This window comes from Syngnathus floridae, chromosome 4 (genome assembly GCF_059516105.1).
Source record: "Syngnathus floridae isolate MCC-2025c chromosome 4, RoL_Sflo_1.0, whole genome shotgun sequence".
NCBI lineage: Eukaryota > Metazoa > Chordata > Actinopteri > Syngnathiformes > Syngnathidae > Syngnathus > Syngnathus floridae.
Window position 1 is genome coordinate 13,863,100 of NC_142416.1, and position 67,831 is coordinate 13,930,930.

General features: G+C 38.9%; 9 protein-coding genes and 3 non-coding genes across 17 annotated transcripts; 4 read left to right on the top strand and 8 right to left on the bottom strand.

Moving 5' to 3' along the window:
* Positions 1-2,165: 2,165 nt before the first annotated feature.
* On the bottom strand, positions 2,166-9,201 carry LOC148399303 (tetraspanin-5). 2 transcript variants are annotated; one of them, XM_088372411.1, is made up of 10 exons: positions 8,761-9,198; positions 6,850-6,900; positions 6,194-6,340; positions 5,947-6,117; positions 5,739-5,864; positions 5,107-5,154; positions 4,388-4,504; positions 4,250-4,311; positions 3,853-3,905; positions 2,166-3,570 (listed from the first exon to the last, which is right to left on the bottom strand). In XM_088372411.1, exons 1-9 carry the CDS (start codon positions 8,842-8,844, stop codon positions 3,893-3,895), a joined length of 819 nt encoding a protein of 272 aa, XP_088228537.1. In that variant the 5' UTR covers positions 8,845-9,198; the 3' UTR covers positions 2,166-3,570; positions 3,853-3,892. The 2 variants fall into 2 exon arrangements, with proteins under 2 accessions (XP_088228537.1, XP_088228538.1); XM_088372412.1 differs by lacking the exon at positions 4,250-4,311 and having other exon boundaries at positions 8,761-9,201.
* A 425-nt stretch (positions 9,202-9,626) lies between these two features.
* On the bottom strand, positions 9,627-19,785 carry acer2 (alkaline ceramidase 2). Of its 2 annotated transcripts, XM_088372410.1 has the most exons (7): positions 19,451-19,785; positions 19,264-19,356; positions 19,065-19,179; positions 17,214-17,355; positions 16,604-16,741; positions 12,224-12,361; positions 9,627-11,485 (listed from the first exon to the last, which is right to left on the bottom strand). In XM_088372410.1, the coding sequence occupies exons 3-7, from the start codon at positions 19,138-19,140 to the stop codon at positions 11,299-11,301; spliced, it is 681 nt and encodes a 226-aa protein (XP_088228536.1). In that variant the 5' UTR covers positions 19,141-19,179; positions 19,264-19,356; positions 19,451-19,785; the 3' UTR covers positions 9,627-11,298. The 2 variants fall into 2 exon arrangements, with proteins under 2 accessions (XP_088228536.1, XP_088228535.1); XM_088372409.1 differs by lacking the exon at positions 19,264-19,356 and having other exon boundaries at positions 19,451-19,784.
* A 514-nt stretch (positions 19,786-20,299) lies between these two features.
* rps6 (ribosomal protein S6) lies at positions 20,300-23,399 on the top strand. The gene is made up of 6 exons (XM_088372413.1): positions 20,300-20,451; positions 21,035-21,166; positions 21,486-21,696; positions 22,125-22,271; positions 22,724-22,881; positions 23,265-23,399. The coding sequence occupies exons 1-6, from the start codon at positions 20,446-20,448 to the stop codon at positions 23,358-23,360; spliced, it is 750 nt and encodes a 249-aa protein (XP_088228539.1). The 5' UTR covers positions 20,300-20,445; the 3' UTR covers positions 23,361-23,399.
* Positions 23,400-23,863: 464 nt separating this feature from the next.
* On the bottom strand, positions 23,864-25,951 carry LOC148399306 (perilipin-2-like). Of its 2 annotated transcripts, none has more exons than XM_088372408.1 (6): positions 25,925-25,951; positions 25,545-25,740; positions 25,143-25,225; positions 24,773-25,010; positions 24,551-24,687; positions 23,864-24,272 (listed from the first exon to the last, which is right to left on the bottom strand). In XM_088372408.1, exons 1-6 carry the CDS (start codon positions 25,940-25,942, stop codon positions 23,919-23,921), a joined length of 1,026 nt encoding a protein of 341 aa, XP_088228534.1. In that variant the 5' UTR covers positions 25,943-25,951; the 3' UTR covers positions 23,864-23,918. The 2 variants fall into 2 exon arrangements, 1 of the variants encoding a protein (XP_088228534.1); XR_015857828.1 differs by having other exon boundaries at positions 24,127-24,272; positions 24,551-24,684; positions 24,769-25,010.
* A 1,040-nt stretch (positions 25,952-26,991) lies between these two features.
* LOC148399307 (WD40 repeat-containing protein SMU1-like) lies at positions 26,992-33,609 on the top strand. The gene is made up of 12 exons (XM_088372414.1): positions 26,992-27,152; positions 27,706-27,916; positions 28,268-28,420; positions 28,509-28,625; positions 28,753-28,872; positions 29,207-29,326; positions 29,423-29,539; positions 29,779-29,906; positions 30,476-30,602; positions 30,904-31,065; positions 31,787-31,939; positions 32,116-33,609. The coding sequence occupies exons 1-12, from the start codon at positions 27,127-27,129 to the stop codon at positions 32,212-32,214; spliced, it is 1,533 nt and encodes a 510-aa protein (XP_088228540.1). The 5' UTR covers positions 26,992-27,126; the 3' UTR covers positions 32,215-33,609.
* Positions 33,610-34,455: 846 nt separating this feature from the next.
* Positions 34,456-39,485, bottom strand: dnaja1 (DnaJ heat shock protein family (Hsp40) member A1). The gene is made up of 9 exons (XM_088373451.1): positions 39,321-39,485; positions 38,432-38,583; positions 38,172-38,358; positions 37,416-37,520; positions 36,416-36,643; positions 36,227-36,341; positions 35,951-36,066; positions 35,737-35,837; positions 34,456-35,643 (listed from the first exon to the last, which is right to left on the bottom strand). The coding sequence occupies exons 2-9, from the start codon at positions 38,561-38,563 to the stop codon at positions 35,410-35,412; spliced, it is 1,218 nt and encodes a 405-aa protein (XP_088229577.1). The 5' UTR covers positions 38,564-38,583; positions 39,321-39,485; the 3' UTR covers positions 34,456-35,409.
* aptx (aprataxin) lies at positions 37,147-42,596 on the top strand. Of its 2 annotated transcripts, XM_088373454.1 has the most exons (8): positions 37,147-37,274; positions 39,496-39,643; positions 39,919-39,965; positions 40,066-40,332; positions 40,928-40,987; positions 41,063-41,289; positions 41,639-41,742; positions 42,129-42,596. In XM_088373454.1, exons 2-8 carry the CDS (start codon positions 39,514-39,516, stop codon positions 42,290-42,292), a joined length of 999 nt encoding a protein of 332 aa, XP_088229580.1. In that variant the 5' UTR covers positions 37,147-37,274; positions 39,496-39,513; the 3' UTR covers positions 42,293-42,596. The 2 variants fall into 2 exon arrangements, with proteins under 2 accessions (XP_088229580.1, XP_088229578.1); XM_088373452.1 differs by lacking the exon at positions 37,147-37,274 and having other exon boundaries at positions 37,796-39,643.
* On the top strand, positions 37,186-57,926 carry LOC148399310 (uncharacterized). 2 transcript variants are annotated; one of them, XM_088373450.1, is made up of 12 exons: positions 37,186-37,274; positions 51,836-51,951; positions 53,534-53,589; positions 53,674-53,727; positions 53,811-54,716; positions 55,513-55,606; positions 55,951-56,072; positions 56,202-56,322; positions 56,399-56,535; positions 56,684-56,832; positions 56,962-57,110; positions 57,294-57,926. In XM_088373450.1, the coding sequence occupies exons 3-12, from the start codon at positions 53,536-53,538 to the stop codon at positions 57,320-57,322; spliced, it is 1,815 nt and encodes a 604-aa protein (XP_088229576.1). In that variant the 5' UTR covers positions 37,186-37,274; positions 51,836-51,951; positions 53,534-53,535; the 3' UTR covers positions 57,323-57,926. The 2 variants fall into 2 exon arrangements, with proteins under 2 accessions (XP_088229576.1, XP_088229575.1); XM_088373449.1 differs by lacking the exon at positions 37,186-37,274 and adding an exon at positions 50,930-51,154.
* On the bottom strand, positions 43,052-43,125 carry trnai-aau (transfer RNA isoleucine (anticodon AAU)). The gene has a single exon. It is a non-coding gene; the product is annotated as a tRNA-Ile (tRNA).
* On the bottom strand, positions 43,220-43,293 carry trnai-aau (transfer RNA isoleucine (anticodon AAU)). Its single transcript has one exon. It is a non-coding gene; the product is annotated as a tRNA-Ile (tRNA).
* trnai-aau (transfer RNA isoleucine (anticodon AAU)) lies at positions 43,382-43,455 on the bottom strand. Its single transcript has one exon. It is a non-coding gene; the product is annotated as a tRNA-Ile (tRNA).
* Positions 43,757-47,954, bottom strand: LOC148399314 (uncharacterized). Its single transcript, XM_088374738.1, has 9 exons — positions 47,796-47,954; positions 47,492-47,546; positions 47,297-47,341; positions 47,035-47,094; positions 46,775-46,828; positions 46,663-46,689; positions 46,512-46,577; positions 46,307-46,369; positions 43,757-46,023 (listed from the first exon to the last, which is right to left on the bottom strand). The coding sequence occupies exons 2-9, from the start codon at positions 47,543-47,545 to the stop codon at positions 43,993-43,995; spliced, it is 2,400 nt and encodes a 799-aa protein (XP_088230864.1). The 5' UTR covers position 47,546; positions 47,796-47,954; the 3' UTR covers positions 43,757-43,992.
* Positions 57,927-67,831: the final 9,905 nt, after the last annotated feature.

The following is a 67,831-nucleotide window of genomic DNA, read 5'->3' on the forward strand; positions in this document are numbered from 1 at the left end:
TTGATTGGTGTAGCCAAGACCCCCTATTCAGGAACCAGTAGTTGATCGTCTGGCTAGGTGATCATTTGCTCAATCAATGAAATGGCATTATCTGATTGATTGTCTTCAACCTTACATTTGGATAATAAATAAAGCAATATTGTTCTCTTTACATAAAAAAATAATAATGAATGAATCCATTTACCTAGTAGATGTGGGGACACGTCCTCATGTTGGGCTCCTTATTTCCTTCTCAGGGGAACAATTGTGACTTTGTTGCTGCAAAATGGTAGGAGGTCTCTGCTGAGTGAAACCAGCCGCTGACTCAAATTACAGCTCTTTAGAAAGTTTAGCTGGCCACCAGTTTTATGGCAAAGTTTATTAAAAGTTGCTTGGGAATTTAGCAAAGGATTATGTTCGTGCTTAAGTGTTGAAACAAGATACATAAACACAAAATCACGGGGGAGGTCATCAACATGCATTGATGGATGCATGGGGAGTGAGGGCGCAATTAATCTTAATTACTTTGTATACACTGAACGATAGTACTTGCAAACATCTCACACATGATTCTCAATTCAATCCATCTATTTTCTATAACACTTAGCTAGTTCAGAGTCATGCTTAACTGAAGTTGTTGTGACTGGGCCTTTTAAATCAGCATTGAGTAATTTTAACTGCTATTTGGTCAAATGTCATAACAATGTATATATTTTTTTCAAGTCTACAGCTAATTCTGTTAAAATAAATGACCCAAATGAATGTGCCATATTTATACATACCACATAACATTTATGCAAACTGAAATCATAAACCACCATAACAGCGTACACTAGTTATTTTAAACACCGATATTTTTTTAGGATTCATGACATCATGCAAATACTGGTGAACAATAAATAATAGTAATGTACTGCATTACATTACTATTGTCATATTGTAGAAAGCTGACTGCGTCAGAAATACATAAAGACTTCTGTTTTGGCAGGACGAGAAGGTGTATTACGATGCGTGTTATCTAGTACACGGAATGTTCAGGAAATATATCATGACCTATGACACACTACTTTTGTACAATGGGATGATGAACGAATGAACATTCACAAAAGACTGGATAGTATAATGAAAGTAACACAAAGGACTTTTTTTTAAAGATAGATAATTTATGCCTCCTTCAGGGTGCAAGTCTGAATTATTACAAGGGTGAAATATGTTTGAAACACAAAAACAATGAAGCAGTTCAGTAGTTGTTTAACCAGTATTTTACTTAAATAGAAAATACCTCACATAAAAATGGACAAAATTATTGTAATATATGGTTAATAAAATTAAGTTAATTGCAAAAAACAAAATTCTAAAAGTTATGCTCTGTCATCTGACCAAAGGTCTCGAGTGGTTTACAAGACAAAGCTATTCTTATCAAACGTGTGTATCTAAATAACAAATTATCTCTTGTGCCGTGTTGTAGAAGTGTTATTCGTCGGTGCTTTGGTGACACTGAACGACATGGCAATGTGACTTTTCACCTCATAACGCTGTGGTTTTCAGATTATTTTATGATGACTCGGATTATGAGACTAAAATTAGTCACCTCAGTTTAAGTGACAGTACTTTATTGCAAAACATCAGTCGCTATTTTAACCCTCGAAAATGACGCGTGTAAAAATCAGTGCTCAAACTAATAGTGAGGCTTGTCACGCACTACAGTATTAGAGTAATGGTTCATTGTCCCGCCTCCTTCCTGTTTAATATAATTAATGCACGTTACATACATTTCAGTGATTAGTTTTTCCTTGAACATGAAAAAAAAAGAAGTTATTTTTAACTGCTAAATAGCAGAACTAACTTTTATATTTGCATAAAGACATTTATGAACACATTATCCATGATTTCTCATTAGTTATTGATTTATTTGATTATAATTCAAGAAAGGTTTGTGCGATTGCCTTTGTTCAAGTCTCTGACATTTGCAATCTTTTGTTTGACGTTACATTTCATATTAATTATTTGTAGGGTGTAATAATTTTAACCACTAGATGTCAGTATTAGGCTGACTCAAAGGCTCTTCACTACTGGTCACGTCATTTTTCGTTCAGTTTCAGCTCTGCAGTGTACACGCACAATTTCTACTGAAATTGCGCATTAATGAGCATTTGTGATATGAAAGGGAAGCGCGCATACAGAAGTAATAGAAAGACCCACATTTATTCTGATTTATGTATATCTTGCCACAACCCAGTTATTCACAAGAAAGAAGACAGAACAAAATCCAGGAAAGACTTATAACCAGGAATATGCAGAATTTACATATTTGGCACTGAGTGGTAAGAAAGTGTGTGATCAATCAACATTAACAATCATTTTAAGTTTTTGGTGATTTGAAAACAACAAAAATCATGATGTGAACGCAAAACCCTGAAAAACCTCTTGCAGTATTTGAATAATGCTGCTGGTGGTGTGTGTGTGTGTGGCTTACTTTTAAATGCTATTTGCGCGTAAGCGTTAAATTATTTTCTCAAGTGCAAATATAAGCAGATTACACAGCATAACACAACACAAGCCTTAAAGAAAATCCCAATTTTCCATAAAAACCCACGAGCTAATACAGTAAAACCAATGGACATTTTTTCCCTTATCAGACACATTCGATCACAAACAAAAACACATTTAAAAGAACAAATAAATAGCGAGGGCGAACAGAGAAATTATATATGAACGACGCCACTGGCTGACAATAGAGCGGCAGACGTTACTGCTGCAAAACAACAAAAAAGTGCCCCTATAGTGGTCCACTGGTTCCCCATTGAAATAAATCGAAGAATTAAAAGAATATAGTAGCTTGATTTGCCCAATAAGCATTGTTATTTCTCCAAGAGGATTAAAGTGCTTAAGATTGACTTTTGACGATGACAAATTGTTGTTTCTTCAAGATGGATGTTTCAAACAAGTTGAAAATAGTAAAACCTTGCCCTTCTATATATACCTGCTTAAACTATCCATCTCAGGACTACGAGGTGCTGAATGTCACAGTCTGATAAGGTGACGCCATAAATAAATCTCAAGTTACGCGAGCCTTGGCGACTTTGAATTCCCATTGATCATTTCACAAAGTGCTAACCCGTCAATTGCACAAATGAACTAGCCACTAATTTCGCAAATATTTTCTAATACTTAAAAAGCACTACGGATAGGCGAATCAATGCCCCACCAGTAGACAAAAGGCATGCAGTGCTTGCTCAGAATAGACTTAACTTTATACAAGAAGCATTAAAAAACGCACAGCTGTGTAAAGTTGGGTCCTCTACCAATACAAAGTACTTTTTGTGAGAATGCAACATGGCAGCCTTCTCTGCTGCTTCCCTTCGAGAAATGTTTTTTAAAAATTACTGTACTTCACCAACAGAATGGACGCCCACTGCATTGAACTGCTTGACGCAATGTACTCGGCAATACATTTCAGAGGTTGTGCGTCATCCAGAAATAGGTCCACAAACTGACTCTACATGTACTATTTACACAAAAATTAGTCTCTTCATTTTGTACATTAAAGTTGATTGAAGTGTCTCATTGCTGGTGTACAGTCTGAAGAGTCTGAGGGGAGAAATAAAGCATTTTGAGGCGCCACCTATTAACTGTATTGTGTGTTTTTAAATTGAATTGTGTGTGTATGGGGGGGGGGGTTAAGACATGGCATTTTTTATTGCTTTTTATACCTGAATGTTGCAAAGCCATTTATCTGCAGACCGAATTTTGAATCACAACAAAAATCACTGTCAGCTGCTCATAAAAATTAGATGCAGACCCTCGTACACAGCGCCACAGTTCGGCCACGTTTGTCTGTGTTGCTCAGTGTAAGGCGGGCCCAAGGCTTACCTAGTACATCCGTCTTGCCTCTGGAGATTACATGGCATCCTTAGGTGAACAAACTGCACAATACAAAGCAGATTTAGATGCATTACAAAATATATTGAGAAAAAAGCACTTGTGTACAGCCCCACCCAAAATACAACAACACACTAAAACAGTTACATTTTAGTGTTATTAGGAAGTAGGAAGCACAAGATCACACCTTCAGCTTCCATCCTTTCCTGGATTTAGAAAGTAAACAAGAAAATGCTAGCATACTCTATGCTCTTGTGTGTAATAAGTGTACTGAACGATGAGACACATTTTCATGCCACAGCAATAAAATATGCATTAAGACATACGTCAGTAAAACAAACAATCCCCAGAGAAGTCATGTTTTGCTAGAAAGAATAAAGAAACGTACCAACTTTCTCTTACTGCTTCAATGTCGCTCACTAGATTCTGTGCTAGACAGATGCCAAATATCTACAAAAAAAACACACAACATATCAAAATTTGTTACGATTTTCCACCCCCTAAAAGGTGACTCATTGATTCTCACCTGTAACAATGCAATCCCAATAAATATGCCTGCCACCACTGTCAGGTTGTCTTGAAGCCACTTCTCAAACTGTGGGACGCACCCTTTAATGTAGATGAATGTCCTCTGCTCTGAGTCCTGAAATGTCCAGTGAGCCACAGCAAACACACCACTTTACTGTCTGTTTACATTTACATTCAGGTCACGATGTGCTTTGCAGTTTCTCTGATGTACACTTGGCATTGCGGTGGAAGCTTTTGCTTTCTGAAGCTTTTCCAAATGAAAGCTTGTTGCAATATTGTCACTAAATTACTCACACAGTGTATTTAGCATATTGTTTTCCTCTAAGGACTGGTGAAAGGTGCTTGGTTTTTCTTCACATTTAAAGTTAGAAAAAATAAATAAAGGAAGAAAACCTCAGCCTTTCCTCACATTGTGATCCAAGTGAGGGAGTCAGGCCAAAGCTAATGATGGGGGAGGGGTTTCAAATCCCACCGCATTGCTGCAGCATGAGTAATACCACATCGGTACCGATGGTGACACAGCTGCTAGATTTTGAGGAGTGAACCGAAATTCACTGAAAGGACGGTATTGTTTCATGGGTGGAGAACCTAATGACCTCATACATCAGTAGCAAACCAAGGAAAACAGCGTTCACAAATTAAGTTGATACTGCTTTCATGTCAGTAAGCAGAACCATTTTTTCTGAGAAATTAAAGATCTTTCTCCGAGATACTCACACGTTTTTCTCGGATATCGTATCCACATTGAGTGTTGATGACGTCCTCCTAAGAAGAAAAAGAAGTTTCATTAACTACCAGTTTAAGAGTATTTGTTTCTGCTTGTTAAAAAAATAAACAGGCTGGGGCGAATATTGCATTATTACACATGTGAAATATAAAACAATCAGAAAAACAACAACACCAAGGCGAAGAAGAAAATGAATCCCATCAAAAACTAAAAACCATGATTTCTTTTTTAAAGCATTGGTTGCCAAATTTGTTTTGCTTAAATACTGCCACAGTATGTTCAGAAATTGAAGGCTCCCTCAGCAGCACATAAGAAAATGCCTTGAAAATTCCATTCAAACTGCCATGAGCCAGCAGAGAGCAAAACGACTAAACATAGAGAGGCCTGGATGTCCTGTTGGACGCCAGCCTGAATAGCTTCTGGAGGACGCAGATAACCAAACTATCTGTCACAGGGAGGAGCTTTGAATTTCCCCCTACAAGTACTTTACAAGCAGTCGAAATATTTCTGCATGCCAGACCTTGACCTATGCAAGACTGTACAGTGGCATGATTATTTTCCACTGAATGGCCAGGAACTGCGTGGGAAGGGGAAAGACACTGAGCGGGCAAGACATACATACCGCCGGGTCTTTGGTGCAGCAAGAAAATGGCACACCACATTTCTCTCGACTCGGGTTTGAATTAGTGCAGTTGAAGTAGATGTTCAAATTCCAGTCGTCAGCTCCAAAAGCACCGCAACACTCCCACTGCAACAAGACAAACGGGCAACATATTTTCAGGTCAGATAAGCAAAAACTAATTGGATTCAAAACAAACTGGAAAGCTCACAAATTCTTGGGTGAAGTCGATTAGGTTCTGAAGATCAATATCATCCCTGTAGGCCCGAATGTTGTTGTTGATGAAAAAGTTTAGCTGGTCCTTTATCCAGTCTTTGAAGACGAAGGCTAGAACTCCGGCCGTCAGCTCCAGGAAGAAGATGATACCCAGGAACACCGAGAACTGAACAATCACAATCAGAGCTAGTGTAAAGTGACAAGCAAACGTTGGCCACAATTAGCTTGATGAAGACACCTACAAATTTCAGCAGGAAAGAATTTTCTCGCAGTGCTCCAATGCAACCTGCAAATCCCAGAATGAACATAACTCCTCCAACCACCAAGAAGAGCCACACTGGATCGAAGCCCCCCAGGTCTGTGATGGATGAAATGTTGGATAGAACACCCTGGTGTGGAAAGAAAACCAAACGTGAGAAGGAGTTATTTGGCATAAAGATAACTAATGAATTAATCGACTGATTAAAAACTATACAATGAATAAAAGAACCTCTTTTTGACCCTTTAATGCTTGCAACAATAAAGATATGAATTAAAGGACGAACATTTGGCTATTTTACAATCCTTTGTCTTTGATTAACTTCACAGGAACAAAAACAGACAAAAATGTTTTTGGGACGATTTTTCTGGAACGTTTAAACATCATTATCTTTGTTTTGTGTTGTAAAGTGTACATTTTTTTAAAAAAAAATCTGTGGGGAAAAAAAACTAAGATTAAATCATCTAACGGATTAATCTAATCTAACTTCACGTATTGTTCTGAGTTTATAAAATTATAATGCATGAAAGAGTGACTGAAGACCAATAATAATAAAAGTTTTTAGGTGGCCTTAGGCCACAACTAAGCAATGAGACTCAATCTGTGTACAGTATGTGAGGTTAATCCATGGAAACCAACCTTCTCACTCCATGCCCACAATCCGATGCCAAGGAATGCAATACCGAGTAACTGGATTGGGAAGAGAAATAAGAAAAATCAAAACATTATTCTTCCGTGATAGGTACTGGGAGACCAACGGCTTTCCTGGCTGCCATCCATGCATTAAAAAAAAAAAAAAAAATCTAATTTCAGTCTGCAACATCAGCAAGAGACTCTCGCATTGGAAAACATCTTAAAAAGCCCAAATAAATCATGAGTGCGCGAATAACGGCAAGTTCCAGCTCCAACTACCGTTTAACGTCTTAAAACACATTCCCAGAGGCGCAACTGGTGGCCAACCGACATGAAAATTCTGGGAGTAGGTTCCAAAACTTTTAGCTAACATAAATTATGTAACTCCGTCTACTATAATGGAAGTACTTTCCTCTGTTGTTGTTTGAATGCCAGTTGTACGAAACATTTTCCAATTTAGTTTTACTGTGTTATTTGATTTGTTGTCATTTAGTTCATGTTGATATAGAAAGTAAGTCAAACCAGTTTGACATATTTACAAGACAAAATGATCAAAAGCATAATATCGTAATGCAATCATGCATGAAAAAAATTCAAAATTCTTTTCGGTGTAGATTTTGAAAGCTTTTTTTTTTTAAAGCAAATTGTGATACCCTGGCCCTGTCGTACAGTCCGCGGAAATAACAAATACTTTTCCCTGTTGTTGTCCCAGTTGTTGAGATGGTACAGTCCGAGCGAGTTCAAAGTCAGTCAGGTCAAACGTCTACAAGGAGGGAGCAAAAGTATGACCCCTGTAGGAGTGCAAAAATTGGCCAAAATTATACTTTCAAATACTCATAACCCACTTCCTGTACATGTTAGGGTATTGCTACAAAAGTATTTTTTGTACATCTGATGATGCCCCACGTGTCACCCAGTTTTGAAGCCATCGGTCAAACGCACCGGGACAGGGCTCCGATAAGTCCCTCTGGGGGAGCGCTACAGACCTCTGTCAAATTTTTCGCCAAGCCAGATGTTTGTGCAAAATTTGGTGAGTTTTCATTCACTTTTAGTTCCTCAAAAATGAAAGTCGTTACAGAGAATAATAATTATAACGCCCTTGTTTGTATTTAAATGATGGCAAAGTAGACGATACTCTTCAGTTGCTTTATTCCCACAAGTGGTAACAGAATACACAATCATTCAGGAGCTGCTATCGATCACAGCTCACACTCACCCAACACACAACCTGCCTGCCAAAAACAACCTTTACACTTGACTCATACCTTCATCTGCAATGTTCCATTGATCCTTGATTTATGCATGTTTAATCTTCAAAATTCCATTCCAAAAACATCACATACACACTTATGACAAAGCAAGCCCATTACCCAAAATGCAGAAGGGCAGGTCTGGATTTTTGTTCTTGCTTTCTAGAGGTGCACTTTTCTAAAAAGCTTGATTGAACTCTGTTATTGTCCCCTTTAAGACTAAACCTCGATAGGATGCTTTTGGGCAGTCCAGTGGAAAGAAAGAAATCAAAGAAAGAAATCAAAGAAAAAAGAAATCATAATTCTTACCATTTGAACCCTTTAATGAAACAAGAGCTCATAATTATCCTGGAGCATGATAAGCATCAATTAATGAGAATGAGAGGACCATCGCACAAACATGGAAGTACCCTCAAAACCTTCTGGTGGATGGATGTAAACAGAAGCGGTGGCCGTGTAGCTATCACAGCAGTGCACGAAAACAAGAAAGCCATCCGATGCCTGATGGAGGCAGCAAGTACACCCAAGCAGCACGCTTTGTTGCAACGATTATCAAGAGGCGGCTGGTAAACGACTCTCACATCAAATATTCCATTAATGGCAGACTGCTCATGTAACCCGAAGAATGTTGTTGCAGGCCTCGAAGACAATTTCTGCAAGTACTTACCCAGAATATGATGTTGAATCCAAAAATGAAATACTTGATGCAGCAGCTCACTTCATGAGCCTTAAAATGCTTTCCTGACATCATTTTGAATGCTTTGTCCCTGCCGCCCTCTCAGCCTTGATATCACATCGATGTTTCTCCGGCAAAAAAACAAAACAAAACAAAAAAACAGTCGCTTGACAAAACACCCGATTATTTTGGTTTAACGTTGCCTTCCACTGTTCCAGCGTCTAGTTCGAAACAGCATCCCGTTACACGATGACGAAACGCACGCAGAGGAGCGTTCACACGTCCGTTGTTTTACACTTATCACTTTGCTAAATACGCGATTCCCTAAAGGTTGACTGCAAGATAAATCCACAGAATTCAAGCAGATTACATTTGCTGGTTTCCTATTTGAGCTACAATCGTGTCATGGTTGTTTGATTGACGCACGTGAAAACAAATGAAGCCTCATAATGCTCGCAGGGGGCGGGACTTCCTAAACTGAGTCTCCGATTAATTTTCCATGGATAATTAATTGACTCAAGGAGTATAGAATTATAAAAATATTTACATTCAGACATATTGTGTAATTACCTTTATTAATCAAAATGTGTGCAATAAATAAAACAAAATGATGATCCGCAATATATTGAAAGGCTTTCACATTTACGTTTTCATGGTATTTTAGTGCGGCTTGAATTGAGTCACCTAAATTGTCTTTTTAAAAAGTCTTTTCAATTACAACAATACTGTACCTGTATCCAGACGAGAAAACGGCACTAAAAAACAATCCCTTGGCTGGGTTTATTAAGTGGAAAAACTCTGCCTCATAGTGGTCAAAAAGTATTATTCAACGACAAATGAATTAAGCTCCAAGCAAATTGTGATAGTCATCATTGGCTCCATTTATTGCATATAATAAAGTACCAATATCCTATTACAAATGTTTGTTTACAAAACAGCATAAATTATGAAAATAAATAATTCTGTGCTGCGGTCTGCGTTACAATGGGGAAAAAAAGATCAACATAAGTGAAAATACACTATTTACTGCTTTGTGAGTGCACAGTGCACTGCAGTTCATTGAAAACTACACAATCATGTAATCAATGAGACATTGTTCACATTGGCAATACTGTATTTCTGGAGGATACAATAAAAATAAAGTATTTGGCAATACAAATGTACATGCAATATCAAAACCATTCATAGTAAATATGCTGTTATTCAAATTATTTGGGGGTTTAAATATCACTGTAATGTCAAGACTACAGTTTCTGTGGAAAAACTTCATTTGACCACTCATGTGCGCATGTGAGTTTTCTCACATCGAATACAATCATTTGAGGTGAAGCATTTGTTTTTTTTTAGCATAAGCTTTTTAGCACCCACGGTTCCCTTTTCAAATTCAACACAGATGATTTTTGGCAAAATAAACAGCCTTAAATTGTACATAAAAAAGATGTAATTTTTTTATGAACTGTAATTTAATAAATAAATCAGTTTGTGACTTAGGGGAAATAAGACAACTTTGCTTCCCTTAAGTGAAAATAAATACCAACACAGCAAACAATTATATGCTGTACCATGTTTACAAGAGAGTTTTACATTTTGGTTTTCTTCGGCAACACACTATCCAATATGATTTAGGCTTTGTGCGCAATTCTCATACATTTTCTGAGCTTATAGTCAAACATTGTGTGTCTGGACCGAATAAACAAACTCCAGAAAACGAGACATGAGTTGAGATTTCTGCTGTTAAATAAAAAACAAACACACTTCAAATATAATATAAAACGGTAACAAAAGCATTTTGAAAGTTACCTACAGCTTAACAATGACAATGAAATACTGATGCTTGACCTGAAATGTTATGATAGTGATTTTCTGTTTGTCCATTCCTAAATCCAATCCATTTTGATGTCAACATTCACTTTTTTTTTACATTTCGGTTATATGGCTCTTCATTCATTAACATACAAAGACATCATTGGTTAATAAAGTACAAGAGTATGATTCCAGTCAACCACATTATCATGCTGGTAATAAGGACATCACTGGAGGAGTTGCAGTGAACTCTGAGCAGCTGGTTTTCTATGATGTAATAATCACAGTTGGTGTATCCAGTGCATTCTTGTCAGCAATGCTGGTTTCATAACGGCCAGAATGCACCGATTAGATGCAGGGAGTTTGTCAAGGCAATGCTAAATACTAAACATTTTTTGAGTTACCACACCATGTGCAACACATTTAATAAAGCGGAAAATGCATCATACGTAATAATATCATATCACATGCTCTTCCTGGCAAGCTCTATGGCATGTTTGAAACGCTCATCGTAGGAAGCCATCAGAAATGTCCCCAAGTTACGTTGTTTGTGGCACTTTTGTTTTTTTGACTGTGCTTCAGAATAAACTGCAGGTAATAAATACCACTTCTGTGATCCAATCCAAAATACTTAATGGAGGCAACTGGTCCCGGCGATGAATCTTGTAGGGACACGGCCTGGTGAGAAATGTTAAAGTGCAACCAGCTGGGCAGTCGTGGATCACCTTACGTCACCTTGATAGCCGATTTCTTGTGGACAAAGAGGAATGAAACGTAGGGAACGCCAATGAAGGCCCATTTCTCATTAGGCCAGAACATAATGACTGGACCTCGCTCCGGGGCTTCGCTAGCAACGTCAAAGTAGGCGAAGCAGACGCAACCCAAGTAGGAAGCCAGACAAATGAGGATGTGCCTGCAAGAGTGACAATTGTGAATAGAACAGAGACAAGTACAAGAAAATAGAAAAAATACTATAAAATAATCAAATATAAATAATGAATATCTTATTCCGTTTGGGGTTACAGGTGGGTAGCTTTGGGAATGAAGCAACCTCAAACTGATTGTCTCAGAGCTGAGGCACAGAGACAGACAACCACTGCAGGCTTTATAAGAATTTTGGATTTTTCATGATTTTTTTTTTTTTTGCTGTAGTTTTCACTTTTGTTTTTAATTCAGTCAATTTTAATTAGTTTTCATAGTAATTTTGTTAGTTTTCATTTCTCACAAATGTTTTAGTTTAGTTTATGTTTGATTAGGTTTAGTATTAGTTTTTTTCTAAATACATTTGTATTTGTCGAGTAATTATTGTGAAATGAAGTAAAGCAAACTACAATTCTCATGACATTTGACCTTTGTGATTGTGTGTGTGTGTGTGTATGTAAATGATGTACACAAAACTACACTGTGCTGCTGCTTGCAGACACAATCCAAAATGATTTCTACGCAATCAACCTAGTCCCTAGTTACAAACATACAATGTGGATATGCTCCACATAAAATTGCTGTTTTTGTGTGTAAACCAAATATTTTAGAATTAACAAATGATTACAGAATACATCATGCATTTCAAAGCTGCAAGAAATACTTATAACTACAACTCCCAAACTCATATAGTTGTTTTGGTTTCTTGTGTGCTGTTATGTGAACTTACCAAGCACAGTGTAGATAGGGAAAGTTGACAGATGACCACATTTCACAGAAAATCCTGTCGCTGAGCCAGCAGAGCAGAGCTAGAGCCCACCAGATCCCTGAGATCAGACCCAGCTTGAACACGCGTGGGTTTTCACACCTGCCACAAATAAAACAACATTGACTAAGTGTTTCTGCAGGATCTATATGGCTTGTTAGGTTATTGCCCAAAGTGAGTTGTTGATTTTTAAAAGCAATCTTTTGCAATTTGTAAAAAATCTCTCTTTGGAATCATTTGACCTCACACTTTTCCAAGCATACAGACATGGGTGGTGTGTTTCGGACAACGCTGAGCTTTGTGTTCCCGCTTGACAAATCTCCCAGATGGTTCTCAGATCTCCCAGCTGTGTTAACTGCTTCATTTTTACTGTCCATTCTTGAGTGTTAAACTACAAATGAACAGCTCTCTTCTAAAGAAAGTTTTTTTTTTTTAATATTTTCATATTTAGAAGAGCGCATACTAGATCCTCTGATCTAGTTCTCTGTATATACATATGTGTCCTTGCGCCAAGTCAGTGACCCTGAGACTAATCCACAATGCTGTTCATACAAAACTATTCTTAGTTGTGTCCTTAAGCATGCACATTGCATACACTCATAAGCCCGCTGCTGGCTGAATGGCAGTCACTGTGACGCACTTCATGCTCACTGACAAGCTTCCCTTCGAGGAGAAATTAACATTGAGGTGACACTCCCACCAAAAAATGTTGAGACAAAGTTTTTCACTACTACTTTAAAATGAAGTGAATTGGTTCAACCAATTTCCTGGTTTCATTAGGTTCTTGACGGGTCATTGTTTTGTGGTGTTATATCACAATATCTTGCTCTTAATGTCATTACTAATTTGCCAAAGTCATTCTCACACTTTTTCCAGTCTCCTGAAATTGGTTTGGTCATTGAGCTCACAAATTCGCTAAAGCTATTGGTGTTAGCCTCAAATAAGTACTAGTATGTACATATGTGCCACATACATAGATCTGCACATTAATTGATAAGTGTAATTCAATGATGAAGAAAATTCAAATCCATACTACCTTGGTGGGGTCACATTTGCTTTGCAATTCACACAATTTTTTTTACACAAGGGACTCAAATTGGTGGCCACCATGGGATCTTCTTAGTCGCCATGGCATCCAAATTTGTAATAGCCATTGGCCAAGCATGACATGAGAAGAGGTGTCTCACTTGCATTAGAGCAAGTTAATTGAAGCATACCTGTTTAAAGTTATGAAAACAATTATGTATAATTTGTTTTCCTTTGAGTAACAATGCATGTTCCTTTTTCTTCCATTCAAAACATTTAGATTATTTAGACTTCAAATTTGACAACCGCCTATGTATTGTGCATTATTCACTAACTGGCAATCTATAACTGGTCATGTATTATTTAACTTTGTACTGTGTATTTTGTGAATGTCTTCCTTTTTTTTTATGCAAGTAGGCTGAGATACACAAAGATTTACTGTATGCACAAAAATGCCAATGAATCTTAATTTTAAATGTAATTCCAAATTCTGAGAAGTATATCAGGTGCATCACACTAAAAAAGGATGCAACATTTTGAGAATGAGAGCATGAAGGGACACTTCAGTAATGTTCTTACGTTAATTATGAATTAGTCTACTATTTGAAGAGTTTTGGCAGATAGGAGAGGCTACTCTCGGGCAAAAGGAAATACTGTAGATTAGCTGGCTTGTGATACTTCCTCCCACAGGGAAATGTCTTTCGTTATGTCACATCGGATAGCGTCTGCCAAAAGCCAGTCAGCAGCATCTAGCGTGGCTTTTAGGACATGTCAACCGCTACAAGCACTTCCTTCCAACAAAGCAAATGTGCCAGATCCATTAGTTCTCAGTAGTAAGTCTCTAATACAGTGACTATCAGCTACGACAGAAGCATGCAAGATAAGAAGCAGCACCAGGACTTGTTTTGAGGAGGGGGCTGCTGGTGAAATTCATGAACGCGTGACAGTTGGAGGTAGAGATAAGTGGTGAAAAGGCTGGCATGTCTATCTTGGGTGGAGGCTTAATGAAAATCTGGAGGGAGGAAAAATGGGAAGTGACTAGGAGACTTCATGAAAGAATGATGTACTGACAACATACAGAACCAAAAACTTCATTATTATTATTATTCGTGAGGATTGCTTTCACACCCAAATTGCAGTAAGCTATTTGCATTACTTTCATCTCCATAAAGTCATGGGACTTCTTTATTTCTCAGTACTCAAAGCAACAACAACCGATTTAAATTCGATTATTTCAAGGGATAATGGATTTCATCAATCAAAGGGCAAGTGGAGAGTACAAGGCAAGATGGAGACCCCTTGAGATTTTTTCTGCTTAATTTATAATCCACAAATGCAGAATTAATTGGAATACAGTGCTCAGAAAAGTGTGGGCGTATAAAACATACATATGTATATGCACACATACTTGGTCAAATATATAACTTGTGTGATATTTTTTTCTTTACTCATCTCATTCAGAGACACAAAGATCTATATCTATGCCAAAGTCCTTTTTTTAATAGGTCATTTATATTTTTTGTTGGATTAGTTAACCTATGATTCAGGTTATTGCCCTTACGATAAGTCATTTCATAGTAGAATGGAATGTTATTTACATCAATTCCTGGTGGATGTGACGCAAATGAGAGGAAATTAGTCGCACTGTAAAAGGCAAACAAACAACAACATATCACGTACTTAACAAAGGCCAAAGTCAGAATAGGACAGGAGGAATTCTCAACCAACAAAAACAAGCCGCCTCTGTGAATGACTGGCACCAAAGATAATGTCAAGAATTATTATCACGTTGAACAATAGAAGACTTGATGTCGGAAGAGTAGTCATGGTGAGTGAGTCCGACAGTAAAAGGAAACAACTCCGAATTGCAGAGTCAGAGGGAAAGGCTGCAACCTGGCTTCTTATGTGTTTTCAGAAACATTCTTTCACATCATACCCCTCTGTAATGACTTTAGAACAGGTCACTCGACAATACAAGTACAGAAGGTCAAATGGGGGGGAGTGAATGTACTGCTATCTGCAAGATGACATTTGCCCCTTGTCAGTACACAAACATACAGTACACACACCCACCCACATACACAAAGAAAAAGAGCCATCGGCGGAAATGTGTTGTATCTGCTGCCGTTGAAGTGTTTACAAGTTAGAAACTGATGGTCTAATTTTAATGAGCCAAGAGTTTTTTTTTTAATCCTAGTTGACATGGAATTTACATAACAGGGAAATTTTGTGCACAGAGGATAAAAAATGTCAAAAACCCTTTTCACACACAAACAAGACTAACATTGTGATATACGAGCAAGACCGATGGTTGGGAAAGTCAATGTATGGTCTGAAGAGAGTTGAAGGTGTGTAAACGAACACCTCCACATTAAACTCTCCCTGGACAGATCAGTCAATCACAGGGTGACAGCAGTGAAGGGGTCAATGACCTACCAACTTGCTTCTCATGAAGAAAGGTTCCTTACTCAAGAGACTTTTCCACAGTGGCTGCGCTAGGAACAGCCCTGCATGATCTCTTGTCAGGCTTCCCGAGAGTGGCCCTGACAAACTGCCAGAAAATCCTCGATTCTAATCAATCTGGGACTCGTGATAAAAAAAAAAATACATTTCTAACAGCTTGTCCTGCACAGTCGGACTGTTTCAAAAGATGTATTTTTGCCATCACTTGCGTTCTGTATTTGTTTTTATCATCTTGTTTTGGCAGGCTCATAATTCACACCATCGTCAAAGCATTTGCAGAGTTATTACACCCACTCATTATTGCATTAACTAAGAGACTCTGTGGGACATTTCATTGGATTTGTAATAAGCAAATCTGATTATATAAAACACCAGCTCACAACCTCGCAATTCATTTTAGTTTGAAACACTTCCATGACCTTTGGTTAACCTTCCGTACTCACTGCTCTATAAACATGATGGCAAGCAGTGCTTGAGTTGTCCCAGTAATATTTATGACATCGTTCTTGGTTATTACTGCCCATGGGATCCCTAGGGCAGTAATCCTGCTTTTTTACCTCAAATATTTTCCTTAGCTTAGTTTTTGACACAGCTCTATTTGCTGGTTGCCTTTCAACATCGAAAAAATACAGGAGACAATTTGAGAGGAGTTTCGAGGCACTAAGAAAATGGACTCCTGCAATCGATTGTGGTGGAGAATACTTCAGTCTCGAGCGATAAAGCACAGCAACAAATGTATCCTAAAAAGTATCTGTTTCTGCCATTAGGAAAGTGTCAAGAGCAAGTAGAGCCTTTATCAATCATGACTTCAGATGCATTTAGCACAAGTGTTACAAATCCCAGGGGACAACTGACCTTTTAAGCTCGGTGATAAGCAGCACCGTGCATGGGATGCCCAGAGTCATGAGCGACAAGGAGTTCACAACTGGTTTAACAAAAGCCAAGCCGGTAGTGATTCCTGACAGGATGCCGATAACCACTTTGAACCTTGACCTAGAGCAAAGAGCAAATCAAACTTAGATAAAAAAAGGTTTAAGTCATGAGAAAAACACTGTTAAGGGCTGTTGGGTACCTCAACATCCTTCTACAGTTAAGTGACAGTCTATAAAATAGATCTGCATGGGCAATAACAGCAACCACAATGGCTGTGTGACAATGGAAAGAGAAGTAAGGACATGTGATGCAGCTTTTACTGGTGTCAGCTATCTTAGACCAACCTATTATTAAACTGAAGGTTTGACAGCAATGGATATGTCTTGTGACAGAATAGCAAGCATAAGCCATAATACGGTTGCTGCTTAATACTAATTTAAGACCTGAAATTCAATCTGTCTAAATAGAAAAATGGTCCGCAAGAAAAAACAGGTCTCTCGTTCCAGATACCGAGGAGTAACAACAGATTTTAATATCAGTTTAAATTTTCTAAAGTTAGTTTATGAATCATCAACTATTCTGATGGCCATACCGATCTCTCCTGAACATCCTGGGTAAGTATCTTTTGGGGAACCACATGGCTATGGCACACATGAGCACCCACAAAATGGCCAACTCGTCCAGCATTTGGCCCAGGAAGCTGAGGGTAGCGTGAAAGTAGGTCGATCCAATACCTACAGTGGGAAGTATAAAAAGAAACATACTCATTAGAATAACGAACGGTGCCAAAAAGATTGGATGTGATGTATATTAGAAGACGCCACTTTTCCAAACAGTCTCTATTGCCTCTTCCCAAGATAAGAGTTAAGATGCGAACCATCTGATGTGTCAAGATCAGAACAAAAATGATTGCATTTAAAATATGTATAATTGTTTTTGATAAAAGTATATATCAATTCAATTTATAAATTCCACAGTGGAAATAATGGAATATTCTTGGCACACAATCCATTTTAGATATAAACCTTAAAATCAACACTGAGGGAACGAGGCACTGTAATTCCTCTCGAACGTTGTTACATGCAGAGAGGCACCGTTTAAGACTGACGACTATTGAGTCAAATCTAATGAAATCAGACCAGTCTTCTTCCAACCAATGATTAATCCTTGTGATTATATTACATAGAGTTGAATGATTGAGGATAGCTTAAAACTGCAGCTAATAAGACTATATAATATCATGACCATAGAACTATTATGTAACTTTTTCCTAGTACAACGTGACCAATGTGCATATGTCTCAGTCCTGGCTACTCAGTACAAAAAGGGCTAAGTAAGCACCAACACTGGACCCTAGCTTGTTTTTTGTGCAAGTTAGTCAAGTGATTGGTATTCTGTCTGTTGACAGGCTGCTTAGTATATTCTTAAAGAAGTCACGCCAAAAATCTTCTTGACACTTGTATGCACCGCCACTGGACTGTACACAGCATACAGATTTATATTGCATCTATGGAGTCTGAATTAAGCAAAAAAATGCAGCCGTTTTTTTTTTCCATCCATCTCAGGGGGCCACTTGCTATCAAATGCTAATGACATCAAAGTGCCTTAAGATCTATCCCACTGGCGATCAACTGTGGCTGTTGGCAAAAATAGCAAAATGCACACTCGGAGTCAGTCTGTCAGGGTTCGTTCAAGGTCGCAAATGTTCTTAAACTGTTCGCCAAACGTTTCAGTATATTTTTTTTGTCCTGAACATGCTCAAATTTTCATTGCAATGAGTACATTTGAAAACATTTGCGACCTTGAATGCATTCACTGCCTTCAAAAACACTTGACTTTTTAAGTGAGATAGGGTCTTATGGGCTCAGGGAAAGACCAAACATGGCTCACCCTTTTATTTGATCGTGTAACGTTCGCAAGCTGAGCCATTTGCACTGTGATGTCATTTTCATTGACAGCAAGTGGCATAATAGCCAGCGATTCATATTCCACAAATGCAATACTAATCACAATACTGTGTTTAACTGTACAGAATATATTATTTTCAAGAATTGTAAAGAAATTATGGAGTTGACTATGGAGCAAGTAGACAGTAGCAAAGTGTTTGTTATGCATTTTTAACTTCTTTTTACACCTGTATTAAGAACTTTATAATTTTGGGTTTACTCATATACATTAAATTCCTTATATATCTACCTTTAGCTTTCAACACAATTTCCTTTCACTCAGGATAAACTGTTCTTATCTGCTGAAACTCCATTGCAACCTGACTTGTTTAAACTGCTTATCGTGTCATCTTTTGTCATGAATTTAAGCTTCAATGTAAACTGCATATTTAAATGCATATTATAAAAGGTGTTATTTTGCTGAGGTGACTAAATGCTGACACAGAAGATGGGTCATTTTCACACAGTAAAAGATCATGTCACTCAAGCCAACTTACCCACCACGACCAGGAGGGTCCAAATGAGGTAAATCCCACTGTTGAAATGTGTGGCATATTGGCGAAATAAGCACATTAATATGGGCGGCAAAACAAAAAACAAAATGTTGCTGATCTGAAATGACAAACAAAGGGAAACCCATGAAAAAAAGAAACACACAGGCAGATGTTTTCCAGCGTGCAGGGCCTCTATACTAACATGTGTAACTTGATGCTGCAGCCGAAACGGTAAACATCAAGTCTCAAAAGCGGTAGTTCAATACAAAGAAAAACTCAACTCGAAACGTGACAGCTGTTGATGGAAAGCCGATCTGCGTTAATATGCAAAACAAAACAAAACCACAACAAAAAACCCCGCACGACTTTTACAAAGATTGCACACTGACCGTGTTGTAAAATTCTGCGATGCCTGGATAAATAAGGTAATTGCCTTCACACCAATCCACATCTGAGCTGCCAGCCTGCAAGTGGTCCCAGAAAATCAGATCAACGTTACTCATGTCTGGACTAGTTGCGCTCAAGGGATAGACAACGGTGTTGTCGTCCCGCCGCGCATAAACAAAACACGCGAAATGAATCCGTTATGTCTCGTTTTTGGTCTCCAGTAAATTTATGTACGTGGCGAGCACATGCACATTGCATGCGAAATTTTTCTAGACTGCCTTATATCTATCGTCTGTGCCGTGACCTGACTAAGATTACTGTTCTACGTAACATTCGACGTCATCGCGTTGACACTTACTGTGTATGGGGACGAAGATTACTTACTCTCGGTTGGAGAGTACAGTCCTATGCAAACAAGTAGTTGTTTTTGGGAAGCAAAAAACGTCGTTATCTACTACCCTACAATCAGTAGTAATCAGTCTGTCAGGAGATCAACTTATCGTCATCTAACTAAATTACCATTGTATATTGTTCGTACGATATTGTAATCAAATTAATATAAATACAGATTTATACCAATATCATTCATGTTAACTGTGCAAATACACTGAAGATTGATAATATATGCCTCATTTTGCTTTACTGTTAAATGTCTAACACCAAGGCTTGAATTTATCAAAAGACGGACGATGGTGACCGTGAGAGGAACTATCTTGGCCTGGCATACGTATGAACAATTAACCTCTGGCGAGGCTGAATTGAGCCTGGTTGAAACGTCAAATATTAAACTGAATTTATTTTACTTGTTTTCGACCATATGCATGCACTGCATATTTATACATAAAACGTATTTTTAACGTTCTTCATTTTGTTGCGTTGTTCAGCATGACAGTGTTTTATGTAAGATATCGCGAGAATATCTCAGCGCTATGTGAGATCCTGGAGCGGATATCCGGTCTCTTTTTCGTGGCGGACCGTCGTTGGGCCGGTTTGCAAAATGAAGGTACAACGTTTATTCTACCGTATACTTTTGTGTAAAACAAATTTCCCCAAAATAATACCGTAAATGTAAAGAAGGATATATACGAAAACAAATGGCCCTAAAAACTGTAGTAATAATACGCTCGTCGCTGAGGATGCGTTTTGATTGTAGCGCCAGCTAGCACTGTGGGTTGTCGAGTAGTGTGGAACATGGCTAGTCACAAATAGAAATGTGCACCTACTCGAGATGACTTTGACGCAAGTTGCTAAATATGCGTATTCGCACTATCCATCCTAATTCTAGGCTGTTGCTAAGCCCTGTTAAACGCTAAAATAACTGCTGGTAATATATTTTCAGGTATGGCCAACTTCATCTTACTTACCTGCTGTGAAGTTAGTAATGGAAGGGCCTATTTCTAGCTGCAGGAGCTTTCCTCATTGAACATTTTAGGTCCACATCTTACCTGAGTGGCCCAAATGTAGTTATACAGGACTTACTATTGAAATCTTAGCTAGTAAAATCTTAGCTAGTAAAATCTGACGTGCGCACTCGTCAAGTTGTCTTGCTTGATGTCAAAAGTCACAAATGCGCTGTTGTCTTGCAGCTCAACATCTCGTTCCCCGCCACTGGCTGCCAAAAGCTTATCGAGGTGGATGATGAACGCAAGCTGCGTACCTTCTATGAGAAGCGTATGGCCACCGAGGTGGCTGCTGACCCCCTTGGAGATGAGTGGAAGGTAAGTTGTAATATTAGTTGCTTAAACGTGATTTGGAAACGTGTGCGGTTGCTGTAAATGTGGCTCACCACGATTACTTTCTGACTGATCAGTAGTCATTTAGGTGAAACAGTGTGTAGCCAAAGAAGCCGTAGAGGACTCACCAGATGCGACCAGACCCATACAGTGGCTGGTTGAAACTGCAGTTCTCTCCCATTGCATTGTCTATTAAAATTATCTTGAGTTCATTTTGAAACGTGGTGGAAGTTTACTGATAATTTTGTATGCATCAGAAGTTGCTTCATGACTTCATTACCACCCCATCTTTCCTTACTCTCAGGGTTATGTGGTGCGCATCAGCGGAGGCAATGACAAGCAGGGCTTCCCAATGAAGCAGGGCGTGCTGACTCAAGGCCGTGTGCGCCTGCTGCTCAGCAAGGGCCACTCTTGCTACCGTCCCCGCAGGACTGGCGAGCGCAAGCGCAAGTCTGTCCGCGGCTGCATCGTTGATGCTAACCTCAGTGTTCTCAACTTGGTCATTGTCAAGAAAGGTAAATGTATAAAGGAGTGTGCCTCATTCGAGTCGGATCGCACTGAACGGTTAACTTGGAAGTTTGAAATGATGTATTGTTGTTGAAATACCTGAACTGATTATTTTATGTAGAATTGTTTTCTGTACTGATTGTCAAATAGAGGAAAATGTGCTGCTAGTCAAGTAAATGTCAAATTACGGAAACTCTTTGGAGGGATGCTCGTGGCACATAAGTTGGTCCTTTTTGACTACTCCAGTCACTAAGGAGGGATAGTGTGTGCCAAAGGAACTGGAGAGGACTGTAGAGGATACGACCAGCTCAAACAATGGCTGGTTTAAACTGCAGTCCGCTCACATTAACAAATGTTTGTCAAAGCTTTGAATGGAGAACTGTTTATTCTTGAATACCGCGGCTCACCTTGAGACCTTTTTATGTCCTCCCCACAGGCGAGAAGGACATCCCCGGGCTGACCGACAGCACCGTTCCCCGCCGCCTTGGTCCCAAAAGGGCCAGCAAGATCCGCAAACTCTTCAACCTGGCCAAGGAGGATGATGTCAGACAATATGTTGTGAGGAGACCCCTGACTAAAGAAGGTCAGTCTCCTAGTGTTGCCAGTAAATTGTGCTGTGATCATTCAGTAAGACAATAAGAGGCACACATTTGAAGTCGTGGTAAAGTGTTGGATCTAATTTTGCACAATGCTATTGCTGCATGATAGTGTGAGATAAGTGACTGCTTATGTGTTTTTTTTTTTTCCCCCTCCTTCAGCTGTTGCAAAATCACTAATGGCATGCAGAATCCTCATGTGTCCCAAACCATTACTTTTCAGGAAATCCCAAAAGCAGCATGCTTATTGAGCCCTTATTTCATATTCTAAGCAAGCAAGCCATTTTCAACCATTAAAAAAAAAAAAAACGGACTGAGTAGATTTCGAAAAATCTGAAATTTACCCTTGTGGAGGTTTTGGCGTGAATGGCTAGAATGGACTGTTGTCTGCATTTTCCTGTGCATGCATTCTCAGTGGCAGTTGACCTTGTCTTTTCAGGCAAGAAGCCAAGATCGAAGGCTCCCAGGATCCAGAGACTGGTGACCCCTCGCGTGTTGCAGCACAAACGCCGCCGCATTGCCCTTAAGAGGAAGCGCACCCAGAAGAACAAGGAGGAGGCATCAGAGTATGCCAAGCTTCTGGCTAAGAGGATGAAGGTAATCGTCAGGGCATGCCTCATCTCTTTGAAGCTCAAATATTCATGCATTTAGTTGAGTGCAATACTTCCATTAGGCACTCAGGCCAAACTTGACATTTCTGGCCGGTTGGAGAGAATGGATCACTCACCTAACTCCTCCAGCTCTCTTTTCAACCTTATTTGCCTTTTAATTACAGCCAATAAGAATAGTGTGATTAAATACTTTTTTACAACCAATGTCATTCATATTCAGACATGTATTCTGTGCAGTATGCAAACATGTCATTTTAGCACAGTTATGTGTCCTGTGATGGAGCCGTTTTAGTGCTTCACATTTTGATGTTGTATAAAAGTTCCAACTATATTGTGAGACTTAATTGACTTGTGTTTTCTTCTCACCAGGAGGCCAAAGAGAAGCGCCAGGAACAGATTGCCAAGAGGCGCCGCCTTTCTTCTCTCAGGGCATCCACATCCAAATCAGAGTCTAGCCAAAAGTGAACTCAAAGTCAAATAAAGTAATGTTTGGTCTAAAGACAACTGTTTCAGAGCATAATTTCAATTGTTGAATATTGTATTTTCTACACCACAAGACACACTTTAAAGCCTTTAATTTGATCAAAAACCCAGAGGAACGCCATTTAATAAGATGCACCTTCTTTTAACCCAAAGTGCCTTATGATGTGGAAAATACGGTACATACTTTAAACTACATGACAAATGCTTTAAAAGTGGATGTGGACTTAATAGTTTAGCACAGGGGTGTCAAAATCTGGCCTGCAGGCCAAATTTGACAGTCATAATGGGCCTCAGAAGAAAAGTATAAAAATGATTTTCACACCCCTGGTTTAGCAGTTCCGAATCTGCTGATGTGAGTCTATTAAATTAGTGACTTGCGAGGCCGCTCTCGACTTACATCAATAAACCTAATGAGCACCTGTGTTAATTGATATGTTACCAAACTTATAAAAAAAGTTTGTCAAATCTTGAAAACAACAAGTTGCTCAATTTTAAATTGCCTTTATTTACATAAACTTGTACACCAACCACTCAGTGAAATCAGTCAACGATGCCCACTCCTTTTCCTGATGAGCTCAGTCGGCTCTCAATCACAGACATGCTGGCGGGTCTCCTCGCTCGCCAGTTAGAATTTGGCTGTGGACTATTCTTGCTGCCCCTAAGTGGCGTTACACTTGCCTCTGGTGTTGCGGCTGCGCTGTTGCGCACACTATCTTGGTTGGAGCCGCTCTGTGGGGTGACTCTTGAGTTGTACATTTCTGTGAAGTAGAAGAATGCTGACACAATCTGTTGCTGTAGATTTAGTGGGAGCTGCTCCAAACTCCATGTCAGGGCCAGCCAGCTTGACTGCAAGATACGACGTTGACCTGAAGATGTGGAAAGAGCCTCCATGATCTGCAAATTAAAGAAAATATGGTAGTTCTCTCCTTAGCAGAAGAAACATGCTTTTTTTGACATTTTGTGGACATCATGCTCATATCCTAATACGATTGAGTTGTTCATAAGTACAAATAGCAAATCAAGTAAAATGTGTAGAGTGCATAAAGTGCAGTGCTATTCTCCGCAACTACAATACTAAGCAAAAAACAGCATTGTGTTTATGGAGAACTTTGGATTCGCTTTTGCCTCCATGAAACCCCGTACATTTTTTGATGGTAAACCAAAGTAAAGACCTGAGCAGAATGCATCTTGGCTCCGGCCAGCTGAATAGTTCTCCTGCACAGCGTGATGGAAAGTGTCATCAGCCGCACCGAGTACTTCCTCTCGTACGCAGCTGCATTAGAACCTTCAACTAAGACGACCTCTTCTTCTATAAACCCAGCATAAATGACATTTCTGTTTAGTACCAAGCCAAAATAGAGTATATTTTGATTCCTACCCACTCAGCTACCTACTTTTTTCTTCCTCTGGAGGTGGTAGCATACGATTCACCAGGGCTTCAGATACATCCAGTGCAGAAGTCAGTCCCATGCTGGATGCCGTGACAGCTCTTCCCACCAGCGTCTCATCTGGTTGCTGCACCCTCACCATGATACCTGAGACTGCATGCTGCACGCAGTCCACAGTTCCATGTGCCACAATGGTCACCGCATCCTGCACCTCCAGCACCTTACTCCTAACATCCTCTACAAGCTGGGACACAAACGTCAAAGAAGGACAGTTATTTTAACACATTCTAACTGGGGGGAGAGGGGGGTAAATAAGACAGTATTAGTTAAAATGCTCATCAGAGATCTCACCAAAAAGAAATATTGAATGCCTAACCTGGTCAGTGGGTGTGTGCAGCACAGGGAAGGTTGCCTCTAACCAATCCAGACTTTTGCAAGCAACATCATTGGCAAAGGAAACTATGAAAATAGACAGTAGGAGGGCATCAACCACTTGCCTAGATCTCTCATTTCTCTTCTAAATGTAAACAGACTAAACCAGATCGATTTAATTTTGCAGCTAACAGAATTGCATTGACTTATGTTGTCTTGCCCATTAAATGAGCTGTGGAAATTTGCTTGCAATAATGCTGAATTATATTATATTCTAAGTATGGTCACTATGTACGTTTGCAAATGAGTCAGTTTGTGTTTTCTTTGTTTATAGCCGCATTTTTAAAAATGTTTTATTACTTTGTTCTTTTGTTAAAAAAGAAAAAAAATCTTTTGATTCACACACCTTGCGGTTTCAGCTTAGAGATGACAGGTGACACTCGGCGCATTGCCGTCGAACCCAACACGGTCACGCTGCTCTCCAGGCCCTCACAAACACGTTTCAGTCTGGCGCCGCTGCTTTTGGTATCCGTGTACAACACCGACAGCCTGGCGTAGGCAGAGCGCACCAGGGGCAGCTGGGCCACTCGAGCAGCAGCGGTCTGCGGCATACGAACAAGACATTACACTTCGACTGCAATATAAAACGGTCATTTAGGTCCCAATTGTAAAACGTCAACGTGTGCTGCAGTGAAGCTATCCGAGGCAAAGCGTGGTCCTCAACGTGACACCAGTGAAAAGGTTTCATGCAGCAAACGAAGGGTTAATAAAGTGAATTCAGCTCACCTGTTTGTCTCCCGACATGTTGGCTACCTAAAAGCACAGAAGGAACAACATAAGAACATGACAGGACGTTAGGGTTTTTAAGACTTAGCCAAACGGAAATAGCCACTTCCTCACCCTATTCTAAACACCAATTATGGGAAAACTTTGTCGTCACGTTTCGGCGACTGACCAATTAACGCCAACTTAGGTCTCGTTAAGTTGTAGATCTCGCGAGATGAACACGCAATTTGCGCTGTTAGAATACCCCGCGTATAAATGCGATTGACAGTCAAAGTGAGCAGACTTTAGCGTTCAAAGGCCATATTTTTTTATCAATAGGTACAATGTCATTTTACGTACGCTTTCATTGTAGATAAGTTAAAGAAAAATAATTTAAGTGTGTTTTAAATGGTGGACAAATATTTTACACAGAATTTAGATGACCATCTGAAGAAAAACAGCTAAATCAATGCAACAAATCGTAAATTTCGATAGAATAAAATTGTTGATTGGCAGGATTGGTGAGCGTAAACAGCTGTAATGCTTCCTAAACGAGATACATTCATAAATCTTAACGAACACCACGAAGACAACATAAAAACTGGCTAGGTTTTTGGACAGTATTGCAAATTTCTATCATTTCATTTTAAATCTATCATCAGATTCAAACACTGAACCCCAGAACTTCGAGGCAGATGTGCTAACCACTATTTCACTGTGCTGCCTTGTTTTCCCTAATTGATTAAAAAGGAAAATAAATCACATGCATACATAAGTATTGCCTATGATAAAGTGCATTTCGGGTACGCTGCATACATACATAAAAATCCATTCAGATTTAAGGAATTCATTTTGTTTAACATATCACGTTTTGCTCCAGAAGATGTAAGTTTTGGGCCCCGTGTACGCTTTAAAACACGTGGGATGTTCCCGCGTGGTGCTGATGCTGGATGTTGATGGGGCAGCATCATCGAAACGTGCTTGGCCGGAATGTGTCGGTATGCGTCAGGGAGGAGGGCGGGGTGCAGCCTCTCGGTCTTTTGTATAGCATTTTTTGGGGGGTGGGGGTGGGGGGTCGAGACTGTTGTTGCAAGCTGAACGACACGCACGAGTAACACGTGCAGTGGGCGGGCCTCAATGGACCTGCTGCACGTGGCTTTGACGAGCGCACAGTCACCACGCACTTCAGTCTGTTGCAGCATCTGCAGGAAGATAACGTCAGCATGGCTATGGAGATGGAGCCCTCGGAGTAAGAACACATTTTAATTACTTAATTGAATGCATTTAACTCATTCGTCGATTAGGGCACCTTGATAGTTGCACATTACATATTTTTTAAAATGCGGTGATATTTGCAATATTATTTTTACTATTCAGTTTGAATTGCAGCTACTTATTCTTTTTGATGAATGCCAAAGTCCTCATTTGGTGCTGTAATTATATGTGCAGAATGATTATGCTGCGAGGAGACAAGGTTTTATATGCATGTGCCTGTTGACGTAAAGCGCCAGCCTGTAAGCTTTTGATGGTCCATAATTACATTTCATTTGCTTCCTTTGGGGAAAAGCGCTCTAGCGGATTTTCTTATAATGTGTTAAAAAAGGTTTAATGAGCACAGTTGGCTTAAGAGAAGAACATCAGCACCACTCGCTGGCAACATGTGATCCACGTGTAGAATTATTATTATTCCTCTTCTCATAATTTTTGTGCAATTCATCATACAAATATTAAGACTACAAAAAGATGTGGCCGAAAACTTAACACAAACAATGGATTTCTCAATTTCTTCCTTCTCTCTGTAGTGTCATTCGCCTTATAATGCAATACCTAAAGGAGAACAACCTCTACAGGACCTTGACCACGTTACAGGAAGAGACAACAGTCTCGCTCAACACCGTGGAGAGTATCGACAGCTTCATCGCAGACATCCAAAAAGGCCACTGGGACTCAGTCTTGCTGGCAATTGAATCCCTCAAATTGCCTGACAACACACTAATTGACCTTTATGAACAGGTGACTTTTGTTTTTTCTCAGAAACAAGAAATTTAAAATCACTTCTTTACTCTTTAACTCAGTGAAATAATAATAATAATGTCTAAATATTGGGTTTACAGCACTAAATTTCATTGTGGCTTAGTTTTCATAGACATTATATCCTAGACCAATTAACTGAACGACGTTTATATGATTGCGGTTATTTGCTGTTTGTAGAGCTGTTCTGCATCAGTTATAGTCTCAACATGTTAGATATCTCCCAAAAGGATACTGAGCTGTTCTTACTCAATTTGGGTCATTTTTAAAGTAATTTTAAAAATCTACATTTTGAATGTGCTGCATAATTTCATGTAAAATTCACTCCAACAGGTGGTAATGGAGCTGATTGAGATGAGGGAGGTGGGCGCTGCTCGTTCACTCCTCAAACAAACCGACCCGATGATCATGTTGAAGCAGACCCAGCCCGAGAGGTACAGCCACCTGGAACACCTGCTCACACTCTCCTATTTTGACCCGCGTGAGGTGAGACCAATCCAGGTTGCTGCAGCGCAGTGAAACAGCTCACAGGTATTTTGGTAGAGGGACACCTTGGTCTTCCTTCCTTTTGCAGGGATACCCAAAAGGTAGCAGCAAGGAGAAGCGACGCAGAGCCATTGCAGAGGAGCTGGTGAGGGAGGTCAGTGTGGTGCCGCCATCCCGCCTCATGGGCCTCCTAGAAGAAGTCGGGGTAAGTATCCAAAATCATGATTGAACACACATTGCGATGAATACACACACATAAAGTTAGGCATCATCGACTTTTGGGAGAACTTTCAGGATGAAGCAATAATGTAAATTTGTTTTTGTTTTTTGAGTCGTTGAGACTGAACTCACCAGAGAGCCTCTCACCTGAAATGACCATTGAGAGCCCATGCAAAAAGGACATATATGCAGAGAAAGAAACTTTTCCAACCCAACTGTACCGTCACATTAAGGTAAACAACACTGTATGTATCAATAATAATAATAATAATATTAATAATAATAATAATAATAATTGCAAATCTGGAAAGCTGTGCTCACAGGCTATAATTGTGACTTGATGCATTTGTTGCAAATCAATTTTTGGCATTATTTCATGTGACCTTCAGGCACTCTGAGGGCAAAGGTCACTGGGCACAAAAAATGAATTAGCAGTGATAAATTCAGATAAAAATGGCTAAAAAAAACATGTGCTTCAGAAATGAGCACAATTAATTTTTAAAAAGTAATTCTTACAATTTTGTTATATAAAAATCAAAATTAAGAAAACTTTGATTCGATGTGCAGTTTGGACGTCGGTCACATGTGGAATGTGCCCGTTTCTCTCCCGATGGCAAATACTTAATCTCTGGCTCGGTGGATGGATTCATTGAAGTGTGGAACTTTCACACGGGCAACATAAGCAAGGTAAACGCCATAAGTGGCAATAGAGGTCAGCTGATCTATTTGTCTATGAAAGACATTCACACAATCTATCCTCTTTTCTACGTGTATTCGATTTAGGATTTAAAGTACCAGGCCCAAGATAGTTTTATGATGATGGACGATGCAGTGTTATGTGTGTGCTTCAGCCAGGATTCAGATCTACTTGCCACCGGCGCTCAGAATGGAAAAATAAAGGTACATCCATCGATCAAGTATTGTAATCGTAATAATAAAAGTAATCATTTTCCGTGTCACAAATGATAAGCTCTCATGGCTAAGCTGTTGGGAATCACTGATTTGTTGTGTATCATTGCTAAATATGTATCGCACTGTCAAAATAAATCAACGCCACGGCAGGTAGAAGGGTAGAAGGTTCCTTATTATTTTATGGACTTATTTTATGAAACCCTTCTGCATATGTCTTTGTGTGCAAGGTGTGGAAGATCCAGAGTGGCCTGTGCCTGCGCAGGTTTGAGCATGCGCACAACCAAGGTGTGACCTGTCTGAGTTTCTCCAAGGACAGCAACCAAATCCTCAGTGCATCTTTTGACCGCACCATCAGGTGCGTTTCTTAAGCTATTTCATTACAAAAAAAAATACAAATTCGATTGGGATCATTTACAAAGGGAATTCTCCACAAGTTCACAAATACCATCTTTGCTACTTTCATGCCCAATTGTTGGCAACCAAGTGATGAGCATTTTTCTACTGAAGTTTTAACAAAACATACACATACGCACGCACGCACACGCACACACAACAACAAACTTTATCACAATGAAGAAGTTGGATATTTCTATTTCTGTCTCCAGGGGTGTGTGGGCTGAGCCGTTCCCCTGTCGCCAGCACATAAATTTGCGTGGGGGCAGTCGAGACTCCATGTGCTCAGGAACAACACGTGCTCCACCATGTGCTATTCTATGAGTCACAAATTTCTTTAAACCTAGACTGAATGCAGTGAATTGACAGGCGCTTTTTTTTTCACAGCCTAGCTTGGCACTGAAAAATTGAAACAAAACTCCCAGCTCATCAACATATTTTGTCCATTCTTAAAAAAACCTAAATGTCTTCTTGAGTTGAAGATAATTGCTTGTTGGTTCCTTTCATATTTACTTATTATGTCTTGCTCAGGATCCATGAGCTGCGTTCGGGCCAAACACTGAAGGAGTTAAATGGACATCTGTCGTTTGTGAATGATGCATCGTTCACACAGGATGGATTTCATATCATCAGCGCATCATCGGACGGTACTGTTAAGGTACAGTGGGCGATCAGATGAGACACGATGCCACCTTACAGTTTTTGAATGCATAACGCAATTAGTGTCATCCAGTTTCACCATTTAAAAAAAAAAATATTCCGCAGCGTGATGGAAAGCTTTTATTAAAAAAAACTGCACAATTATTATTGGATAACTTAACAAATAAATGCAAAAAAAAAATAAAGAGTGCTAAAAAAGTGCTGGCGCTGATGTTTTTATTGATTTATTGAATTACAGTTCATCTGATGATTAACTGTTTTATTTAATGAATGATTACTATTGTTTGTGCATGTTTTAGATTTGGAACAGCAAAACTTGTGAATGCATCCACACGTTTAAGTCTCTGTCGCGGGCTTCGGATGTCCCCGTGAACAACGTGATCACTCTTCCCCAAAATCCACAGCTCTTTGTGGTTTGCAACCATTCCAGCACGGTTGTTGTCATGAACACGCAGGGTCAGGTAAGAGGGATCACATCAAATCATACAGTTCTTCATGTTGAACCAACTCACACTGTCTGTATGTGTAGAGTGACGCGGAATTAAGTGCAATTTGTTGACAACTGCAATAATGTGTGCCAAAGCAAATGCTAAATCCATCTTTACAAATATTCTTGGTTAACAAGTTTTGGGAATTTTTTCATATTCAGATGATTTTTTTTGCACGTACTCTGAGTCTGCCCATGTTGTTCTCTATTTTTACATTCAGTAATATTTATTATTTATGGGTTAGGTTCAGCAACAGGTAGATTTTTTTTCTTTACTGTCACAATATAACGGTAAATTCATAAAATAATAAACTTTTTGCATAAACTTTAATTGGTCAAACTTAAAAACTAAAAATGAATCTGAAAAACAGTGCTAGAAAAGCAGATAAACATTTTTGAATTAGTGTCAAAAAATACATTTAAATAGATCTTAAAATTTGCTGTTGACCAGTGTAAACAATTCTTGCAGTCAGAGAAAATAATATTATGTTTATTATTTTTAGTTTAATTTGCAGTGACTACATCATATTGAAAGCTTTCTTATTGTTGGCCCTCTCACGTAGTCAAATTCAACATTAGTATATTAGCTTTGAGTACAATAGAAATCAACGTGATAAACATTTTGGTCTCAGTCAAAACTTGTCATTATTTTCCATGGAGGGTATTATGAGTTTCTTTGCTTGGTTCCTTCTCAGACTGTCAAGACGTTTAGTGCAGATAAAAAGTCGGGAGCAAAGTTTGTGTGCAGCGCAGTGTCCCCGCGAGGTGAATGGATTTACTGCGTAGGAGAGGACTTGGTGCTCTACTGCTTCAACTACGCAACAGCAAGACTGGAGAAAACTCTGACGGTAGGCCTTGCGCAGAATACTCGTTCATTATCAAAAGCCCGCAGGGAACATGTATGAGCATTATAATTTACTTAAATTCAGGTTGCCAGCATTATGTAAGAATTTGGGACGACTTAACCAGAAAAATAAATACGGCTCGAGGAGAATGTGCTTATGTGCTTTTGTGCCCACTGCAGGTCCATGAGAAAGATGTAATTGGCATCACTCACCACCCACATGAGAATCTGATTGCTACTTACAGCGTGGACGGCCTCCTGAGGCTGTGGAAGCCTTAGACTGATGACTCAGGGTCTTGGATGATGCGGAGAATCTCACACGTGATGTTTGCATCCCAACATGCAACGAATACTGAATTGAGACATGACACAAACCAGACGAACAACTAATCACAATGAGGCTACTTAAGGTGCTTTTATGCATCAAACCATACAGCAAACCATTGTGACTGACAGATATACTACTAAAGTAGAATAACTGATGCTGGAGTGGGCTCACCTTGTGACTGACTGGTCCTTTTGCCTCAACATCACAGCGTACCTAGGATGGACAGGTGGATGCAAATAACGAAAAAAATGGAAGAAATATAATATTTTAGAATTATAGTGCTGGTTAACGTATGTAGCAATCTTGTGAACATGTAAATATGGCCACAGGAGCTGCAATTACATTAGAGCAATCCAGTTATGATCTTCAGGCGATCATATATTCTCAGCATTAAAACAATAATATCCTTGTCGAACGGGTTTTTCATGGGCTTGCAAGGATTGACAACAATTAAACCCTAGATAAGCAATATCGCATTAAATGAAACTTGATTGGCACCTGTATGAGTTAAGAAAAAAAAAAGCTTCACTGCAGGTGAGAGAAGAGAAACGGACATAGCTAAAAGCGAAATATTGTGGATGTGGGTTGCCAAGCTCATTTGACAACAAAACAATGAAAACGGATGCAGCATTTCTGTGAGAACTCTTTTTACTACAGTGATCAGATGACTTCTTTTCTAAACAGATGATTTATTCATGTATTTACATTTAATGGTTGTATCGTGTCAATGAACGCTTAATCAAAGTAGGTCCTTAATACTAGTAGTGCCTACTTCATCATGGTTTCAATTTTGCCAGCACAGTGTAAACTCACTCATTTTCATCTATTTTGTATTTAGATATGAAAATGCATGATGGTGAACTGCTGTGACAATACTTTTACAAAACAATGTCGGTTCTTTGTTTGGCCGTAAACAAACAGTATCAGGAGTATAATAATGCATTATATGTAACTTTTTGTTTCTAATGCACTTTTGTAAATGTTTTTCTATCTGTTTTTTCCCCAGTATTGTCTGTTTCTGCATGCTACCTCAGTGCTAATTATTACTCAAATCGAGCTATTTTAGCATTTGCATGACAACAACACTAAAGTCTCCGTGAAGCTCCAGTGACGCACGTTGTATGAATATCGTACAGTACGTACAATTAACGTGACGTCACGTATTACTCTTCTGTAGTACAAACAACTCTCAGTAATGTAAAGGTGCAAATCATACTGTATTTCTTTCCTATGGTATTGGCAGTCATCTGCCATTGTTCTTATGTAAATATAAACGTATGTATCTCTGCTTGCCACTGTCAGAAATGAGTAAAATTCCCAAAATCTTCCTTATAGTTGTTCGTGTTTATATGGATAATTGCTTTTTTTCTTGGGTCCCATTAACACATGCAGGCGTGCATTGTCTTTCACAGTAGCTTTGGCGCCATCTACCGGTTAGACACTGTTGTAAACAACTTACAGTGCTTTACTGTCTTTGAAATCTTTATTTATTTTCATGAAATGTTGAGAGTCACGAATATTCACAAAAGCAACTATACCAGTTGCCATTACGTTAAAACTTTGGAAATATGTGACTCATTCCTTAGTTGTACCTTGCTTTAAAGTTAATGATATATTTATGTTTATACATTTGCGGATTAATATTGCAATTATAAACGTTCTTGAACCTATTCTTTGCCCGAGTATTGAGTACTGCAAAGTACCTACCAGGTTTTAAGATGCGCTCATCAGGATGTTGTGGGGCTAAAGATTCGTTCAAGACTTCAAAATGTTTTCAAATGGAAGGATTGTTGTCAGTGTCAAGAAGCTGTACGCTTGCCTGCAAGCTGAGGTCTCGCGATATTTGACAATTCACAAAAAAACGAGAATACTGTGGAGAACTCCTTTGAGGATTCACTTTTATCAATCTGGCTATTGCCAAGTTAAAGCTGTTTTGTCCTGGCTGCAATTGGTTTTGCAAGCTGCTGTGCGAAATATATTTTCTCTAATTGCAGCTATAATGTGTTTTACAACTGTTTAGGATTTCAATTGGACTGTCAGCATGTTTGTATGCTTTTGTAAATTGGATAAGTCAGATACACAAATAACTCGTCCTTAAAAATGTGTCACACATTAAAAATACATCTTTGCTTCAAAATATGCATTTTGTTGAGAATGGATGCACCTCAGTGTATCATCAAATAATTTCAAAATTCCTTAAGACAATCATTTATTGAGGTAAGATTAACACAGCTGCAGAGCCACCTACCAACATGGCATTTACAGTCAACAACAACCAGTTTGACAACCACCATGACATGAGACAAAATGAATGACTTGCAGGCCTTAAACTCTTTCTGTTGATTAAAACGTGTCATTTATATTTCCAGATGTCATTCCCTAAAATTTGTAACATGCTAATGCTTCAAGTGGTGTATCCAAGTAAACATTGAATTAAAAACCCAAATAAACTGCAGTTCCTAAACGTTTCTGAATCTTCAACACTACTGGAACAGCAGACAGTTTGGCTCATTTAGGATGTTTTTTTTTTTTTTTTGCCGACTTGTCAAATTTTCTCCTTTCATGACAGGTGCAAAAGCAAAACAAAGACCACACTCAATATGGCAGTAGGGAATTAATTGTTGAACCCAAGTTAAATATTAGACTTTCAACTGCAAATTTTCAAGCATTGTTTAGCTGCTTAGCTTTGTCAGTCACATTTTTAAAATTAAGAAATGTTTAAAAAATAGCATACATGTAATAAAAGTGAGCATGCACACTCCATTTTAACACACACACATTGGATTGAACAGGTCATTGACGAAATGTTTACAACAGCAAGTGATTCAGTAATACTATAAAAGGTTATTCTATATTATATTGGCATTGTAGCAGAATGCCACGCCCCGCATAAAAAAAGTGTTATCGGGACAAAAAGAGGACTTGTTTCATTTTCTTACATTGTCATTACAGCAGCAACACCAATTAAGTCCTTCAGACTTTCAAAAATAATGACGACAAACACAGTTTTGTGGTTCAGTTTGACAACTGAGAAAAGTTAACCCCCCCTCCAAAAAAAGTGCATGAGATTTTTTTCTTCTTCTTTTTTTTTTTTTAAAAGGCGCTTAACTTTAGAAGATGAAGGTTTTGGAATGCAAAGTGGATGTTTAAGACGTCTGGCACTGAACACCTCCGGTGCTGGCATAGTCATCTTCATCCATGTAGTAGTGCTGATGCCTGTGCCGTTTGCGGCTCTCAAGGTCACAGTCCTCAAGGTCGGCGTAGATGTAGAGGTCATCGTCCATACTCTCCGGCTGCTCTGCGTCCACCTTCACCGGAAGGTAGCGCTCGAGATCCTTCAGTCTGTTCTTTGGGAGGAAGTTGGCTTTGGGGAACACCACCTAGAGGAAGGCAATTTGGGTTAAATGAAACGTCAAGCTTGTGAGACAATGTGTGACATGGGTTGCATGTATGTGTAAACGTGGCTCGCTTACAGAAAAGTGAATAATGAGTTTGCCCTTCTCAAATGGCCGGCGATACATTGGCATCCCCTCATTGCAGACGCACTTGGTGTCCCCGGGTTTGATCAGTTCCCCTGTGGGTCAAAAGACAGTCTTACATCTATTAACTGGTTTTAGTCGGGACCTTTTTGGAAGAAGTTGACACAGTGTGCTTGTGACCAAGAAGTTGACACAGTGTGCTTGTGACCTGGATGGGACGTGATGAGGAGGGTTCGGTTGTCAAGTGTCTGCACAGGCTTCTGGAACCCACACAAAGCTTCTACCAGTTGCAACTCCATCGACATGGTCAAATTCTCTCCTCTCCTGGAAGTGCATTGCAAAATTGGCATTACCGTACCGCCCGGGGAGAACATCACTGTGCAAATGTGGTGTACTTATCCAGCCCATACAGAATGTGATAAACTCCTAGCCTACAAACCTACGCACAGTGTAAATAATTAACATTTAGAGGTGAAAATGTTACCTTGTGAAACGGGGATGTTCTTGCAGGTCCAGTACAATGATGATGTCACCTGGCTCAAGACCTGGCTCCTGGTCTCCCTCCCCGTGAAACATGATCTTCTGCCCGTCTTTCATCCCTGTACAATGTAAGGTTTAGCTTTATCTTTCATTGACGATTCTACATTATGGTTAGATCTTACTTTGTTCTTACCCTTGTCAATGTGGACTTCCAGAATCTTCTTCTGTCGCAGCATCTTCCGACCACCGCACGCTTTGCAGCGGTCCTTCTGACTGATTCGCTGACCTTGGCCCTGACAGTTGTGACACACTGTGGATACCTGCTGGACCATACCCGGCACTAGTTGGTGTACTCGAACCTGCATGCCCGTACCATGGCACGACATGCACATCTGGGCTGCCCCTTTACGACTGCCACGACCTGTCGATGCAATAGTTCACAAGCTGTCAGAGTTCAATTTCTGGGCTATGGCAGTTGTTCACAATAACAAAGGCCTTGTTCACACAAAAAGTCCATTTTTAATCGTGTTTTCAAATGTTCTGGCCTTTTGTCCAAGATAAATGGAAGTCTGGCATTGAGACATTGGTGGAAAATGTCTTTGACGTAAAATATGTATAACATGCGTTAGATTGTTTTTGCTGTGCTTTTCTATAAAGCTCTTTCATTAGGCTTCTGATTAGTCCAAAATATCTTAATGTTGGTGGTATACCCAACTTTCAATATGGCTTTTAAAATACATATATATATACATATATATATTTTTTTAAATCAGGGCTCTTTTTCAGACATTCTCTGTAATTATTTTTAAATCAGGTCTCTTTTTCAGACATTCTCTGTAATTACATCAAAAAGTAAAGAATCAACTGGAATGTTTCCTTGGAAATTATCACCAAGATTAAAAACAAGTGATGTCACAAGGCTTTGTTAGTTCAGTTGAGTAGAGGGGATAAAGGACCTAATCTTGCCTATCCAAGAAATACAGTCAGAAAAGAACAATCGAAGTTTGTTAAAATTAATACAACTACAATGAAGAAGCTCGGAGACACCGCTGGTATGTGATGCTATGTCAATGTGTGTGTGGGTGGATGAGTTTTTGTGAGGCTCCATAAAGCCATTTGGACAAGAAATGATGTAAAGCGTAAAAAAAAAAAAAAGCACTCCATTTACCATAGTTTTGAATCTTTAGACATACCTTCACATCTCTCACATAGAGTATTTTTCTGGACAGAAAGTTTTCTTGTGGCTCCATTATAAAGATCTTCCAGTGTTACTGAAATCTGGTGCACTATGTTCTTTCCTGCCATGGGAGGAAAAAAATAGCAATTTATTTATGTAATACTATTCAGAGTGTTTCACAACTTTGTCACTTTATAACAGCTCATATCAAGATGTTCAACACAGATTTCAGATAACATTTTCAAAGCAGCCACCAGACAGATGTACCATACATGCAAGGAGTTTTGTTTCCCGAAGAACAAAGAACTGGAGGCCTACCACCTCCAACTAAAACTATTTCACAATTTTGAAACTCAAATTTGCTCTTTATTCATTAATGATAATTTCTCAGCTTTTCTGTTTTCATACTTTGCTACAGAAAATGAAGATCAATAGTATTCCGGAAATGGAAGTTGGGTTTTCATAGCTTTTAAAGGTCATTGAGCTATTACAAAGCTATACGTCAAAGTCAAGGCCCGCAGGTTTGGTCTGGATTTTTTTTTCGTTTGGTGCGGTTCCTATTCAGACTGTACATTTTTATTCGCACCTGAAGCGAACCGAGACCACTTGAAAAAGTTGGTCTTGGTCCGTTTCTTTAATTGGCACCAGGATTCATTTGCGTGTATTCACACATGCACAAAAGGTCCGGACCAGCGTTACAATCGAACCCTGGTCTGTTTAGAGCCATAAACTAAAACTACCAATACAGTTTATAGAAAATCAAGTGACGTACCTTTTCTCTCTCTGTGCATCCGCCTCACGCCTCCGAAAAACAAGTCAAATATGTCCATCGGGGATGCGAAGCTTCCTCCTCCACCGCCACCGCCTCCTTCTTTGATGGCCTCTTCTCCTCCCCGGTCATAAATTTCTCTTTTCTTGGCATCTGACAACACCTCATATGCCTGTGAGATTTGCTTGAACTACAAAGAATCCAAACACTCTTATTAGAACGTGACCGATACAAATTGTCACAATTTGGACACTTTTTATTACCCTCTCTCCTTCTGTGGGATTCTTGTCAGGATGATACTTCAAAGCAAGTTTGCGATAAGCCCTTTTCAGTTCATCAGGAGTTGCATGGGGTTTCACCCCCAACGTATCATAGAAACCCGTTTCCTTCACCATGTTTTCCTTGAGAAGATAACCTTTGAAAAGGGAGATCATGAAAACACAATATTTAGGGACAAAACGTATCATAGAAAGCCACTTCTTCACCATGTTTTCCTTGAGATGATAGCCTTTGAAAAGGGAAATCATGAAAACTCATTTACTATTTCAATACGCATCTATTGGTACATTCTACAAAATACAACACTGGACTTTTAAGTCTTTGTGTAATTTGCAAGTGAATCAATAGATTATCTTTTAGGGGCATGGAAACACGTGATGCCACCTAGTTCTTCAAGGGAGTGGCCGGATCAGAAATATTTGACATTTATACACAACAACTTAGCAATTCTAACGTAAAGTTTGATGATTTTGTCGGACCGCGTGGTGACTGTCACGGGTTGTTTTGTCTATGATTACATTACAAAACGCAAATGACACAACACGCTCAACGAAAAGGCATTTGCCCTCTTTCAAAATTGTCACGTGTAAAATCATGCTGACTTTAAGACATTGAAAGAGACATACACAGACTAAAATGTGAACAAATACTTGGAAATGGGTATGAAATAGAAGCAACTTGTGATTGCAAAGCATTGCCAATGTGTTACAAAGGTTTCGTTTCTCCGGCCCTGCTTTCGAGAGCCTTGTTGCTTGTTGCTAACGCTAGCTAATGCTAGTTTAAGATGCGATGGTAACATTTTTTATATTGAAACCATTTAACAGAATTCATACACTAATATTCATTCGCATATTAGCAACAACGCGTTCAAACCTTGTTGGAAGCAACACGTTGACGCCGCCGAAAAGTCAAGCGAAGACTTGAAATTCCAGAATTTTCTCTGTAACGGAGCAAGCGGCACCGCGGCGACGTCATCACAAGGCGCCGATAGCAGTCAACAAAGCAACCGTGGGCGGGTTGTTAATCTGACTCTTATTTATATTTTCAGTCTACATAAAATGCAAAAATGCCAATTTGCTGGCTTGTTAGTCAAGAGAAAACGCATAAACCTATTTGCTTGCCTCATCTTCAGCCACTTGTCCTGGGTCGTGGGCCAGAAACTACTATTAAAGACAAAAAATGCTCCAGAGAACAAGGTAAACTGTACTACGCCAGATAGATTAGACTTCATCTAATTTCAGTTTGTTACTAATGATTTAATCTCAAGGTCTTGATTTGTATTCTTAAATGTTACAACTCTGTTTTGCATACTTTCAATGTGGCTTCATCTGCATGACTCAGATTATACTCAGTATAATACTGTGGTAGCCTACTGATTTCATCTAGGTTATTTTCTCAGGTTCTTTTTAAATGCAATGGTTCCTAAATTGATCGATTTACAACTTTACCCAAACAATCCTTTTCAAACCAGTTGAGTTGAAAGCTGACTGCAACAAAGGTTTTGTCCACGTTAAACAGGTAAGAGAAAATGCTAAATTGAATACCTGCAATAAAGATTCTTTTAATTATTTAATTTTAAAGATGATTACTGATTTGCTTTCTCATTTTGATCCTATAGCTGGGTGCAAACCACACCTCCATCGACTCTGTGGTGGTTGGTCAAGGGAAGGAGGTCAAAATGAAGCCTGGCCAGTTACTCCACATTGTGAATGAGCTGTACCCATACACAATACAATTCAAGGAAGATCCTGGTAGTTGTAAGAGACCACTCAAAGTGTCTTCTATGGATCAAGAAGGCTGTCCAGAGGCTCCCAGTAGAAAAGCAGCCAAAAAATCTGAACAACTGCTTGGGTCTGGCCGAGCAGAAGACTCAAGCAAGATCAATGTAAGACATTTACAACTGAAAATGTTGTGCTGATATATTAACTTTTTTTCGGGACTTTTTAACAATAATTTTGATTCAGTTGCATAATGCTACCATTTTTGACATATCCCAATGACAATAAATTAAATATGGTAATTGATTAGTTACCATGTTTTCTCCTGAAGTGGCCACTTTTGGACATACATTGGGATAAGTGTTTGTTCTTTCAGGGAGGGTCTTTATTAGGGTTTTACAGAATTGCGTAACAAATTTGCATTGTACTTGTGCCTCCATTACTTTAGTGAGATGGATTCTTGTCTTGACATCAGATCTTAAATATTATTCCCTAATTCTTTCTTGTTCACTCTAGAAAATATTTTATATATTCTATGCTGCATACGGCAGAACTTTCTTTTTAAACTCCTTGTAAACTTCAGCTTTACAAATGCGATGTGCTGTGTTGTGGTAGATTAACCGATAGATAAAAACACCCATTGGAGGTCTGGCCTTTATTTATTCCAGTGGACAAATGCACCATGCAATTCATTGGGGAGCAACATCAAGGGAATGCAGTAAACTGCAGCCAAAATCATAAGTAAAAAGTAATCTGTTACAGGAAAGCGTGGGACATTGGAGCCAAGGGCTGACGGCTTCAATGAAAGACCCCAAAATGCAGGTTCTTATAAAGACAGGTTCATGAATAAATCACACCTATGGTTATATGGTTATCATACACATTTATTTCTTGTAGGTGTACAAGGATGATCAAGTAGTTGTAATCAAAGACAAATACCCCAAGGCACGTTACCATTGGCTGGTTCTTCCATGGCTATCCATTCCCAGCCTGAAGGCGCTGCGCAATGAGCACTCCAACCTGGTTAAGCACATGCAGAAGGTAGCCGAGCAAATGATTCAACAGTGCCCACACGCCAGTTCCTTGGACTTTCGCAGTGGCTACCATGCCATCCCAAGTATGAGGTAACGGGATCTTTTAGTGATGGTTGTTGAGTAAGGGCTCGCTGCACAATGATCAATGTGGCCCAACCCAACCCAACTGAACTGTTTGTTTTCATGATTTCTGATTTGTCTGCAACTAGTTTTACTGCCATTCAAAATTTGAATCACAGTTGCAGTGTGATGATGATGCAAATTACAAGCTTTCTTTCACACATGCTGAAAATAAGTTTTAGGATTTTTACCTGTGCAAGGCAAAGCCAGTTCTGTTGCTGAACCATGAAAATACCAATTTTGATTTTGGTATACCTTGTTATAATGTTTTTTTCACACGCATACATTTGTGTCAAATGTTGTCTTTTTCCTCCTGCAGTCATGTGCACCTCCACGTGATCAGCCAAGACTTTGATTCTCCTTGCTTAAAGAACAAAAAGCACTGGAACTCGTTCACAACAGCCTACTTTATTGAATCTCAAGGTGAAATCAATATATTGGTCATGGCAGGGTTGCAACTAACGATTATTTTTAAAAATCAATTAATCTGTCAATTGTTTTGTTTATTATTGGATAAAATGGATATAAAACCATGTTTCAATGTATCCTTCAAAAACAGGACATTATTTCCAACTGACAGTGCAGAAAATATTGTAACTAATTGATTAATTATGACTCAGTTTGGTTCAAAACATGTCAGAAAATAGGGGAATGTCTTATTTTGAAAAAATACAAATCAGTCTCCGTTCATGGAAGGCTACAGGAACCAAAGTTACTGTTTCGGACATCCCAAGCATTAGGACAATTATAAATGAAAAAAATGGTCTAAAATTTATCACTTTGTGCTCTTTGTTGTGATTTCCCTGCAGATGTCATCCATATGCTTGAAACAGATGGAAAGGTAACAGTTAAAGAAGGCACCAGCGAATTGTTAAAACTACCTCTACGTTGCCACATGTGTCGCAAAGAACTTGCCACTATACCAGCTCTGAAACAGCATCTCAGGTCTCATTTCCCTGCAGAGAGTCCGTGATGATACCTCACATGTTCATAGCTTCGTTGTGGGACATCTGTAATTGGCTCGCGACCAGTCCAGGGTGTAACCCCGCCTTTTACCCAAAGTCAACTGAGATGATAGATACCATCTCACTTGTGTCTTGTGAGGATGAGTGATATGGACAATAGGTAGATGCAATATGAGATGCTCTTCTCGTGGATTTAAGCATCATGACACAATGGTCTACATACCTTGCTTCTTTTCCCACTTATTAAATGGCTTTTCAATTGCTTAGTAAAACATTCAATGTAGATTAAAGGAAATACTTTTGTCATTGTTACTGTTTGTATTTGTCTTTTGGAGATAATGGTGATTGTTATAACATTATTTAATAAATACTGAATAATGTTGACGTCAACACTTAGTGGTTCCAAATTTGGATGTGCTCCGATAAGTAACCTACTGAGCAACATCTTAAAAATATTAGATAATGCTTTAAAGTAATGGTTTTTGTATTCATAGTTTTAGAACAAAAAAATGTGTGAAATTACAGTTGTGAATTTCTTTTAGTAACTGCAACACAATTGATTTTAGTAGTGACAGAAGCTGAGTAAAATGCATTAGATTAGAGTAGGGGACTGGAGTTGGTGACCCCTGGATTAGAGTATATTCAATGTGTCCAAATACAAGAATGCTGCCACTGAATGTTATCCTGTCCTGAGTTATGATGTAATAGCTGTAAAAAACATTTAATTATGTTGGAAAATTGACAAGTAAAGTAATCAAAAGTTTGAGTGGCCCGTACGGGGATCGAACCCGCGACCTTGGCGTTATTAGCACCACGCTCTAACCAACTGAGCTAACCGGCCGATGCGGCTCATAAGTGTAATCGTGGTTTCTATACGGTATGACCGTTGACCGCGTAAGAAAGTAAAACTAAACCAGTCTACGCAAAAGACTACGTGGCCCGTACGGGGATCGAACCCGCGACCTTGGCGTTATTAGCACCACGATCTAACCAACTGAGCTAACCGGCCAATACGGCTCTTTGGTGTAATCGTGGTTTGTATACGGTATTACCGTTGACCGCGTAAGAAAGTAAACCAGTCTACGCAAAAGAGTGCGTGGCCCGTACGGGGATCGAACCCGCGACCTTGGCGTTATTAGCACCACGCTCTAACCAACTGAGCTAACCGGCCGTGGTGTCGTAGATTCGTAATATCGGTTTGTATACGTTTTGACTGATGACAAAGTAATCCAAAAGAACGCGATTTTGTGTTAGCACCACGCTCGAACCGAATTAACTGGCCGGCCACCACGGTTCGGGCCGCAATTTTTGTTACGTCTATTTTTTACATGTTGTATGCCGGGGAACGGTTAGGGTTAGGGTTAGGGTTAGGGTTAGGGTGAGGGTGAGGGTTACCGCTATGCAGTATTTAGATTGGAGGCATAGTTTACTAGTGAATTGCTGCACGTTGTTGTAAGGATGACACAGGTAAATAAAAATTAAAGATTTATTTTTATAAGACATACACAAAATGCAGTAAACTGTAGAGACACTCTGCCACCAGGTGAAGAGAGGAGCAAAAAATAATTTCAGTAAACACACATGATAACATTATGATGCTAATATCAACATTCAGGAGTAGAAAAAATAGCTTATGTTCCACATGTCACCACCAAACAGCATCTTCAACAGTCTTGCAGTTGATTTGGGAGACTTGCTTTATGTGAGGTCATCTTCTTCGCAGCTGTAACTCCATGTCATCTTCATCTGGCACCAAGTGATTGTCCACTGAGTAGTGAGCATCATCGCCAATGTCCTGGAAGAAATACTCCTCACTCTCACAGCTCTCGTCCCCATCATTACAGTCTGTGGCTTTGCTTTGGTGGACCTCATTGCTTTCATGACTGTCGTCTTTGGCCTTACTCGTTTCACTGCTGTCACTGTCCTTGCTTGTTTCACTGCTTTCCTGACTACTGGTGGCACTGGATTCACTACTTTCATGACTTTTGCTCTCTGTGGATTCGCTGCTTTTATTCCCGGTGATGTCGCTGGCCTTTGAGGTTCCACTGGATTCACTGCTTTCATGACTGGTAGTATCACTGGACTCACTGCTTTCATGACTAGTGGATTCCTTGTCCTTAGTGGTACTTTCCAGACTGGTGGTCTCACTCGATTCACTGCTTTCATGCCCGGTGATGTCCCTGGCCTTACTGTTCTTAGGAATGATGATTTCACTGGTCCTGCTGCTTTCATGACTGCTAGTGTCACTGGATTCACTGCTGTCATTTTGTATATCACTGGTAATGCTGGTCTGAGTGGTTTCTTCACTGGTGCTCTCACTGCTGTCATTCACACTTACCAGCGAGGCCTTGACATCATAGTTGACCTTACTGATCTTCACTGCATCATGGGTTTCACTACTAGGGATATTACTGGCCTTGTTACCCTTATCTGCCTCCTTGCTTTCATTACTTGTACTGTCATCACTGCTTTCACTACTGGTCTCATCACTGCCCTTGCTGATCTGACCAGCTTCCCCACCATTGATTCCATTTTTGTAGATAACTTCATGAACCAAAGGGGCTTTGACGGCGTAACTTTTGTCATCGGTTAGACTTGACCCATTGCTGGTGCTCTCATTAGACTCGCTGCTGTCACTGGCCTTACCAGTTTCCCTGATGTCACTAGCCACACTTTGATTGCTCTCAGTACTGGTGCTATTACTGGTCATGCTGGTCTCTTCACTGCTGCTTTCACTGCTGTCAGGGCTACTAATGGACTCAGTGCTTTCATCACTAGCACTCTCGCTGCTGTCTGTCTCAGTGCTTTCTTGACTTGTTTCATTGCTTTCACTACTTGTGCCATTTCTGGTCTCACTGGTCTCGATGCTCTCACTACTGGTTCCATCATGCCCCTTGTCGGTCTGACCAAGTTCCTCAATGATACCCCCGCGTTTGTAGATAACTTCACTTATCAATGGGCTCTTGATGGTATAACTTTTGTCACTGGTCTGACTTGATCCATTGCTGGTGCTCTCATTGGACTCGCTGCTATCACTGATGTCGCTCGTCACATTTTTGTTGTTGTCATTACTTGTAATATCCCTGGTCTGAATGGTTTCTTGACTGGTGCTCTCACTACTGTCAATCACATCACTTCCCAATGAGGTCTTGATGGCATAGCTTACTTCACTGACCTTAACTGTCTGATGGCTTTCACTACTGGGGTTGGGGCTATCCATGGTGGATTCGTTGCTTTCATCGCTGGCACTCTCGCTGCTGTTGCTTTCACTGCTTTCACTACTAGTGCTGTTGCTGGTTTCACTGCTCTCGCTGCTTGTTCCGTTATTACCCAATAAGGTCTGATCAGGTTCCTCATCGAAGCTCTCACTGCTGTAAATAACTTTGAGTGGGCTCTTGATTCTATAACTTTTGTTGTCAGGTTGACTTGGTCCATCATTGTCACTTTTGGTGGTTTCATTAGACTGGTTGCTGTCACTACTGGTGGCCTCACTGCTCTCGGTGCTATCTTTTTTTGAGTCGTCGACGCTCTGATTGGACTCATTGCTGGTGCTGTCACTGCTGTCAGTCTCGTCACTGGCTTCATTGCTTTCGCTACTGCTGCTCTCATCACTGTCAACGGTGTCAGCCGCGTCACCAGCGATGCTGACTGTGTCCCCGTCCTCGCTGATGTCAGCTGCTTGCTGCGCTGACTGACTTACGACTTGTTTGTCAGAACTCACAGAAGCTGGATTCAAACTCTGAGAAAAAAAGAAGCAAAAAAAGATGCCTTTAGCTATGGGCTTGATTTCAGGATGCCACCATGTGGCTTGCATGCACACTCGCAGAGTCAGCTGCATCCATCCATTTTCCATGCCCCATGTTATTAAAGTTTTGCGTAGTCTGTAGGCTTAAAAAGTCCCCAATGCAAAATAAATGTGAGGGTAATTTTTCAAAACTCCGAATAAACCAAAAGAGCAAGTGAAAAGAATACATCTTGGAATTATGCCTTTACTACATTAAGTCATATGTCGAGTAAATTACCTGTTGGTACTGTTGCACAAAATACTGATAGGCTTGTGGATCATAAGAACCTTCACTCTGAGCCTGAGAGAAATGAACAGAGAGGCATTCAATAATACTCTTTACCATCTCCATTATTGGGCATGTTCTTTTGATAAAAAGGCTAGAGGGATATCTCAAAATTGTGCCTTCAATGCAAAAAAATCAGTTATATTCAGTACATTACCTGCTGGTAGTATTGGTATAAGTACTGCTGATAAGACTGTTGATCATATGAGCCTCCAGCTTGAGACTGAAAGAAATTAACAGGAACATTTAATGATATTCTTCGACAATTTAAAAGTTTTTCACTGTCAACTATGGGCAAAAACACTCACCTGTTGTTGCTGATTTTCTTCAGAGCTCTAAAACCCACAAAAAATAGAATATCTCAATATGATGCCTTTAGCAACAAAATATCATCATTTAGTCACTTGTCGAGTAAAATACCTGCTGGTGGTTCTGGTAGGGGGAAGGTTGATGGGATTGTGGATCATCCAGAGACTGGGAGAAATGAACACAGAAAACAGGAGACCTTTAATGATATTTTTGAACACCAACATAATAACTGCCGTGTTCTTCTTAGGGACCCATACAATGCACATTTTTTTGGTTTTGTTATTCAGATCTCCAAAACACCCCCAATAAGAGAAAGCAAATTGCAAAGATTTGCAAATGACATAAAATCATATTTAAGTGAGGTAAATTACCTGCTGGGGGTAGGTGGAATGTTGAATGGATTGTGGAACATGTGAACCACCAGTTTGAGACTAAAAGGAATAAACAGGGAGGGACATTTAATGATACTTTTCAACATCAACATTATTACGCTGGTGCATTCTTTGAATATTTGTTGCTGTAAGCTGCAATTCGAAGTGCAGACAATATAATAACGGCATCATTAGTTTAATGATGTGCTGGGTTTCTAGTGTTGAATGAATTAAAAGAAAAGACAAGAAAAAAAACACTCACTGATTCACTTGATTCACTTGACTCTGTGACGCCATTAAATGAAATCTGTCCAAAAGAAAATGACATTTGTTTTCACTGTATGTGATTTTTTAAAAGCTGTATAGCATCACATAGAAATAACATTTTAGTTCAATGATAGCCAAAAAGCCAAAAATTGTAAAACTGTAAGTAATCATTGTACTTGTATATACTCACAGGTTTGGCAAATATAGCCCCGATAAGGCAAATTACTAGTCCGACGACCTTCATTCTGTAAAACACATGTATTTCACGTTACGATCAAGCTAGATCATGCTCACACAGAGAGACAAAATAGTTCAGATGTGAGCATAATCATCATTTTTAGAATTATTGTTAGAGATAACTCAAGTTAAAAGCAGATGTTTGCATGCAAATTTCAAATACCTAAAAAGACATTACATATTCTGTGTAAAGAAAAAAGGCAAACACATTTATTTAACTTACTGAAAAGACACAGAGTAAATAGATTCAATATTACCTGAGTAGAAGTGATCAAAGCTTAATGGAGAATCTTTTCTCAGTCAGACGCCAGATGAAAAGCTGTCAGAGCTTCAGCTTATATGTGACAGCGAGCAGGAGAAGCGTGAGTGGCAAGCTCGTAGTTGGGACGTGCTGCAGGAAACCCCGAGCTACTCTATATATGCAAACCAAATTATGCTTTTGTTACATCACTTCCTTCCGGATTTCTCCTCTATGGACACGCCAAGATGTATTTGTGTCAGCAATCAAGCTCAAAACACATTTTGGCGGGACGGTGCTGATTACACACACAAACCACAAACAGACACCACAAACGCACACACACTCACATGCACGCACACATAAATTTTCCTTGAAACAAAAAAAAAGTTCTTACACTTCAAACCAAGTGTCATAAAGTATGAAGGGACTTTACAAGTCCAGATGTGTAAACCAAAAAATTGTTCCACAGACAGACATACAGACACTTTAGATACTGTAGAACAGGGGTGTCAAATTTATTTTTGTCGCGGGCTGCATTGTAGTCATAGTTTCCTTTGGAGGGCCACGATGACTGTCAACCCAAATAAATGCATGAACGCCTAATATTATATATAGTATAAACTACAAAACAAAATCTTTCTCAAATCAGACTATTAAAAATGGTTCAAATATATTAAAAAAGATTATTTCTAAAAGTGAAGACAATTTGCAATTTTAGTAATGACACATGAATTTGAGTTGTCTTTGCGGGCCACATAAAATGATGTGACGGGCCGTATCTGGCCCCCGGGCCTTGAGTTTTGGATGGATGGGTGGATGGATGGATGGATGGATGGATGGATGGATGGATGGACGGACGGACGGATGGACGGATAGATGCAAACTGAATTTTAACTTACACAGCCCCCTCCCTTGTCATAATTACTATAAGGTTTGTGTTTGTCCCTTTGTGGTTAAAAAAAAAACCTCTCCCACTCAGAGCGGAAGCGTTCCATAGACGATGTAATACTTGTTTCCTGTTGACTTACGTACATATTCACCACGTGAACCAAAACTGCTTTCTGCCCATGATAATTGAGTCCAGTAGACAGTCTAATTCCTTTATAATTATTTTTGTCTAATTTTCGTGCTGCAGTATTTGCTTGTCTCTGCGACTTCATTGTGTATTGTAGTTTAACTTTATCTGCCCCCAACATTCCAGCCTGCAGATCTCATCAGATTATTATAGTATGGTTAATTAACCATCATATGACTTAATTTAATACTGAATATTTCAGTATTTTGATATCCTTTTGAAAATTGTATTGAATAAGTATTGGATACAAAACATACGTATTATTGCTTTGTTAAAGAAAAAAAATGAGATAAGAAAAAAAAATCTATTCAGTTAATTATGAATGAACCATTAGTTTCCATTTTTGGTCATAATTTTCAATTGTTCATATAAGCAAACTATTTTCTCCTCAAAAAACATTAGTAAATGAGATTTGGGGCTATAGGATAAATCGACATCATGAACACACATCAAAAATATTCTGTATTGTATCTCAGTTTTTTTTTTTAAACCATTATTCTTTAAACATAAGCCCAAATCATAATTATGTAACCCATTGTAGATAAGAAATAGTTTGTCATGATGTAACCGTAGCCTGTTTTTGGAGCTATGGGATTGGTCTGTGGAAGTAAGATATGTCGGATACCGAAATAAAGAGGTGTACGTTTCCTGCTTGAGGCTTATAAAAGTTTCCTGGCTGTCCATATATGGTCTGGCTTTAAATAAAACTAAAGAATTCCTTGTTTAACCTCCTTGGAGTTTGGCTATGAACAAGAAACCTGTAATTAGGTTGGGGATGTTCACGAAAGTCTGGAGCGCTTTGCAAACCACAGCCGCCACTCGGTGTCCTGCTTTAGAAAAGGGCGGAGTGAGGCGAAGTTGATTGATGCTTGTTGTGGCACGCAGACATGCGGTTTACTATGTCTGTGTGTTCCCCTGTGGTTCTATGAAGTTGAGTGACGCGATGACCTTGGCAGTCAGTTTATATATTTGTGAATTTACGCAAGGGAAATAACTTGAGGCGAGTGAACTTTTGCCACGGACTTGACTTTTTCTATCACCTGTTGGTTTAATGCATTAGGCAGACAAATCATATGAATGCCAGCACTCTGAACAGCAAAAAAAACCAGACCCTAATATGCAATATGGATAAAAGACTGTTGCATTGATTGAGAAGTTAAATACAATTCTTGAATTTAGAAGAATATGTCTGGAACTGGATTTTTTTTTTTTTTAAAGTGAATTAAAAATCACTGTTAGGTGTTCAAACAGACATTGCACGAAGTACTCTTGGATTGAGCATTTGAAATATGGGAGTGATTTGTCTCTGCTGGTTACAGAAAATAAATACTGACCATCTGCAAGCACAGAGAGAACATACAAACTCCACACAGGAAGTCTGGAGCTGTGATTCGACCTTCGAACTGTCGGCAGACACGCTAACCGCTAAGTTACCGTGCTGCCCAACAAGCGGCCATATCAAGATAATTTTGCCAACATCTATTTTCAGTCATCTGTAAACAAGGTCTAAATTGGGTCCATTTATCATGGGTTTCACAACCTGCACTTGCTTGACATGAGACTGTTTGTGTTCTGGCCAGTGACAGACGTTATGCTTTTTTGATGATTAAGTGAGGTGAAGATAATGATGACATCCAAGCCCTTGAATTCCTGCATCAATGTCACATCAGGTGTGATCTTTCATGGGGGCCCTTGCTTGACCCCAAAATGGTCTTTTTATGCCATTTTGTCTGACCCAACCGCATCCTGTTTGGCGTTTTGAAGGGTGCCCTTTTCTTGAGCCATGATTATGCAGACAGATTGAATCTGGACCTCAAGGACCTCAAATTGACCTAGAAAGTAGGACGTAATGTTTTCAGTGACGTACAAATTTCAGGAACTTGAACTGTTTTTTTTTAAGCAATCTGTGTGTCGCGACTCGTCCCCGGTTGTTTTATTATGTGTGGGTTGTCATGGTTTCTGTCCGGGTCTGTGTACTCGCCCTCCCTTTCTGTGTCTACTCACAATCAATGTATTAATCACAGTCACCTTTCTCTCGTTACCTGTCTCATATTTAAATCCTGTCTGCGTGTCACTTCCTGTCGGATTGTTCTTGTTTCTTGTGTCCGTCCCACATCTTTGTCTGTCTGTTTCTGTCGGCCAGTCAGTCCAATAATTGTTTTGTCATGTCGTTAAGTTATGTTAGTTTGCTGGTTCTGTTGGTTTGTTCTCCTCATCCTCCTTTCCAACTACCTTTTCCCTCAATAAGCCCTGGTCCAAGCTGCATTTGGTCACCCTGCTCCACTGATTCCGTGACACTGGTGGGTAACAAAAGATCAAATTTAATTATAAATACATTAACATTTCTGAGCGGGTACGGCAAAATAAAAGGATGAACATGCTTTTCTTCCTTGGACAGGTTTCATGCATTTGTATCATTTTGTGCTTATGGTACTTAGAATGTTCAGTAAAATGTGTTCTCTGCTTTGAAGCCATTCATAGGGAGCAGTGGCCGGCTGAGTACTGTCTGGGGAACCAAATCCAGACCTTGTGTCAGCACCTTGGTCAAAGGAACTGGCCGGAAATGAACTTTCATGTTTTTGGAATGTGGTAGCAGAGAACATCTGCAGAGAACATCTATAGAGGCTAGCGCATGGAATTGTCACACTGAAAGACCAAAAATCAGTTTTTAAGAGCAATTGGGAAACTAGAATTGAAACAAACATTCAGCCAGTCTGCTGCCATGTCTTGAAAAAGTTTCAATGTACTCAGCGTGGTCACTGACTTGCTTACTGCTGGCCTTGTCTGCTTCTCCCAGTCGAGATGTGTCGGGATTTGAATTCCAGCTCCGTTCTAGAGTTGGTTTTAACGAGAGTTTGAATGTAAAAGCTGGGTTTATTTTCTGTGCCCTGTGATCGACTGGCTACAAGCTGAGGGCCACTGGACCCCAACCCATTTGTCAAAATGTTGGCATGACTGACCCATTGTGTGTGTGTGTGTAGTGTTTGTAGAGTTTGATCCTCGTCTGGAATACAAAAGGACTTTTCCCAGGTTGAGCAGAGGCACATACACTAATGCACTTGTGCAGGATTCTCGTTCTTCCAGCAACTTATCTCAGGTATTATTTCATCATGTACTGATGTTTTATACTCAGATTAATAATTTGTGAATTTATGTTCTTTAATACATATTTATTGTAGCTCTTGCTGGTGTGCTCTTGCTGGTGTGCTTGTGCCTCTCATAGCCAAAGTTGAGCGTTGATTATTTTACTCAGATACTTTGGGATTTCTGTGTCGAGGTAATGAACACTGCTATATATATAAACTTCAAGTCAGATGTCTAGACAATAATTGTGAAAACGTGCATGTTAAGGTATTCAGTGTCTGAGAATTAGTCAAGTGTGGACGAGTTACATAATGAAGCCACCGAACCAGTACATAGTTCACATTTATTTTACCCATATATCAGTGTGGCAGATGTTCTCGCAGACAGACACTTTACAGTAATTGCAGCTTGAAGAATTGACATTTATTACCAGAGTTAATTAGGTTGCAAAATTCCCTCAACTAAATAATGCCACAAATGAAAGCTTAAAATACACTGTCTAGACTCAGGGTTGGCAAGGAATAGGCCAGGGGTTGGCTATGGACCATTTTTTTAAATCCATTTTGCTGATTTTTTTTTTACATTATTGACAGGCTTTTAATATTTGTTTAGTCAATGAAACAATTTCTCAATGAAATTGGTCAAATAAGCACATTTGCAGTATTAACTTTACAATTTAAATGATCTTGTATATACTAATATAATTTACCTGGCTAATGTGTAAAAACTATACATTTGAGATTTATTTTAAATAATATATTCCTTGATGATAATGCAATATACTAAAGAATATTAGTAAAATAAATAATTTTACATTTTGCTGGGGTACCATAAAAACCTATGTCAAAGTTTGGTCAATTTAATATTTTTTTCACAAATTTATACTGCAGTATTGTTTAGTCCCCATATGTGTGCTATTTTTACAATTTTTTTTTTTCTTTTTTTTAATTGTTGACCACTCGCCCACGGCTAGCTATTGGTAAAATATACCTCCTCCCACCCTTCTTAAAAATTTAACATTAAATTAAATTAGAAAATTAATTAACACAATTCAGCAACAACTAACCCATGAACACAAATATATACCAACACCTCATTTCACAACTTGTATTACAAGCATTACAAAAGTATGAAGAAAAGTGAATTTTTCCATCTGTATATGAAAGTACCAAATAAAATAATTCTTATACAATATTTGCACACATTGTAGCCATGTATTGATTTGAGCTGCATGGGTTAACTGGACCAATCCAGAGTACCTTGGTTCCCAGGGAACAGACCCGCTAATGTCTGCTTTGCTTCTGCTCTGCAACAACAACAAAAAGCGACTGTGGACTTAGTCTACTTTTTCCAGTCTGGTAGTCGCTTTATGTTTACTTTAGCTTTAAAAGTGAGGCCTGCTACCATGATGATGGGGGACAGCTTTGCACACAAATTAAAGCAAATGTGTGGAATGAAAAATATTTGACGGTTTTGAAATCTATGTGGTTTGTTGCTAAGATTTGTCCTTTAAAACATTTCATTGCCATTTTGTCTGTAGTGATTGATGGAAATATAATTTGTATTTTTTTGTTTGTTTTGTTATATTGTTTCAGGCATGAGGGCCTGCATAGTACTTGTTTGCCTTGTGGCTGCAGTATTCCCTTTATCTGTGAGTAGAAAAGTAATTTTGCAGACTATTTAATGAAGTTTTGAAATACACAGACATAATTAACATTTGTACAATTTTATACAGGTAGAAAATAATCGTCATGGAAAACATAGGACTTCGCACAAAGCCAAGGAAAAGGTAAAGTACACTTTTAATGATTTTCCTTTAACAAATATCTAAAATTTTAATTCTAAAATTTATTTTGGATTTGCTCAAATAAGGACATTGCCATCGAGGAGGCCAACGAGGCACCAGTCTTACCCACTTTAGTGGCTGTTGAAGAGGGCAACCATGAACAGGAAGAAGGAGAAGCGAGCGCAGAAGATGACGCTGCCGCCGAGAAAAAGAGTAGCCACTCTGAGATGACAAAAAGTGAGGCGGTCCTCTTGAGTGAGGAAGAACTGGTGGACCTTCTCAATAAGGAAGCAGCCGAAGAGGATGAAGCAGAAAAACAAGAGCTGGATGAAGAAGTGACCACAGGTGCAGATGAAAAGGAATCCAGACAAACAGAAGTGCAAGAGGAGAAATTGGCAATGACGCATGATGAGCGGGTTAAAAATGAGAGTGGGGAAGGTGGTGAAATGTTAATGAAAGAAAGCCAAGACTCTGAAGTGGAGATGCAAAGCAAGAAAAATGATGAATCTTTAGGAGAAGAAAATGTTGCTTCTTTGGAAGAATCTGAAGGCAGCTCAGAGTCCAAGATAATATCAAATCTTGACTATGCAGGTGATAGCGCAAGTATGCCAACTCTAGCCAAAGTGGAAGACCACACAGAAGAAATAACGTCTGTTTCTAAATCAGATATCAAAGAGGATAAATATGCTGGAGTCATAGATGACGATGTAACAGAACCTCAAGGAGCGTCAAGTCAGGTTCAAATCCAAGACAACAAGGCAAAAGACTCAGAGATGCAGATGGCTGGAAAGGATGAGGAGAAAAGTACTGTTGAGAGTAGAGATGATGCCAGTGGAAAAACAAGGAGACCAAAGAAGAACCAAAGAACAAGGAAGCACTCACCACAAAGGGAGGAAAATCAAGATGAACACGAACAGAGCCAAGAGACGCCTCATGAGACTCACAATCACAACACAGTTCAGAAGGCAAAGAGGAGAAGAGCAGGACAATGGGTATGGCACACATGGAGGAACCTCCAAAGCTGAACACAATCATTTCGATGAATCTTTCATGTTAAAATTTCAAAAACACTGAATTTTTTTAAAAAGTGAATTAATGTATTCTGTAACATTCATAACCATTATTTTATACCAAGAATTCTCAATGGTGTAGTACAAGTACCACTAGTTTTTAAAAACGTACAATTGTGTTAATAATGGTCGTGGTGGAACGGACAAAAATTTTTCGCAGAAAACTCATGATGGAGAAATTCTCCATTTCAAGGGGTGTCAAATATACGTGAATTTTCTCAATTTGTGGGCCATCTGGTCCTCGTAAATAGGGGATTCCACTCTCATATTTCAGTGCAGCCTTAATGTTCAACCTATACATTGTTATTTTGGCTTACAATATCATTACATACACTCTAAATGCATCTAATTTTAAATGAACACGTAGGCCTACTACTTCACTGTAGTTTGGTCATCATGGTGGTATGGAAAGCGTTTTTAGGAGCTATTTAAAGTAAAAAGCTTGAACCACAATTTAAAAAAAAATCACCTTTTGAAGACACTAACAGGAAGATGTTTATAGGGTGATACTGGCATCTAGTGGTTTTTTATGATTATTTCTGGAAGGGCAATATTGCTGCCCTCATGTGGCGCAAAAAGTAATTACATGTGTCCATTAAGGTGCTCCTAAAGTAAAAATGTGACTAAATGTGGTTTAGCTGCAGTAGAAGCAGAGTAAACATTCAAAAACCCCTCTGTTTGCAAAAATTTGAATATTTCCCCATATTTCATCCTACAGGGCTCTTTAGTAGGTGTGAACCCAGTGCAGATAAGGGCCAAGGTGGATCTCTACCCGAGTGCCAGATCCTCTCCTGCCCCAGAAGCCCCTCCTGGTTGGTGTCTGCCAAAACAGCATTCTCTGCATTGACTCAATCACTAAACCAACAGTCTCGCAATCTGCTGACTGGGGCATTTAACTAAAACTTCAGCATTAGCAGCCATTCTTGCTTCATGATTGCAAGCAAAACACAGCTCTACCAGCTTAAGGGCTGAATGCGGACACATCAGGTTGAATTTAGTCACTGTACAAGCTTGAGAGGCGATGGTATGTCACAGGATGGTGCTTTTGAGTAATAGCTCACTGGATTTTTAGCAATCTACACTGAATTAAAGCAAATCAGTCATGGAATGACATCATTGAGTCAATTGCAATTAATGTTTTTTTTGTTTGTTTCAGATCTATGCGATAATTTCCGCTGCAAGCGTGGAAAAATGTGCATACTTGATGAAGATAAAAAGCCAAATTGTGTCTGTCAGGAACCCTCTCAGTGTCCCTCTAGTTTGAATGAGTTTGATCATGTAAGTATGAAACACAATTTGTGCTTATTTGTCCAACCACATGATTTGATATAAGTAGACTGGACTGTGAAGCAGACATGCTAACAAGACAAACTGCCTATATCGCTCATTGTGATTTAATTTCTGAAGGTTTGCGGTACGGACAATAAGACATACAACACTTCGTGTGAACTCTTCGCCACTAAATGCAAGCTGGAAGGCACCAAGAGGGGACACAGGCTTCATCTGGACTACACAGGACCATGCAAATGTGAGAGCGTGTCAACATTTTACATCAAACTCATGGATGGAAAATAAATGACCTTTTTTTTTTTTGTCTTGCTTAGTGATACCTCCATGTGAGGACACCGAGCTGGTCCAGTTCCCGTTGCGAATGAGGGACTGGCTGAAAAATGTGCTGCTGCAGCTTTATGAACATGACTACGTGTCCCCCGGCTACCTCACTTCCAAGCAACGATTCAAAGCGCGTTTAACTTTTATTTATTTCAAAAACTTTGCCATTGCTGCATTTTCTACTCTTCTAGTTCTCTGAACATAAAATATATTTCACCATAAACCACAATAGCAAAAACAATCACCACAGATGTGAAGTTGTTTGGTCTTTTTTATAGGTGAAGAAAATCTATGAGAACGAGCGACGTCTTCATGCTGGTAATCACTCGGTCGAACTATTGGTTCAAGACTTTGAGAAGAACTACAACATGTACATTTACCCAGTGCACTGGCAATTTGCTCAACTGGACCAACACCCCTCTGACAGGTATAATAAGTAAAATAAGTTTTAAGGAACTACTGTGTATATATAATCAACATCTATTCCCTCCAACAAAGGAAAGCACAAAAATTGGATATTACATACTGTGAACATATTTAACTGTCTCTTGTACAGAATCTTGTCCCACTCAGAACTGGCCCCGCTCCGAGTCCCTCTGGTACCTATGGAGCACTGCACCTCTCGCTTCTTTCAAGAGTGTGATGCCGACAAGGACAAGCAGGTCTCCCTTACTGAGTGGACTTCCTGTTTTGGCATCAAGAATAGTAAGATCACACAACACATGCCAATTTGAAATAAGTAAAGAAGGTCATTGAGAAAAAAAAAAACTTTAATGTAATTATGGAGAAAGCACTTGCTACACACTAAGTAATTAATTTATTGGCTGCTTAGGACTTGATCCATATTTTTTGTCAATTTCAAATGCCAATAATTTCGTCTTTCCACAGATGACATTGATGTCAACCTTCTCTTCTAAGTTCACTTTGTGGCTCACTAATGGACACAAGTTGGCAGATGCTCCAAAATACAACTTGGTTTGAGCATGGCACGCATTTTAGCCCAGTAATCGATTAATCAGGGGTTGGGCTTGACCTATTAATTTTCCTCTAACTCTAATATTTCACCTTACTCATTTAAATAATCTATAAAAAATAACAAATCTAGGCTTTCAACTGTGGGGAAGACCATTTTCTGTTCTTTACTGCAGAATATTTTTTGTAAAGCAGTCCCTCACTCCAGCTTCACAAGTATGAACAGACCAAAATGAGCACAAATTCCAATATCTGCTTTTCGCTGCAAAGAGCAGTTGCTACTTTCTTTACTTTTTATGTATGTAATGACCTAGCATCCTAGTACCTTTCATATGAGAACATCCTTTATTTTAATTTCTACATTTCATTCTATTCTGTTTTAGATGCATTTTTTTAGTCGACAATGTATTAGATGGTAGGCTTCTTAATGACTGTAATTGTTGTTGAATAGATTTTGCAGCGTCTGAGAATGGAAAATTATTTCTGTCAACTATGCAACTTACCTTAGAAGCTGTTTGTTTGCAATCATTAAAAGGTGAATGGAATACACATTGTGTTGGTACATCATGTTGGTGAATCCACATTGACTCATGTACATCAAAAGTGTGGTAATTGCAGGTTTTGTTTGTGGCTCAAGTCTCAAGAGGCTGCAATGGCATCAGAAACAATCCTAAAAATTATAAGCAGTGTCCAGTTGATTGCAGTAACTACAAAACACGATTGCAAAATTTTGAAATGGTGACCCCGCTTCATCAAAGCAATCAACTCTTCATCTTCTGCTGCTGCATAGATAAAGGATGTCTTGGTAATGCTGGAATCTGCTTTGTCCTCAGGACGTGCTGAGACATATCTTAACAGAAATAGACCAGCTCCAGGAATCAGTGACAACCATATTGCGCAAATATTGACCCAACTTAATGGATGGCAGCACAAATTTTCTGGTGGAATTCCCCAGCAGGGTGGAACCTCTCAAGTGGGCCAAACAGGACCTGATTGGCCAAAGCAGCTGGTTGCAGCAGCCCATGCTGGGGAAGGCCCACAGGTGAATTGCTGGACACATGGAGATCTTAGTATTCGCCGGTAGCAGGAAGGCGGACACTAAAAATCAGGAGTCAGTGGGGGATAGCAGCTCGCCACAGGAGGATGTAATCATTCGCCACGAGGATGACGATGAGGGCAGAAGATGAAAAGCAAGAAAGCTCCAGGGCACTGAGGAAAAGATGAGGCCTCTCAAAAGGAAGCATTCTACATTTTCTCAATACAATATGCTTTGTGAGTCATTGTGATGATGACTAATACGAAAATGTTAGCCTAACAATATGATTGCTAAAGTCATTTTTGAACATTTATGGGGGGAAAAAATGTCAACAAATTCAGCAGAATCTAATTTCTACACAGACAAGAAAATAGTAACTTTTTCAATGCTGGATGGGTATGGCTCCTTGAATTGTGTTTTGTACAAATGACAAAAAGCAAACAAATAACCATCTGTCTCAAGAAAGCATCCTAAAATATTCTATACCAAAGGTGTCTTTGTTACTATGCTTCTACCATGTTTGAAAAAGAGACATTTTTAAAGTTCATATAAAAAAACACTTCACAGAAAAATCAATCTATCGTGCAATTGTATTTTTTCATAATTTAACCTAACATACTGGCCTCGAGGACTTTGACACCTGTTTTGTAATGTACTGTATTGTGGATGAATGACATAATTGGGTTAAGTAATTGTCCTTGGAATTGAAAAGTGGATGATATAAGTGCAATGTCCTAATAGTTGGAATGGTGTGTGCAGCACTTTTCCTGTTTCTGTGTCAGAATTATGCTTTAAGTAGAGCATGTCCATATTGCTCCACCATTCTTAAATGTTACGAGGTTTCGTTGCGACCATTTCAGTGCGAAAGTAAGCTCACATACTCAGTAAATCATTTGGTAAAAAAATATGCACAGGAATACTTAAAAAATATATATACAATTTTAATCAGAATGGGAATAACACACAGCTTTACTTTCACTCCACTAGACAAGGAATCAGCAAACAAAAAATCAGCTTCGTCTTGTGCTTGTTAAATTATGAGGATACAAGAATTGCAGGGAGGGGAAAACATAATCCACCTTAGTCATCACATATTAACAGAGACAATCAAAACATTCCAATTGTTTAATAACTTTTTCTTCAATTCCAATTTAGTCTTTCAACACTTTAATTGAAAAGCACAGTAAACAAATTATTGGCATGTGGCAGTACTGCGTTTTGTCAGAAAATTAGAGATTTTGATTTTGATGTGGCACAACATAACAGTTATTTGTTAAGCTTAATTGAAATTGGATGTGAGCATATTCGTATTAACTATTGTGCACCAGTTGAGAATGTCATGTGACCATACCAAGAAAACAGGTGAGCCATGACGCTTCGGGTATGCAGCGTATCTTTTAGAGACGGTAAGCATACGCCCAGGTTAAAAGCAATGACCAGGGATACGATGATTGAATTGAATAATTTCATTTTCATGCTGACGATGAGCTACAAAGAATGAAATATTTACACAACCTGTTTTTTTCCCCACATCGGAAGGGGCTTGGCAGCACAGCAGCACATAATTACAGACACAAATACATTTAAAGAAACTTATGACACTATACAGCGCTTACTAATTCTAAGACAAACAATAAATCACCAGTAAATTCAGCTATTTTCCTGCTAGCACATTTCTTTTCCCTCTTATGATCCAAGCGAGTCATTTTACTTGTCAAAGAGAAATACTAAACAAATTAATAGAGTGCTCACTTTGCATGATGACTTGCAGGAAATTGTTTTCAAATTAGAACATCTTTGAGATCAATGAGTGCCACAGAAACAATTGGCGGTTCCATTGGAGTTTAAATTTACATAATTCATATTCCATAGTCCACCCAAGTTCAAACTTTATGCAAAAACGTATCATTTTTCAATCATTTTTAGAGGCAGCCACATAGCACTCATTGAATCCAGATATTGTCTTGTGCACTAATCTATTGTGTTACTGTTGTAAACAATATGAACTGATGCCATGGGGAACATCATCCATGTCTTATTGGGAGAGCACTTTTTTCCAAAATGGACTTACCTCATTGAAACTGAAGAGGGATAAATTTCGCTTCATGTTAAGATCTCAACGTCCCAATAAAAGTGCAGTTAGAGCCCATCTGTGAGCCGTGTTCTCAAGATACACATGCACGCACACACAAAACAATATCTGCAGAGAAACAACACCTAATTCGACGTATCCACTTGTGAGATATTCAGAAATAATAATGCAGCATTTGTTGATACAGTGTCGGCTTTGTTCTCACCTGTAGCACTTGCCGGCTCAATCTGGCTTTTCAGCGGCTGCTCTTCAGAAGGAAAACAATATGTCCTTTCATCACTTCTTTCCAATGACACCACCTTCATGTGCTCAAATGAAAAACATTGTATACCATAATAGCACGTTGTGATCGAGGTTATATTTAAGAGTGAGCGACTGACAGTTGATCAAATAATAAGGAGCAAATACATAAAGATGAAGACAGTCCAACAACATGATTTTCTTTTCAAGCCCACTTAACACCTAATGCTAACTTTCCTAAGCTAATATGATACATCTTTTTCACAATTTAAAACAGTTCCCAGATGTCTGAATAAAATATGACAATGATCTGTCAACTTTCACAAAGGATTGAGGATTTCAGTACAACTAACAGTCACTTGTCATACTGGTTGAAATCACTCTTTTGTTTCCATGGTGACCAGGGGGCAAAGCTTGGGCATGCGATATGCGAGCAACAACACAGTTTTATATTTAACAACATCTCAGGCCACAGCTGCTCGGTCGTGTGAGGAGAGACTTGACGTGTTGGGCATCTTTATGTAAATCAGCGGATTTGTGATGCCATAATTATGTAAAACCTTGGATGGCTCGCTTACATTTTTCTTAGAAATAGGCAATTTACATTGCCTTTTTTAGTTTTATACTGGATAACTGGAAAAATATGGCAAACATGCAACGATTTGTAGATAAACAATTAAAAAGTCATTTCTCCAAAGTCTATTCCCTCAATAAATAAACGTCATACTAACTTTGCATTTTTATATGAAAAAAGGCCAACATGTACATGTATTCATCTTCAAACCTCTTTGCCCACAAAGTAGAAAAAGCTGATGACTTCAGAAAAAAAATTGCAAAATTTAATGATTCATGGTCATGTCATAACAACCTGACAAAAAGTTTTTATTCATGGAGAAAAACAAAACCAGAGAGGTCGCATGATTGAGGCTCCAACATAACATCTGTATTTTCATCCCAAAGGCTCGATACTCGTACATACTTGTTTCATTTAGCATCTAGAGAAATATTATTGCCTGGGGCAACAAATGCAGGCAGACGCAAGCTATCGATTCATTCTTATATTTCATAGCTGAGAATTAAGAGAAATGTAAACATTTCAGTGACAAAAAGGAAAAATGGAGCCTCATGTGTCAAAGGACACAAAAATGGTTGTGTTTTCCTCATAAACACAAAAATTGTAATCAAGACAGATGTCTTTGCAAAGTTTGGGATTTCCAGTGACATAAAAAATGGCCAGTATTATCTCTGGACCATGACTGTAGATGATCAAAGTTAATCGTCTTGTGTTATAGCAACAAGACGAACTAGAAATGAACAGCTTGTGCTTGATTCTCCCAGGTGGCTCGCCAGAAAGCTCTCCATCAAACACCTGGATGGAATATAAATTCCTTAATGGAAAAGAAATTATCATGCTCTCCTCCAAATGCCCAAATTGTGATGATTTGAATCCATTACCAAATGCAAGTCTAGAAATGTTGCAAATCGACCGAGAGCTGTCAAACAGACACAGAAAAATCCAAAACTTCACTGTGAAATGAGTTTACCTATTTTACCTTATTTCTTTCTCAAAGATTGGACAAATTCCATCAACCTCAATTTTTTTTCAGATATTATGACATGTTGCTCACTGGATATAATGGTAATAGAAAATATATATATTCCAGGGTCAAATTTTGTACATCCATACAGTCGAGACCTTTAAATTACTTACTAATTAGTGACCCTAATAACACTAAGACTAGTAGTAAAACTGATTAAAAAAATAATTAAAACAAAGTATTAAATAACACACAAAGCACACCATAAAAAACTAACAAACCTGCTCTGAAGACTAATTCAAATTTATTGGGAAGAAAAATATTCTTACAATTATTAGAACCCTGGTCTTCAGAAAAGTTACCATGAAATGATTTCTCATTCTGGTCCAAATGGAAATTAGGAAACAAATCTGAGAGAACGTCGTCGTCAACAAGTCTATTAAGGGAATGCAGATGAATATTGACTAGTTCAAGTTGAGAAAGAACTTGTTCAATTAGAGTAAGCAATCAGGAGTTGAGTTTAGATTCATTAGTTCCCACTGAATTTGAATGTATCATTTAACCATGACCTTTTGGAGAGCGATATCTTTCAATCCAATGCATGGTCCTTAAAGGAAAGATCAAATGAATTTAGTAATTTAAGAACTTGAGAGCCTTGACCTTTTAAGCCCTTGGAAGTGACGACAGTGATCTATGACCTTGGAAATATCATTCAGAATGAATAGATAGAATTTCAATAGTGCAAAATGTTATGGAATGCCTTCTCTCAAAAAGTGTAAGCTTATATAGTAGCCAAATGGTAATTAACTCCATATTTTGTTTAAAATATTTCACAAATCTGTGTGTCTCTCTTAAGTGGAATTCCGAAGGCTAATGAAATTGCATCTCGCTTTTTTTTTTTTCTTTTTTTTTTTGCTGAGCCAACCTCATGTCTGATGAAATGTTTTCAACGTCAACCCACTTGAAGTTTTTAAAAAGCTCACAGCTCTCCAACGAAGGTCTTACTTCAAGGCTGAATCTAATTAGTTACAAGTTTTTGTTTTTTTATAAACGTTTCAAACTCCTTTTGGTAGCTCTGGTATTGTAAATGAAAGTTTCAAGGGCCAAGATGAAGTTTCTTCTTATGTTCCTTTGCTTGATGCATCGATCTATCAGCGTGAGTCCAAAATTCCTTCTGATTCTTTAACGTTTATGTTGCGTGACTCTAAATGTTGCTGATACAATGCTCTCACAGCGGTGCCATCATCAAAGCAGCAGCAAGTCTGAAAGCAATCTCACAGACATGAGTTAAGGCTGCCATTCTGGACATAGATGGCAATAAAATGGTCTTTTACGAGTATTAGTTTTGCAGACCCCACAGACCACCGCTGGCCCATGAGAAGACAACAAATGACACATTCTTTTGGAATATTCCAAACAACACGGAATACTGGTAAATGAAAATTATTGTATATGTTGTGCGGAATGTTGTCATTAAAGCGATGGTCTGGAAAATGACAATCTTTAACTCTTTCTTGCAGATGATAGTCATTTTATAATATTATCTTAATTGCTTGGTGAAATGTTGCCTTCACAATTAAGTAATATGAAATTCACTCTCTATTGGTGCTTGCTTTTATATTTGTATGTGGGTTTATAAATTTGCCAGTAATTGCTTTACACACGCTACAGTGAGTTTTGGGGACTTGATAGATTAATATTATCTAATGTTGTTTTCTTCTTAAATGCCATCACTGTTTGCCATGTTAACAAAACGGGGACTCGTCAGTGGCCAGAGAGCTGTTTCTAATATCTGAAGCGGTACCTAATGCTGTGTCCATTGTAACTTTGGGCAGAATCTGTTTGAATAATATAGTTTGCATAGGATGTAAATATGGTGCCATATTTAACATGAGAACAAAAGCACAAGATCAACATGGGTTGTGAATCATGCCTGATCCTTTAAATAGCAAAATCGTTGCTTCACCCATCTCTGCACTCGGCATTCCATTTATCATGACTCAGCATCACGTGCAAACCATGCATGACATTTAGCCACAGCAAGGTTTGACAGCATTTATATGGAGTGGTGAAAGAACAGTCTATCTCATAAATAAAAGTGCAAAGAGATGTACTAGTCTGAAGTCAAGCCCCGGCTCAAGACTCTACATGTCAAAATGACATCACTGCAATGTGCTTTAGGCAGCTGAGGTTGATGGTCGTCATGTTTTTTTCCAAAAGTCCCTTAACTGCTGTTCAAACTTTGAAACATCAGTCTTTGTTCGCTGTAGTGCTTGAGTCCATCATAGAGAACATTTTTGCGTTTTTAATATTGAGTGATATTTTTCCATTACTACTGACACTGGCCCCCAAGTCTTACGTCAATTATATATTCGCTCTACAACATTGAATTTTGGTTATCTAGGCACAAGAAAAAAAAATGTTTTAATGGATATTGCAGCATTTGGAGAGATAAGAGCCCTGCTCAGTGTGCACAAAACACACAAACAGTCTCACACACATAATACAAAGAGAAAATCACATCACAGTAAGCACACACCACTGTTGCAGTTTGTTTAACAGTATTTTCTGAGATGGGCACAGTTTGCCATTTCATCCCATCCAGCGAGTGACTGCTCGCATATTTTGACACCAGTAGAGAGATGATGACACATCAGCTTCACTCACAGATGCTGATGTGATGTCTATTGAACTGCGGACGTATCATGGTCGAAAACAAGCAGATGGGGGCTATTTAGTGGATTTTTCACATCATCGCTTCACCCATGGAGACATAAGCAGCAATTTGTCTTGTCATACCTGATTGGTTGTTTCACTCTATGAGCAATGCAAAATGCGCCTGCCTTTACTTTTATTGAATTTACGTGCTCTAAGAGGGCGTCCCTTGAAAGCAAGCATCGATCCAGAGAGAACTAATTGTTATTGTTTCCTCAGCTTCTCACAATGATGCTTATAATCCTGACTTGTTTTGCAATAAAATTGTCAGGTCAGTAACTCGAACCATCATGTACTAGTTCTGTTTACAATTTCAACATTCAAGAACAGCTCACAGACACTAATCATCTTATTTTTAATATAAACCACTGTTGTGCATCCCGAGGGAGTCGCTATTATTGTTATTATTATTATTTGCAAGTTAACTCGCATTTGTGCAACCACATGACTTTAGTTGTTTATTTTTATTTCCTTTTCTCCAATAGATTGGAAAGAAATGAGGTTTAGTAACTGAGGGGAAAAGATTTGAGATTGATGTACTGTAAAATGTAAAATATAATGTAAAAAAAAAAAAAAGAAAAGAACAAAAGGCAATTAACAAGGGCGTTTGGACTTTTTGCATCCACTGGGAAGTCCACCCTCAACCCCTCAGGTGATGCCAAGAGAAACTTTTTAAACACACATTGCACGTCAGACAAGTTAGCATCAATGGGTAGAAACAAAGAAAGAAAAAAAAGTACGTACGTATTTCATGAATCTTTGGCTCGGCAGCATCACCGTATTGTGTTCATGCTCCAATTGTAACCTTGTGTTGTATATTGTATGATTTCATAATGTTTATTTTTAGTCACTTCTTTATAAAGCAGCCCTCGCTCTCAGCCACTCTCAATTGAGAGGAACTCAAGGTGAGATTTGTTATTTTTCTCTCTCTGCATGCTCACTCAATCGGCTCAGTGAAATCCGTGATGGTGTATTTCTCATCCTCACTTGGCTCTAAATGCAACTATGCTCCAGATGGTGGCTCAAACCATGCAAATGTGTGCCTACCTGCCCGCAGGAGCTGTTCAGTATGTAAGCCAGGCTGCAGGGCTGACTTATCCTAGGCAAGCAAATAGAGACCAGAGGGGATCAGAGAACAAAGACCACGCCACCCCACACAGGGGCACACTGTTTGTGAGCCACCATAAAAAGACTGAATTTATTATTCTTGTCTTTTACTGTACATGCACACATGATGTCTGTATTGAATGCACCTCAGGTGGAAGAGCATAGCAAGCACACCAAAGGTGACACACCACAGTAGAGGGCAACATTATCACCATTCCTGTTTGCTTTTGTTAGTCACGCTTGTATGGACTAAAACTCCATTGAAGTCGCTTCATGTAGGTTCACCATAATTGTTGTGTCAATAATAAACAGTTGATATAAAAATACTCATTTGTGCCCATTGCTAATGTTGCTGTTTTCTTTCAAATAGGATAAATTTTGCCTCACAATGAGCTATTGTGAACATATGATCTCTCTCATCGAATTGGCATAGTTCAACAATTACAATATTAAAAATGTATAACTACTGAATATAATGGACTTGAAAACCACTTGAATGGCTGCAAATTGAAACGTATTTCAGAGCTTGTGTTCAATTTTAGGTAACAGTTAACCACTTATTTGCAAAAACGATGGCTCATAAACAACAAATAAAAACTATGATGTGCTCCAACCTGATTGGCTCATCAAAAACTGTCTGCCACATTTAAACATGATAAAAATAATGAAATTCTGCTTTTGACCAATTTTAGGGTCAGACAGTTTAATAATAATAATAATAATAATAATAATAATAATAATAATAATAATAATAATAATAATAATAATAATAATAATATTACCCCTCCCCATTTGCTTTTCTTTGTTACATTTAAAACCCCTAGCGGAAATTCAATTGCCAAGCACCATAAAAATTGCAATAATTCGGGTAGTTTAATCAAGAATAGTGCGCTATCAAACTTTAAATTAAGTAAAGCCTAGATCCAGATGTCCTCACTTTGCTTTTTTTTTTATGTGTCCCTCAAAAGACATGGTATTTTGTCATTACTTACGAGTGACAAATGCTCATTAATTCTTGAGTCACCCAAAAGGTTCTTTTATTTTGTTGCATTCAAGTGCTTGTATTTTGGTGAAGGTGACATCTGTAGCATTGGGACTCATTGCCATTGGGTCTTTGTCTAGCCACCATTGCCTCAGCTGCATCTGTATGTTTTACAACACACTTTAAAGTGGTCTTTACTCATTGATGTTCAAGCAGCACTCCTGCATTATGTGAATTAATTAGTTTTGTTGTTTGTTTCTTTAGTCTGTCTTCCAATCCTTGTCTCATTTTGCAGGTGCTAGACGACAGATGCCAACTACACAATTAGTGCAACAAAAAGAAAGCGTCACAGAAATGAATCAGCGTTAATGATATGTTTTCACCCCATTTAGGTGAAAAACAAATTAGAGAGAGGTCAACCTGTGCTGGACACTGGGGCATATAGCGTAATCAACTTTTTTTGGACTATGCTGATGGCCGGCAGAACTGTCAAAGTGAAAAACGAACCCATTGCACTTTATCATTTCAAACAGGCAACTTTTAGTGGAGACCATTCATTTATAGACCACTTTTTTACTTATATTTCCCATTATGATTGTAACCATGACAACCTACCTCAAGTGCTTGAAGTACGTTAATGCATACATGATGTGGAGAATGTGGGAAACCAAATTCTTTGTCACTAAGGTTTTCATTGTTCCACCTAAATTCACACACAGTAAAGCAGAGGTAGAAAGCGAACTG

Bases quoted from the DNA above. Each gene is read 5' to 3' on its own strand.
- LOC148399306 (XM_088372408.1), bottom strand. The intron at 24,688-24,772 runs GTAGGTAGCTGA...CTGGGTTTATAG, and splicing joins ACCTCCAGAGGAAGAAAAAA to AAGAAGAGGTCGTCTTAGTT. The intron at 24,273-24,550 runs GTCTTTACTTTG...TTTAATTTGCAG, and splicing joins CCAAGATGCATTCTGCTCAG to ATCATGGAGGCTCTTTCCAC.
- LOC148399307 (XM_088372414.1), top strand. From the start codon at position 27,127: ATGGCTATGGAGATGGAGCCCTCGGA. The intron at 28,626-28,752 runs GTAAGTATCCAA...TTGTTTTTTGAG, and splicing joins GCCTCCTAGAAGAAGTCGGG to TCGTTGAGACTGAACTCACC. The intron at 29,907-30,475 runs GTGCGTTTCTTA...TGTCTTGCTCAG, and splicing joins TCTTTTGACCGCACCATCAG to GATCCATGAGCTGCGTTCGG.
- rps6 (XM_088372413.1), top strand. The intron at 21,697-22,124 runs GTAAATGTATAA...TCCTCCCCACAG, and splicing joins CTTGGTCATTGTCAAGAAAG to GCGAGAAGGACATCCCCGGG. The intron at 22,882-23,264 runs GTAATCGTCAGG...TCTTCTCACCAG, and splicing joins TTCTGGCTAAGAGGATGAAG to GAGGCCAAAGAGAAGCGCCA.
- LOC148399303 (XM_088372412.1), bottom strand. From the start codon at position 8,844: ATGATGTCAGGAAAGCATTTTAAGGCTCATGAAGTGAGCTGCTGCATC. The intron at 6,901-8,760 runs GTAAGTACTTGC...TTCCCAATCCAG, and splicing joins GATTCAACATCATATTCTGG to TTACTCGGTATTGCATTCCT. The intron at 6,118-6,193 runs GTAGGTGTCTTC...GTGATTGTTCAG, and splicing joins ATTCTTTCCTGCTGAAATTT to TTCTCGGTGTTCCTGGGTAT.
- acer2 (XM_088372409.1), bottom strand. From the start codon at position 19,564: ATGAGTAACGTTGATCTGATTTTCTGGGACCACTTGCAGGCTGGCAGC. The intron at 17,356-19,064 runs GTAAGTTGGCTT...TTCCCACTGTAG, and splicing joins GACCCTCCTGGTCGTGGTGG to GTATTGGATCGACCTACTTT. The intron at 16,742-17,213 runs GTATGGCCATCA...TCTTTGCTCTAG, and splicing joins AGGATGTTCAGGAGAGATCG to GTCAAGGTTCAAAGTGGTTA.
- dnaja1 (XM_088373451.1), bottom strand. From the start codon at position 38,563: ATGGTGAAGGAAACGGGTTTCTATGATACGTTGGGGGTGAAACCCCAT. The intron at 38,359-38,431 runs GTAATAAAAAGT...GATTCTTTGTAG, and splicing joins ATCCCACAGAAGGAGAGAGG to TTCAAGCAAATCTCACAGGC. The intron at 35,838-35,950 runs GTCACAAGCACA...TTTGACCCACAG, and splicing joins CCTCATCACGTCCCATCCAG to GGGAACTGATCAAACCCGGG.
- LOC148399314 (XM_088374738.1), bottom strand. From the start codon at position 47,545: ATGAAGGTCGTCGGACTAGTAATTTGCCTTATCGGGGCTATATTTGCC. The intron at 47,095-47,296 runs GTGAGTGTTTTT...TATTCCTTTTAG, and splicing joins CAAGTGAATCAAGTGAATCA to TCTCAAACTGGTGGTTCACA. The intron at 46,370-46,511 runs GTAATGTACTGA...CATTTCTCTCAG, and splicing joins TATACCAATACTACCAGCAG to GCTCAGAGTGAAGGTTCTTA.
- LOC148399310 (XM_088373450.1), top strand. From the start codon at position 53,536: ATGAGGGCCTGCATAGTACTTGTTTGCCTTGTGGCTGCAGTATTCCCT. The intron at 53,590-53,673 runs GTGAGTAGAAAA...AATTTTATACAG, and splicing joins CTGCAGTATTCCCTTTATCT to GTAGAAAATAATCGTCATGG. The intron at 56,536-56,683 runs GCGCGTTTAACT...TCTTTTTTATAG, and splicing joins CTTCCAAGCAACGATTCAAA to GTGAAGAAAATCTATGAGAA.
- aptx (XM_088373454.1), top strand. From the start codon at position 39,514: ATGCCAATTTGCTGGCTTGTTAGTCAAGAGAAAACGCATAAACCTATT. The intron at 39,644-39,918 runs GTAAACTGTACT...TTTTCAAACCAG, and splicing joins AAAATGCTCCAGAGAACAAG to TTGAGTTGAAAGCTGACTGC. The intron at 41,743-42,128 runs GTGAAATCAATA...ATTTCCCTGCAG, and splicing joins CTACTTTATTGAATCTCAAG to ATGTCATCCATATGCTTGAA.